This window comes from Clarias gariepinus, chromosome 25 (genome assembly GCF_024256425.1).
Source record: "Clarias gariepinus isolate MV-2021 ecotype Netherlands chromosome 25, CGAR_prim_01v2, whole genome shotgun sequence".
Lineage (NCBI taxonomy): Eukaryota > Metazoa > Chordata > Actinopteri > Siluriformes > Clariidae > Clarias > Clarias gariepinus.
In genome coordinates this window covers 17,615,203-17,686,381 of record NC_071124.1, presented here as the reverse complement: position 1 = coordinate 17,686,381, position 71,179 = coordinate 17,615,203, and the positions used below count along the sequence as shown (strand labels likewise).

The window sequence follows — 71,179 nt, the reverse complement described above, 5'->3', positions numbered from 1 at the left end:
ACCACCAACAGTATGCTTCAAAATGGAAAGATGAACTCCTTAATTACCAACCATCATTACCACTTCAGTTAACATTCTTTTCTTTAAGGCGATGGATGTGTATGTGGACTACAGTGTATATCAAACAACAGACTAAACCATGTCCGAAAGGAACAGCCAAACCTAAGCTGGAGAACTGTATGAGACACATCATAGGTGAAAAATTTGACAAACCTCTGCCCAATTGCCCAAAGCTCTAACATGAACATAAATAATACAAAATAATACTAATAATACTATTTATACTATTTATGTAAATGGTATTACATAAATATAAAAACAGTGATTTAGTGGTTAGCACTTTTACCCTACACCTTCAGTTTGCACGGTCTCCCTGTGTATGGTGGGTTTCCTCCGGATACTCTGGTTTCCTCCCACAGTCCAAAGACAAGCAAAGTAGGCTAACTGGCATTCCCAAATTGCTCAACTCATGACTGTGTGTGTATATATATGTGTGTGCACTGCAATGGATTGGCATCCTGTCCAGATATCGCCTCGTACCCTAACTCTCCTGGGATAGGCTTCAGGCTCTCATGACCCTATATATAGGATAAAGCGTCAAAGACACTAGTGAGTGAGTAAGTAATATTATTTGTTACAGTACATAAATGAGAGAAATAATTATATTGATAAATCTATTAGGAAAAATTATGTAAATTTGTAAATTTTGTGACTCTAACTTCAAAAACATGTTCAATAGCACATCCATCAGTCACTCATGGATAACATGTTATGGTCATGAATGTAACTAGCTACTATATGATAACAGTGATAGTCTTTATAGAACTCTATAGTGTACAGTAACTTGCTTATCTAACAGAAGGCTCCTGTAGGCATATTTGAAGTATAAGTAGTAGCAAAGGGACAGTCAGAGGAAACCAGAGAACCAAGGTAAGGTCCATGTAGACACTGAGCAATCTAGAATGCAAACAGACAGTCTCCAGAAGCTAGTATCAAACCTGTGAGGAGACAATGCTACCATGTCACCCCATCGACTTTTGCACCTTTATCAACTGTTTTTATTTTTATGTATATTTAAACAAATTACTCTTAACTGTGGTACGACTTGATTGTTGTACAATGTTATTACCTTTAGAATGCGATGTTGTTACTTTTAGAACTCTCAGTCACCATTTGTCATTTCTCACCCATGTAATATTATTGATTGAAAAAATTAAAAATTCAAAATCTAGATTTTAAAAAGATTCATGATTTTCCCCCATGCTGCTTGAGCACATCTGGATCACATGGACAGAGCTGGAAATAAACTTAAAGCAACAAAGGGTAATAAAGACCTGGGATGTAGGAAAGTGGGTAAGAAGAAGAAGCAGTTTGAGAATAATCATTTGAAGGAAATGGAGAAGAAACATAGAAAAGGCAGATTAGAGAGACATGGGGTTGAACATAAAATTACAAGGGGATGCAGAGATTTGAAGGGAAAAGAAAAGAAAATATTAATAAAAAATAGGGTTTTTAGGAAGTAAAAGGGATAAGAGATTGTGTGACATAAAGACCATAAAAGAGAAACTGAGGGTGACATTGAGACAGACATTAAAAAGAAAAGATACAAATAAAGTAATGAGTTCCACAGTAAGCAAAATGATGGCATGATTATCATATATATTTAAAATGTCCTTGAATATGCATTTCTGTGCAACAAATCATAAAAAAAGGTGAGCAAGGATGGATCAGATCCCTAACATAAAAAAGCCTATTAAGGATTCATCTGCTTTAATAAGAAAGAAAAAAAGTTGCCTTTACACTGAAGATATTTGTGAAAAAAATAATTGGGGGGATATAAGATGTGTAATAGAACACATCAAGATGGTTTTTGAACTTTTGTCTGTCTGTTTATCTGTTTATTTGTGCACACATTATGTAAAACATACTGACCGGATTTTAATGGTGTTCTCACACGTGTATTTAGCCGAACGTGAGTTAACATATAAATATTTCATCACAATTGGCTCACGGAAAGAGAAGATATGCTACTTTAAATTTTAAATGGAAAAAACGCCCTTGAAAATCGACCTTGAAAAAAGTTAATCTCAAAATTCAACAGATGGTGTTTGTACGTTTTTAAAAACATGTGCAATTCAATTTCAGGAGAATGAAGTCGCTGGCACATTTAGTTTACAATGAATGACAAGTTGTGGAGAGGCGGATGTTAAAAGCGGTCAGAGCTGAAAAGAGAAAACCCTTAAAGGACTAGAATAGTCTTCTGCACTCAAGCTGCACCTCAGCATGTTCTATCTGCCTCGCTGCTCACCGGTGCTCCTGCAACAGAGCACAATTTTGTTCATGTACCATCACTTCAAACAGATGATATACGTCCAGACTCAAACCCCTACTGTGCAGATTGGCTCTTCTCTACCAGAAGAATTTCACGCCCAGGATCAAAGTGATTCTCCTTCCTACTATTCAGTTGGAAAGGAAAACGAATAATACACACTTGGAAATAAGCAAAACTCCTAACACGCACCCAGCCACACGCATACACACATATCTTTTCTATGGGAAAAATGATTCACCCTGATCTGTGCAGTTTTACAGCTGTGCTCCGAATAGCCTGGTGGAACAATTGACTTAGAAAACTGGAAAGAAGCTTTTTGAAAAAGTTGGAGAATTTGTAACCTTTTGCTAAAAGAAAAAGAAAATGCACTGTATTACAAAACAAACCTAATATAAGCATAATGAATTGTAATAAACTAACTTTTTTTTTTTTTTTTTACAGATGTTGGTAAACAGAGATATGCAACTAAAATTGAACCCTTAATGGGGCAATAAATAACATTTGGTGCAAAATGAAAAATATGTTTAAAAACTGTTGTTTTAAAACAGTTATGCATTAACACTAGAAGCGCCGCGCCCGTGTCACCTACTAAAAACGCCGTTCGGCGGTCATTTGACCGCCTATTGTTTTGAATGGGAAGCTGCTGCTGACACACAATGATCGCTAGATGGCGCTTTCACCCAAAGCAAATAGTTTAGCTCCAAGATCAACTTGCACTTGGACAATGCGCCATTCATTCCCGCGTTGATAATAAGCGGTATCTTTTTTTCATATTCAACTGATAAAACCTACTACAGAGTCTCTAAGGGGACAAACGAAGAGGGAAAAAAACAAGTCATGTTTGGAATTATAACCCAAAGTTTTTGAACCTTTTTCTGCCGTTTTTTCTCCTCCTTTGTCCATCTAGGGGCTATAACAAAAAGGAAAGCTCTACTTAATTTTATATCGTATGGAGAAAATGTTATTAGTTTGTTTATTCTATTTGAAGCTTCTGAACGTCTCGGAGCAGCGATTTAGTTCTGAACTCGCTTCCGTAAAATTATCGCTAAAACAATATTTAATTTGTATAAATCAGATCTACTACAGCAGATAATAAACTATGCTATGTCATAACCGAAGCAAACACAACGAATATGTCTCGTTTCGTTCAGTGTTGCTAGGCAACGGACCACGCGCCTAATCGGTTCACTTGGCCGCGGTGTATTATAAACCTGCGGGATGTTTCACTGCTTATGTTCATGTAATAAAAGCGAGGGAAATGTGGAGGTGATGTGTGGCCACTGAATGAGAACTAAATCAAAGATTTCGGTAACTACACTGAGTGTAACATCTGCATAGTGACACTAAACAGCTGAACACCTTCACTTTCCCGTTTACCTCTGAGAAAGAAAAAAGCTGTATGTTGTTTGTTTATATTTAGAATGTTTATAAAAGTACACGAAGTAGGCGCGCGCGCGCGCACACACACACACACCTCCCCTGAGCCCTCGGTCAACATCTAATGACCGTCGATATGCAAATGAGTCAAGACGTAGCCTAACGTGGTGTCGTGTCGGATTTCAGCGGTCACGGAGAGGAAAGACTTTGAACAGTTGCAGCCTTTTTTTTTTAGTTACAACAAGCACAGCGATAAGTCCACGTTGTTTCACTGGTTATGACATAGTGACACTAAACAGCTGAACAACTTCACTTTTCTGTTTACCTCTGAGAAAAAAAGCTGTATTTAGTTTGTTTATATTCAGAGTAACACCTTCCAACCACCTCTCATAGTCTATTGTTAGTTTTAATGATTTGGCTGAAACTAATTATCACTACATAAGTACCCCAACACCATTGATCATGAGTTTCAGCTGAAACTAATTCTATACATGCAACAGAAAATGTAGATGCAGATTCCAAATGTATAAAGATACATGCTATATATATATATATATATATATATATTCCGCTTCAGCGTGTTTCTTAATCTTTCCCTATATATATATATATATACTTTTCAAATAAAATCGACCCTGAAGTTTAGTTTAGCACACAAAAACTGAAAAGTCCTTTCTGGTAAATCAACTGCATATGTAGTTTATTCACAACAATTCATTAATAAAATAAATATACATTGTACAGTACAAGGTAAACACGAGAAAGATTACAAAATAAAAAAAACAAACAGTGTCTTCTTTATAAACAGCTTCTACTGTGCGTCGAGATGCTGAAATCCCTTGCATGTTGCCCCTCAATTTTGTGCTTCCATTTCAAGTGGAGAGATATTTGACCGACAGCTTAGAACAAAAGAACTGTAGGTGTGATCACAACCCCCTCCGAACGACCGTGCCATCAATCACTGACCACCTCAGAAGTTCCCTCCAATGTATGCTGATGTTTTGCAAGTATTTTTGCAAAACTATGGCACTCTCTTGAGAGGTGGTTGGAATGTGTTATTCATTCATTTATTCTATACAAGGGCACTAACTACACAGACCAAACTGTTACCTTATTTTATTCTTATACTCATCGCTGTGCTTTTTGTAACTGAAAAACGCCGCAACTGCTTCAGGGGAGGTGTGTGTGTGAGCGCGCGCGCTGCAGCCTGTGAATGAATACACACAGCAGAGGGACAGAGACATGAGGGACATCTAATACCGTATTGTGTAGTGTCCCTTTTTCAGCGGATTTCTCTGCTACCGCAGATCAGTTTATCAACTTGTAATATATTAATTTTAGGAATATATTAACATGTGCAGACATTTAGTTGATGGGGCGCTGCCCCTCTTGCCCCTGAATAGAGCCAGCCTCGATTACACACACACACACATATATATAGCATGCATCGAATACACACATATATATATATATATATATATATATATATATATATATATAGCATGTATCTTTATACATTTGGAATCTGCATCTACATTTTCTGTTGCATGTATAGAATTAGTTTCAGCTGAAACTCATGATCAGGGGTGTTGGAGTACTTATGTAGTGATAATTAGTTTCAGCCAAATCATTAAAACTAACAATAGACTATGAGAGGTGGTTGGAAGGTGTTACTCTGAATATAAACAAACTAAATACAGCTTTTTTTCTCAGAGGTAAACGGAAAAGTGAAGTTGTTCAGCTGTTTAGTGTCACTATGTCATAACCAGTGAAACAACGTGGACTCATCGCTGTGCTTGTTGTAACTGAAAAAACGCTTTTTCTTCCTTCTTTCCAAAGTCTTTCCTCTCCGTGACCGCTGAAATCCGACACGACACCACGTTAGGTTACGTCTTGACTCATTTGTATATCGACGGTCATTAGATGTTGACCGAGGGCTCAGGGGAGGTGTGTGTGTGTGTGTGTGTGCGCGCGCGCGCGCCTACTTCGTGTACTTTTATAAACATTCTAAATATAAACAAACAACATACAGCTTTTTTCTTTCTCAGAGGCAAACGGGAAAGTGAAGGTGTTCAGCTGTTTAGTGTCACTATGCAGATGTTACACTCAGTGTAGTTACTGAAATCTTTGATTTAGTTCTCATTCAGTGGCCACACATCACCTCCACATTTCCCTCGCTTTTATTACATGAACATAAGCAGTGAAACATTCCGCAGGTTTATAATACACCGCGGCCAAGTGAACCGATTAGGCGCGTGGTCCGTTGCCTAGCAACACTAAACGAAACGAGGCATAATCGTGGTGTTTGCTTCGGTTATGACATAGCATAGTTTATTATCTGCTGTGGTAGATCTGATTTATTTACATTCAATAATGAGGCTTTATATCCTCAGGAGGGGCCATTACATATGTAATATGTAAAACAATATTGTTTTAGAGATAATTTTACGGAGGCTACAGAACGAATTAATTTTCTCAAAACCTTATAAAATTAAGTAAAGCGAAATTCCCTAAATGTCCTTATAAAATATCGCTGATTATCAACGCCAGAACGAATGGCGAATTGTCGATATTTTACGGAAGTATATATATATATATATATATATATATATATATATATATATAAACTGCATATATGAAAGGAAAAGACAGGAAACGTCATGCCGCCGCGCAGCTGTCAGCGATTTCACGTAAATAAGAGCAAAATAGCTTTATACTGGGTTTTACTGGTGCGATTTAAAAAATTTAAGCATACAGGGTGATTAAGCTCACAGAACTAGGAAAAGTCATGAAAGGAGGGTCCTGGAAATTGATCGAGTGTGAAGTATTTATTTTTTTTTACCCCCTTGCGGTCAAATGACCGCTGCTCGGCGCTTCTAGTGTTAATAAATAATTCCAGTTGTGTTTCTGGGTTCAGGGTCGCCCAAGTGACTGATTTTAATTGGACTAAACTGGACTTGGATATGTGTGTGATATTTATAGCAAGTGTCAGTATAAGTACCTCAACACACACACACACACACACACAGAAAAAAAAAACATACATTTGTAGAAGTATGTTTTTTGTAGTGATGGGTCATAAACAAGTCGTTCTTTTTGAATGAGTCTTTTAAACGAGTAAATAGAGAGCGATTTGTTTATTTTCTCTTGGGAGCGCATGCACAAAGCATTGCAAAACCTCCGTAGGTTATGAACAGGAAACAGAAATATGTTACCTTTGAGTGTTTTGGTCCGAATGGTTCGTTCTTTTGTCACGTGACTCCCATAGACGCTATGCAGTGCAATATATTTAAAAGAACGAACAACTTGAAGACTTAGGAGAAGAACCGCTCAATTCTGTTTCCTGTTAGCGTCTATGAGAGTCACGTGATAAAAGTATGAACGACTCGGACAAGAAGATATTAAAGGTTAGCTGTTCATTCTGTTTATTATAATATGTCCTTAGCTGCATTGTAATATTTTTATTACTGGAACTATAGCCAAAATTTGTGTATGTCCAGGTGCTGGGGGTCTGTTCATTTAAAATTTAACAAAAAAGACTCAAAAAAAGATCCGTTCATTTTGATGAACAAGATTTAAAGAACTGAGTCACAAAAATTATCCAAACTTCCCATGACTATTTTATTGTTCACATTTGTATGTTTACATAAAGGTTCATATAACTTCATATGTGTTATATATATATATATATATATATATATATATATATATATATATATATATACAGTATATTTTTTTAAATATATAAAATATATTTGTGTGCTTCATAAACAACAAATTTGCAAACTTTTGTTTCGTAACTTTTATCTTTAGGCAGATTCTGTTGCAGTAATAGATTTGCCCCCATTCCTTAAAGATACAGTAAATATTTTTAGATAATTTAATTACATTTAATCTGAAGAAATGAGGAATGGAGAAGATTTTGAAAAGTGATTATGTTCAGAGATGGAGTCAGCTATTGAATAGGGTGTGAAGCACAAGTGAGAGACATCTGAAACACCAGTTAAATGATGAGGTGAAGCTGCATCATGCCACGGAAATTTTACCCACCAAAGTCAAGTCCCTCGGATGATTTTCCACCCAGCATGGAGAGTAGTTGGAGTGACACCGTATGAAAGGAGGTAAATTGTGGTTGATTGCAGACTGATTAACCTAGAGTGCAACACTGAATGTGGCTTCCCATGTGACACTGTGACATGCGGTGACATTAAATGAAGAAACACCAGTATGCCGCGAAGCACATTTCCCAAACTGAAACAGCATGTCCTGACCATGTGATGCCAGTAGAGACACTTACTGGGTGTGGAATGCAAACCACACAGCCTGGGTACAGGGGACTCTGGGTTAATGTAAACAAAGCCTGAAAAAACTGTCTTGCTTATCAGCGTTAGAATCTGACATACTTACCAGACAGCAGAATGTCCTCATGAGAATAGGTTTCAGTGGAAGTGTCCCAAATTTCCAAATTTTCAATCTCCTCATTATATATGCAGAGAATTTCTCATTCCTTCTTAAGATGATCAGTGGTATCAGTAGATCTGTGTTACTGAAATAAGCCTGCTAAAGTTTCCTTAGGGAAATCCTGACCTTGATTACAGTAAGTCGAAACTAACTGATGTGTCTGAATTTCGACAAGTAAATAAGTGGGTATAATGATGACTGTGCAGGGAGTAATGTTACACTCTTTTCCCACACCGTATTGGAGCTAGTCTCCTCAAAATCCACTTTAAGTCAGAATTTCACAATCACCTTAGGTAAATTGGCTCAGATATGTTGTTAGATTATGATAATGATGTCAGTTATTTTTTTGGGACACCCTGTATTGAACCTTTTATTTCTTTGATCATATTCCCAGTGAATCCGAAGCTTACATTTAGTTAGCATCTAGTAATATTGCCATCAAATTGTGCAACCCAGGTCAAATCTTTGGGTAACCTTCCACAAGCTTCCTACAATACGGTGCTGGAATAGTTTTTAGGCCTACTTGCTCTTACCCACACACTTTTTCAGTCCTGCCCACAAACTCCCTGTTGGATTGAGGTCAGGACCACTCTGTGCAACCAAGCTTCCTGCATGAAGTCTTGCTTCCAAATCCACAAAATCTTTCTTCCTCATGATGGCATCTACATCATGTTGTGAAGTGCACCAGTCCCACAATACAATCCTGCCACCCCTGTGTTTCATGGTTCAGATTGCTAGCCAACGATGGTTCATTATGGTCAAACAGTTCCATTATTGTTACATCAGACCAGAGGACATTTCTTAAAAAAGTAAGATTTTTTTCTCATGTGAATCTGCAGACCAAAGTCTGGCATTTTATGGTGGTTTTGGAGCAGTTCTTCCTTGCTTGGCAGCTTTTTGGTTTGGTGGATTTAGACAATTTTGTACCCATTACCCCCAAAAGAGCTGTGGTTCTGAGATTGATTTGTTTTTCGTTCTTGTACCAAAATTTACATCTCCATCATGAGCGGTATGATGGTTGCATGGTCCCATGGTTGTTGTGCCTGCATTTTATTGTTTTTAAGGATTAACCTGGTACCTTTAGACATTTGGAAATTGTTCCCAAAGATGAACCAGACTTGTGGAGCTTTACAATTTCTTTAGATTTTAACCTTTTGTCAAAACATCAAATACATCCATTGGTACACCTTCAATTCACGGAAATGACGTCACTTAGCTGTTTTTCATTGAATTTTCCAAGCTATTTAAGGCCTAGGCAACTCTTGACCCACTGGAATTGTGATGCAATAAGTTATAAGTGAAAGTCCAGGCAAATACATCTGTGAGAATGTCAGAGGTCACATGTGTGATCTGCTATCCATCTTCTTCTGCTTCTTGTTACATATGACACAACTTTTGCATTGATATGCCTCTTGGCCCCGACTAGCTAAAGACCTGCATTGCATAAAGCAGTTTTTATGGCTACACCCTGAAATAATGATCATTTTCAGCTGTCTTGAGTGAGGAGTGTGTTAGTCGGGTGCCAGTTCTCAGCAGGCCATCCTTGTCAACTGTAGGGTTAAACTTTTTAATAAGCCTGTCTTTTGGTATGTTTTTTCGCTTTCTGAAGGCAAAATAACTCAGCATCAAGCGATCCTATTTATACATATTTAATAATGAACGGTCTTGTTCAACATACTGTAGCAGGTCAGCTGTTTGTGATTTCCCACAGAGATGCCAACCACTACAACTCCCCTTCTTCTTGAAAGAATGGGGCTAATGGAGGCCACGGCTCTAAAGAGACGATACCTTGAGGAGAACATTTCAGAGCAGAGGGAGCCAAGACACATGTTTCAGGGCACATACAGTAGTAAAAAGAGATCTCACTTTGTCGTTGGACAAGGTGGATATGTTGAAATGTATTGCCATTGCTCTGGATTAAAGAACTTTTAAATGCTTTATGTTCTTTCATAGCTTAGCTATCCTAATTATTAGTATTTATTGTTAAAGTAAAAAAAAAAATAAAAGAAAAAAAAAAATAAAGAAAGCCCACTTATTGACTGGTAATGTATGTTTATTTGATGTGAATGTATAGCGCCTTACATATGTGTGTATACAACACCACCAAGGTTGAGTTACTGAGTGTAAGAAGCCATCATTGGCCATTATGTTGCTTACCCAGTTTATGAATGTGAAGGGCGTCTAAGTGGAGGCATTAATAATAAAATTGTGTTTGTTCATTATGTGTTTGTGCTTCGCAGCAAAGAAGGTGAAGAACAACGAGAGAGGAGAAAATGGAACTAAGTACCCTGTCTTATCTATTTTTTTGACGTCTGAGAGGTAATGGGATTAATAAGTCATGTTGTGGCCAGGAAAGCGAGTCCTGTAAAAGCCTTTTTTAGTTTTTTACTTATCTCTTTAGTTTAAGCATGTTTTTGGTAGTAACTTTGGGAAAATTATCCAATTTGTCAAAAAGAGCTTTCCAAAGAATTTCTGGGCAACCAAAGGCCTCCTCAAAAGCTGACTAGGTTCTTTGATGCCTGGTGATGGCCCTGAGTCACCTCCTCAAAAGGTGACCAGGTTCTCTAATGAAATGGAGGGCAGCATCATCAAATACCTACTGGCGGCATAGTGGTTAACACTATCGGCTTTCACCTTCAGGGTCCGGGTTAGATTCCCGCCTTGGGGTCAGTGTGCGTGAAGTTTACATGTTCTGTGCTCAGTGGGTCTCAGTCCAAAGACATGCAGATGAGGCTAATTAGCATTCCCAAACTGCCTGTAGTGTGTGAATGCACGTGTGAATGTTGGTATGAATGGTAGAAAGGTAATCACCATTGGCTTTCATGGACATTAGTTGGACCATAGAGGTTCCTAGATGGAAAGAGGGATTCCATACTGATTGATAATTCTTTGGATGGTCAATTTACCACCAAAATTTTAGGAAATCATACCTGATTGACGAGTGCGATATTGCTATATGTACTATACAATGAGACGAGGAGCCGTGCAATGCACAGTGGCTATCCATTGTGTTGTGTGAGATGTGGTGACATTTGGTGATGCTGTGTGCGAGTTGTGTTTTAGGCGAAAGAAGCTGACGAGCCGCAAAATTAAGCCAGGGTTGGACAATGCACAGAACAGGTGCTTCTTTTATCTTTTTTCAACACATGTAGAATAGATTTAATTTCTGACATGACATTTCAATTTCATTCTAATTTTACAGCAGCTGATGCTTGAATTTCAGCTTCAGCAAGCTCAACCTCTCTTTCATACTGTAATTGAAATATTTACAGCCTCTAACTGTGCCTTTTTTTTTTTTTACATCACCTGCGCCTTTTTTTTTATAGCAAAGTCAGAGTAAGCACATGCAGCCTCTGCCCGTCCACATGCTTTTGAAGTTTTTAAGCCTGCTGATGAGCATCTAGAAGAGCCAGTCTCCACTGAGCGCGTTTCATATGACTGATCAGCAGACTTTTTATTAGAATAGCTTAGCTTGTTGCTTTTCATCTTTGATTTTCAAGAAACCCTTCTTAAGCATTTTGGAAACATGCAGATGGAAGAGATGGTGCTGTGAGAAGTTTTTGAACACCTATTTGATGTGTATGTACAGTACCAGTGAGACTGAAAGATCAAAGCATGGAGACTCTCCTTTACTTTTCTTATTTGCGTCTTTTCCTTTCATTTTTGAGGTCACGTACATTTTTTGCATTCTCAGTTTAACATGTGAAAAAGCAATGCTTCTCCAAGGCTAACACTGATGACTTGACAAGGAAGTAAAAAATACTAAACAATAGTGATGGGAAGTTTAAATCATTTTTGTGACTCGGTTCTTTGAATCTCGTTCAACAAAATGAACGAATCTTTTTTTAAATCATTAAAATAAAATAAAATGTTAATAATAAAATTTTCAATAAAACATTTGTATTGCATTTCAGCCCTGCCATAAACGGACCAGCTGACATCATGTAAGTGGTTTTCTCTCGTTAACACAGGTGAGAATGTTGAGAAAGATGAGGATAATAAACCATAGAGGTGCTGTACAGAACTGAGAGATTTACTTTATTCTGCTTTAGAATTTCAGCTCTGTTAATTTATGCGTTCTGCGATTGAATCCCAAAGTAAGAAAAATGGAAAGCTAGTGCACTATATTGGGTGTACAATCCCTTGTTCCACACAGCAAGTAGTGCCCTTGATAAGGGGTTAGAGTGGGATTTGGGATTCAACTTTGTGTTAGAAGCTAGTTAGCTTTGTAACATGCATTGGGCGTGACCAGAACAACAAGGATGATTCAGAGGCAATTTGGAATGTCTGAGAAGCAGTTATTAAGTAGATCAAGTGTGTTTTAAGATGACATAGCGTAATTAGATGTGATTTCTTGCTGAAAGTGCTTCTGCGACTGGTTTTGAATGTAGGTTTTGGCACTATGGCTAACTTGTGCTTTCTCTAAGACATGCGATGCCAGCTGCATCTACTCAAATGGCTGCTAATGCCCGGGACAATGTTACGCTTTTTTAAGTCCTTTCTACGGTGGCAGAGAAGTGCAAAACAAATTTAAGAAAACTGAAGCCAGGGGTCCGTTCTTCGTACGTCGCTAACTCAGTTAGCTGGATTTGATTGTTGTGGATTTGTCCTGATCTTGGATTGTTTCGTTCTTCGATGCGCTTCTAGCATTTGTTGTCATAGCAACATATCCGTAAGCTTGAACCTGCTCGGGAGCAGGTTTATTTCATGTAAACAGGATTTAGCCTGCGCTCCTGGCGGGTTATGATTGGTTGAAGTGGCGAGGTCACATCTGATTGGTTAAAGAGCACGACTGACTCACGTGGAAAAAGAAAAGTATATGCCCCCTGCCATGGACTCCAACACACACACACACACACACATAATCGCTATCAAATATTATATATGAACATAAATTCATAGGTTTATTGTTATCAAATATGATATTACTATTATAATAAACCCTAGGCACGAGACAGCCGTCAAGACCATTAATACAAATTCTTTGTTTAATTTTATTTTGTAACACATTTATTTTTCAGGGGTTTGTCATAAAAATATGCAAATAAATATTTATATATATTAAAAATAAATATTTTATAATGATAAATTGGACGAAACTAATTTTATTATAAAATAAACAATATAAAAGTATACATGTTGTATTTGAAAAAATATTAATATTTCTATTTTTTCATATACAACATATTTATTTTCATATTGCTTATTTTATTTTATTGTCTCATGTAATTTGTAATTTGTAAACCATTAACCTATGAATTTATGTTCTAATGTAATATTTGATAACAATTATGTAGGGGGGGGGGCAATCCATGGCAGGGGGGCATTTCAGAGTATAACTCATGTTACAAAAAACATTTTTCCATTTCGTCAACCAATCAAAGGGCTTGTGATCAGTGTTTCTACTGTCGTTGCATATCGCCTTTTAAACCAACGCACGAGCACGCAATAATCCTAGACAACTCAATCCAGCTCTACTAATCATCAACAAGAGGTGAGCTCGAAGAATTGACTTAGCCAGATCGTAATTAGCACGATGATCTCATCTTAGATGTGTTAGTTCATCTCGGATGTGTCAAGCGACATACGAAGAATGGACCCCTGATAACAAATCCAAAAACAAAATAAAAACAAAAGAACATTAAAAAACAAAATAACAATGTGTCCTTTAATTTGTGTATTTTAGTTTGTTATAATGATTTTGAATTAGTCATTTTGATTTTGGATTAGTTATTTTGTGTTCGCTTTTGTTTATTTGTTCTGCACTTCTCCACCACCGTAGCTTTGAGCCTTTATCCCCCTACAAGTTCACAGAGGTCCACAACTTTTTTGTGTCACTATGATTGATGGAATGGAGAAGGTGGGCTTTTTCTCAACACCCTGAGAGTAACATACAACAGTTTCTCCAACAAAGAAGAATTTATATTATTTTTTACATTTTGTACAACTGTGTACAAGTGGGTAATTTATCTGCAAAGGAAAAAGAACAAATGTGAAAGAGAGCTTTAGGTAAGAAGTGCTCCCAAACCATTCAATGCATAAACAAAGCTATCGAGAAGTGGAATTTGGGTTCTAGACGGTACAACTGCTGCTGAAATGAAAAAGAACACTCCATTCACTCAGATGGCTGTTAAGTTACAAGAGTCTCAAAAGCCTGAAAGTTTTCCCCTTGTGATTAAACTTTTTATAGAAGGAGCTCTCAAGGTCCTTAAAAAAAATGTGTTCATCACAGCAGCCAGCAGTCATGCTCTCTGGGAAGCAATCTCGCAAAATCTGAGCCAGCTGACCTTGCTGACATCTGCCACACTCCTCGAGAGCACTGCACATCGGTTCCCACACCAGCTGAGTGTGTGTGTGTGTGTGTGTGTGTGGGGTGTTATATTGGAAAATACTGGAAATTCTTTCTTTTGGAAAGAAAAAATGTGACCACTTGCTTTTGTTGGTTTTGTTAAGGTCGTGTGTTTTACTCAAGAGAGATTTAATTCTGTATGCTGAATTAGATTCTGATTTGGTTTAAGCTATCTGGTTGTTTTATTTCACACGCGCACACACAAACTTCAATTCAGTCTACTCAAGATATTCGTTATTTTAAAGACATTTATTGTAAAAAGTTTGACTTATCACATGATATTTTTTAAATATATAAAACAATCACTTGTCACTGAAAAGAAATAGCAAATGTGTTTAGTTGGAACATTTGATGTGGTCTTGCTGTTTTCCGGTGTCCACGCAAAGCTCATATAACAACAAAACACACATGTTGCATTATGGGAGCAATTTCATTCTGGAATGCACTCCTAAAGCTGGCCTCCAATATTTCCTATCATCAGTTGGTGTAAGTTTGTGTGTCAGGAACCTCCGAAGGAACTAAACTGTGAAACTTTTGCTGTTTATTATTGCTGTTGCTTTGTGGAATAAACATGTTAACATCAATGGAGCGAACACAAAAAGCAAAACTTCATGCATCAACAGAAGAATGTTGCATGTTTTTTGTAGAAACTAAACCTTTGTTAAATCAGTCTGCTTTACCAGGTGCAAAAATTTCTTAGCTACATGCAGGTTTTTTTATTTTATTATTATTATTCCAGGCTAGTCAGGCAAGCTGGTCACTCTGAGAAATCAGTCATGTTAATTCCTGGAGCAGGAAATATAATAAGCTCTGGTCCTTCTTGTAGGAATGTCCTGAAGTTCCTGAAACATTACCTGGTTCCTGTAGTAGAAACACACCTAAAGACTGATTTATACTTCTTACAAGATGCACACACAATATGTGCTGCATAGGACTAGAGCTCGTAGCTCCTGATTCCTGACATCTGACTAGAGGAGAAAATCCTCAGAATTCCTACACTGGAATTCCACATTCACCAAGGGAACATCGAATCAATCAACATACAGTTATATTCACTTGTTAAAGCTATAATGTCGTGTAAAAAGCTGACTGTTACAAGGAGGTAAATATACTGTACATCACTTATCACAGTTTCCAAGCTAGATTGTTGCCGAAACCAAAGACAAACATGGAGGTGTGTGATTTTCTCTACTTTCTAGGTCAAGCACTGAAAGATTATAAAATAATAATAATAATTCCAATATTTTCCTCATCTGAAATAAGTTGAATACAGCAACATGCCTTTGAGGGGGGTGGGTCTTGGTGCGTTGCTGTTGCTGGAAGTAGAACTTAAAAAAAAAGTGTCACAGTTGTCTTCGATATGCAATCCACATTGTACCCGGCTTAATAAGATGGGAGAATGTGGAACATAAAAAAATCCAAATACAAGGGGGATTCAAGTCAAACCAGGACATGTGATAAAATTTCTTGCAAATGAAGACGTTAAAAAAAAGAAGAAGATTTTAAGCACAGTACGGTAATGAGACTCTTAGCAGCAGTAAAATATCTAATGGCAAAGGCTGTACGTCTGTGAATGATCATCCTGTCTGAGGTGGCTTGGGGTTGTTCCTGTGAAAATTCAGCTAAGGGAACGCCAGATCCTCAACAATTGACGAATAACTTGCTGTCAACTTGTGAAAGAGATGCATCTGTCTGTGGGAACTTTACACACAATCATTCATGAACACCACTTGCACATTTAAGGAACTCGGCTGGGAGTTGCCACATCCACTGTACAGTCCTGACCTCGCTCCAAACCATTCGTACATGTTTGGGGAATTAAAGGAGTTCCTGGGAGGCCCGCGTTTTAGACATGAATCAGCATTATTCGATCATGGCTCTAGCACACTGACCAAACTTTCTACTGTGACTGTGTCCAAGTACTAGTTGTGAAACACTGAGACAAGTGTAGCAGGGGATTGTATGTAGGTACAAAATAAAGGTAGTACTCTCACACTCTCTCTGTTCTGTTATTCTGCAGTTTTCAAAGTCCACAGTGCTGAAACAGTTTAAACGACATCTTGAATCGACACTATGAGGGTGTTTAACCTAATTTCAGCTCAGTGTGTCATGTATCGCAGACGCACAAGCATGTGGCATGAGCACGCCGAGGTTCTCCTGAGAGTGACAGCACTTCAGTTGAGCACCAAACACTGCAACATGCATGTATTACTCTTTTTTTTTTCTTTTTTTTTTGCTTGCTCACCAGCCTTGAAACCTGACTTAACTAGACATTTTGTAGAAGTAGAAATCAGCAGTAATGCTCAGAGCTCTAGTACTCAGGCTTTGGGTATTTGAACACCGCTTAACCAGACACTCTAACTCTCTACATCAAAGTAAACTTTATACCACCTTGAACGTGACATCACCAAGCAGCTACTGGTGCACTTAAGATGCTTTACATTGCAATCAGGAATGGCGTCTGTATCACTCTGTACAAGCAAATCACATCTTATTGCACTATGCACTTCAGGACGAGAGCTTCAATGTTTTAAAAAGCTTACAACATGATCCTAATGAAATCTGTAACACACTGTGAGATCACATCAGATTATACACCAAGATGTTTGGACGATAGATGTGCGACTGAAGAAAATGACTACGCTTGAGCAGACAACAAGTTCATATAAACAAGAAACAATTTTCAATGTAAACTTGAGGTAATACGGATCTGACGATTATGTTTTACCATATTTTTACTTATCTTGTACTTTTAGTTTTCTGATGAGTTTGTGTACTCATATTGATGGCTTTTTAATTACCCACCTTTTTTTTAATTTTTTTTTTATAAAAACTTGTCACTGCCATAACTGTTGTCTGCTGGCATTTGTTGTAATTGCTACCTAATGAGGATGCCATAAAATGAAAAAAAACAAAACAAAAAAAACACCTCTTTCAATTCACGGCCAAAGGATTCTATAGGTATGTGCGATTTTTATGAGCAACAGCAAAACCCAGATTTAAAAAAAAAAACATACAGTGTAAAAGCCGGTTTAAGACACACTGGCTGTCTAGGAGATTTATTATGTAGTAAACAAACTGCCTGAGATTTTATTGCTGGTTTTTGCACTGAGATTTTCAAGGAAAAAACAAAACAAAAATAAAACAGAAGATCTACAACAATGGCGTGTCATTTCGTGGCTTTTTAGCTTCACCCACAGAAGGAGAGCAGAGTTCAGACTCAGATTTGTCATTGACTCTTTTAAGCTCACTGACTGTGTCTAGTTTATCGTCACCCACCACCAACCTACATGGTTTCTTCAGTCCTCCATCATCATTCTCTTTTTTGACCACTCCATCATTGTCCTTCTTTGGCGTCTTCCTCTTCACCACAGGTTCTTTCTTTTCTTCTATCTCTAGCTCGATCTTGACTTCCTTTTTCCAGGCGCCGTAGGGCAGGATGTCCGCGTCGCCCCCTGAGAACTCGCACAGCGTTGGCCCCGTCCACTCTGGGATCTCCAGACCCAAGAGCTTCATCAGCTGACCCATGACTTCATCTACGTAACCATGAATAAGTAGGTGGCCGTGCTTGTCCTGGAATCATGTAATAGTGTCAGTATCTAGACAGCTTACATTTCTGTAACATTAACTTCTTGTCTGTTATACGACACTGTACAAAAGTCTTTAGCCACATCTCATTTCTTTATATTAAACTAAATGAAATATAAATTAATTTAAAGAAATTGGAACAATTGTTTTACTGTGACAGGCTGCAAAGTGCCTTAAGGTACAATTTATTTAACAACCTCAGCAGAAACCCCATTTCCCCTCTCGTCTATTCCAATCACTCAGCATTCAGCATCACCAATATACTAATTACCACCCTGATCACCTGGATCATACTGGATGTGGTTTAAGAAACAAATCACATTCTTTATAAGATGGACAGGAATAGGCACTGGACTTATAATGATGTAAATAAATATACACACATTGGTCTGGTTCACTTTAGTTTATACCCTAGTTCTTAATACGTGCACAAACAAGTATCCAAACTTAAACCATTGCAACCCTGACGAATAAGTAACTAATGATCAATCAAAAAACCTTGTAAACGTATTGCACTGTGAATAACATTATCATATCTGACTACTTGCTTATGCAACCGGCTTCATATCTCGACACTCAACAGCATGAAAGTAAAAATTTGCATCCTACAAAGCCTACTGCAACCTGATTTCTGGCCAAATTTCTCAAACAAAGAAACAAGCAAAAACAAATGTACCTTCTTCAGGTCTGTATTTGTTTTGTTTTTTTATTTGTATTTGTTTGGTTTTTTGTATTATATGTTCATCATGTATCCTGTATTTTTATTTTGCTTCTCAACACAAAAGTGCCAATATTTCTAAAGTTTTTGAAAAAATTAATTAATAAAAACTTGGACACAGTCTTTGACTATTTAAGCTCAAAATGTGTCTCAATCTATTCATTTACACTCATTATGAACGTTTTCGAGATACTGGGCTTTCAAGAAATTTTTTGAACGGGACTTTTTCTGGACACAAATAATACATAAAGGTTTAGAAGAAGGTTTAAATAATAATTTTTTTTTTTTAATTAACACATAGTTTTATATATTACACATCTTTGATTATTAGGTAAGTGATGCTACAGTACAAGACCCTAAATGCCTTTCCCAGTGTAATTTTCTTCTTGAAGTAAGTTTTGACCAGAGGAAGGTTTAAAGGAATAAACAAACACTGTACTAGCTGTTGAGCATGGTGGTGGCAGCATCATCTTTTGGGGCTGTTATAATGCAAGACAAATGCCTTTTTTCTGATTGTGGAATTGATAAACCAAAACAACTTAAAACTTACAGAGCCTTAACCCTATAGAGAATTGGTGGATTGTGCTTAAAAGTCAGGTCTGTGCCAGGAAATCTAATATTTTTAACTGAACTCTGTGAACCATCATGAATATGTATATATATATATATTATATATTATATATATGCCGGATTTTTCTTTTTAGATTGTAGACCACTCCATGTAAGAGAACTTGCAAAATCACAGGGTGATCAAATACTTATTGACCTCACTGTAAATATATACAGTGGAACCTCGGATTACGAGTAACGTGGTTAACGAGTGTTTTGCAAGACGAGCAACAATTTTTAATAATTTTTTACTTGAAAAACGAGCATTGTCTTAGTTAACGAGCACCGAGTATCATGTTTCACGCATGCGCTTCTTGTTTTAACAACGAGCGTTACGTCATCACAAGTGAGCCAACGGTTTTTCTCTCTCTTGCAGCAGAATTGTAGGTAATCGTCTCTCCTGCTGGGTGAATACACACACGCGCTGTGTGTGTGTGTGTGTGAGATGTGCGTGTGCGCGTGCACACACACACACACACACACACACACATTAACGGAGAGATTGTTTTTAAAACCGTTTAAAAATTAGCAAGGAAAATCGCTAGTCACACTCGCGTGAGTGCATACTAACGGGATTACTACTGTAAAGTAAAACAACAAAAACAAAAATTAAACAGCTCCTCACCTTTGAAAACAGTCGCGACAGAGAAGAGTTTGTGTGTTTATTTGGCAACCTGAGAGAAAGGGAGCTGTAAACGCGAGCGAGCCCCCCTTCATCCCCCCTCCTCTCAGGTTGCCAAATAAACACACAAACTCCTCTCTGTCGCGATTGTTTTTAAAGGTGAGGAGCTGTTTAATTTGTTTTTTGTTGTTGTTGTTGTTTTACTTACAGCAGTGATCCTGTTAGTATGTGCTCACGTGAGTGTGACTAGGAATGTTCCTTGCTAATTTTTAAATGGTTTTAAAAACGGTCTATCCGGTAATGTGTGTGTGTGTGTGTGTGTGTGTATGCGCGCACATTTTACACACATACACTCTGCATGCACAAACGAAAACCCTTATCTGTCGGGGTTTAATTTTACATTTTTTTAAGGTAAAGTACAGGTTAATTTGTTTTATTTTTACTTTATATTTTGTATTAATTATATTTATGTATTTATTTTTTTGGGCTGTAGAACGAATAATTTAAGTTTCCATTATTTCCTATGGGAAAATTAAATTTGGTTTAAGAGTGTTTTGGAATACGAGCCCACTTCCGGAACGAATTAAGCTCGTAATCCGAGGTTCCACTGTATATATATATATATATATATATATATATATATATATATATATATATATATACATACATACATACATACATACATACATACACCTCTAATCTGAGGTGCTGTTAATTGGTCATTTTTCAGGCTGATAACTCTAACTTGAACTTCTCGTCTGCGGCAGGGGTAGGTTTTGGTCTTGCCCTCCTGGGATGGCCTTCATGAGAGCCAGTTTCATTATGTTGCTTTGATTTTGCAAATGCACTTGACAATACTGTTCTTGCAAGAACTATTACAGAAAGGCTGACCTCTGTGTCTTAAAATAACAACTTTGTTGTTGTTTTTGTTGTTGTTGCGTAATTACCTAATTCCATACGTGTTACTTTTAAGGTTAAGGTGTGCCATCTGTATATTTTTGACCCTGTATGTATAATTTATAATGAGACTGTGTTGATCTAAGGGTAAGAAAAACGCAAAAAGAAACATGTGCACCAAACACATTCCGATGTTCACGAGGAGTTTCTGTAACCTTCTGACCACAACTGCATGATTCATGGAGCCGCCTGTAAATATGCAATAACGAACAAATAAAGCAAGATGATAATCTTACAATGAGAGAAACAGAGAGAGGGACGTGCGAGGAATGCATGAATAGCTCGAGAGTGTTGAAAATAGAGCGAGCACTCGCTCCCTTTATAATTACACACCTAATAAGCAGGTGAGTGTATTTGCATGTGTGTGCATGATGACTCACGTGTTTGGTTGGCTGAAGGTTTACTATCACCAGTTTGCCTCTGGTACGTTTGGTCAGAAGAGGCAGATCACCGCTGGGCTTAATTTGTAGAGACGTACCCAAGGTAAGAGCCAGGTCAGCTCGTCTGCACACGCATGCAAAATAATTTTCAATCATTCTGTTGCATGAAAATTGAAATATATTGGCTGATCTGCTTGCAGAATAAAAAAACGTAAGAGACGGGGTGCACTTTGACCTGTTTGAGTGCAAAGCCCTTGAATGTGCTTCACACACACACACACACACACACACACACACACACACACACACACACTTCTAAGCTTTTTTTCTAAATGACCTCACATATGGTTATGGCACTTTCACTCACATATGAATAAAATATCAGGACACACAAGCGCACACACATGCTGGGCACTCCATTTAGAGGTCGGACTTACATGATGTACACTTTTTATACCACCTTCGCACTGCGCATCTCAAATGTCTCATTTTAAAGCGGCGTAATATACTGTAGCACCTTTAACAGTCATGCAATAGACATGCTGCTGCTGAAATCACAAACTGCCTCTCCAAGTTATAATTACTCTGTCAAGATTACCAAATAAAAGTCTTAGAAATAAATAACCAAAAAATGTTAGCTTGTATGCGTAAACCTTTTAGGCATCGTCTTGCCTAAAAAAATTTTGCACTTATTATTTTTGTTTCAGGTTTTAAATCCTATATTAACAGCTATTATAGAAAATTAATTAAGCTGTACTGAATCAAGGGCATAAAATTTTAATTGAACTGCTATTCATCACAGTTTTATTCCCACTATTTCAGCAATATTAAGTCAATGCACTGTAAAGAAACTGTGCCCAGGGCTTGACCAAGAACCTATCTGCTACACTGTCCAGTGTTATGCGCTAAAATGCCCTCCTGCCACGAATCGCACCCTGAAATAATTTTTTTTTCATATAACAACATGTATATTTTTATATTGCTTATTTTATAATTAAATTTGTTTGTGTAATTGTTCATCGTCAAAATCATATTTCATATATAAATATCTAAAAACGATGATTATGCTATTTATTTACAATATTTATTTACTGTAAACATTTTTGTATTACATGACAAACTCATGGCAAAAAATAAACATTACATGAGAATTTTTATTAATGGTCTCGACGGCTGTCACATGACTACAGCTCATTATAATACTATCATCATATTTGATAATAATAAACATATACATTTATGTGTAGGCAAGAGGCATTTTAGCACATAACATTATTAGTTCACAGTAAGCATATTAATTTATGGTTTTATTTTCTTCATATTTTATCGTTTTAAAATCTGCTCAATGGTTGGGAGATGATATGAGGAATTTCGGGTCATAAGAGGTTACGGGGGGGGGGGGGGGGCCTTTAAACTTGTCCCCTTCTGTACCTTTATGAAATGAGTTGTGGAGGGGGCAAGACCTTGAACCCTGGTCAGCTTGGTGGCAGTGATGGGGCTTGAGGGGACCTTCTGATTAGGTGATCATCTTAAACACAGAGCTACCCCTGCCCCTAGATCTCACTCACTCATCGTCTCCATCACTTCATCCAGTGATTAGGATCACGGTGGAACTACGGCACGAAGCGGGGGACAACCTAGACTGGGTGCCAATCCATTGCAGGGCACACACACTTATACTCATTCACAAACTACAGGAAATTTTGGAAACGCCAGTTAACCTAATCCGCATGTCTTTGGACTGTGGGAGGAAACCGGAGCACCCGGAGGAAACCCACCGAGCACGGGGAGAACATGCAAACTCCATGCAAGCAAACCCGAGGTGGGAATCGAACCCTGAACTGAGAGGTGCAAGACTACAGTGCTAACCACTGAACCACCCCTAGATCTAACTTATAACATAATAAAATAACAAAATAGTGTACCGGTATGGGTTTAATGAGTGCTGATTAAAATGTAAAAGCATGGCCTTTAACGGTGCCCAATGGGACACACTGACAGCCTTGTCTTTGGCTTTAACACACAAACACACACCCACACACACCTACCTGCTGGCTTCATCTGCACGGTTCAGATCCCGGTCAGGAAGCGAGTCCTCCCAGTCCAGAATAGTGCTGATTAGCTTCCCTCTGCCAACACACAGACCAGATGCATTGAACCACACACAACACACACGCGCACACAAATTAATAACGGAGACGTGCAAGCCCACTCACCTGCAGGCTCTGAGTCCTCTGGATCGAGTGCCTTCACAGTAGCGTCCTGTGGGTTTCAGACCCATGACCCCAATTACCTTTTCACGCACATACTGCCTGTGAAATCACAAAGCCCACAATGCTGTGACCTTGTCTAGACCTGAATGCTTAAAAACACATAGCAAGTCAGCCGGGGCAATCATAAAACAGGTATTTAAAAGGAAAGAACAGTTGTAAAGGTTAGCGTAAAGAAGAGACTACTCATATGACTCATATTGAGCAGCGGCCTCTACTACATCAGGAGAGAAAAACTTTATTTTCTGCATAATGGTATAACGAATACATGCACAGCCTCAAGAGAGTGACCCTGAAAATTCCAAGCAAGACGGAGGAAAACATTTTAATAAGTGCAAGGCACTTTTTAAATGAGTATGCCTACTCCGGCATTCATTATTCTTGTATCAGAGCACAATCTGAAGAGTGTTACTTCTTATAATTAATATCTTATGGACTGCGCAAGCATCCTCTTTTTGCAGTAAGAACAAATATTTTAATCACAAATTAGCTGTTGCATGAGTTCAGAACACTAATTATAGTGTAGACAAGTACATATCGATCAGACATCACGCGGATAACATTTAAAAAATATTTGCGAAGCTTATCTTTCTGCATTAGTGAAGCGGTTGATATCTTCCAGCTCTGTAACCCTGGCAGAGGCGAGAAAGAGAGAGAGAGAGAGAGCAATGCCAAGGAGCTCCAGGCGGATGTCTGGCTCCCCAGGGAACGAGGGCGTAAACAAGGAGATACAGAGTCACTGCGGCTGTGTGACCCCAAGCAAGGCTCTGAAAAACGACCTTCTGGGGGAACTGGGTCTTAAATAACAACTTCTGTGCGTGTGCTGATATGACTAAGTCAATTAGAAGCAGAATAGGGAAGAAGGATTTGAGGGCCAACTTAAATGTAAACTTTCTGTTCATACTTATGTTTTTGATTTTTCCAGGGGCTTTTGTGGAACTTGTAGTTTTTTACAGATTACAGAAAACAAGACGTACTGTTTCGTTTACTTCTGATGAAAATGGAAATTCAAAAAGTTCTGAACATGACAATTTGTGAAGAACAATATGTATATTAATATACAGTACCAAACAGTGCTAACCGCTAAGCTAGCATGCCGCCTTGCACCTCCAAGGTCCGGGGTTTATTCCCACCTCGGGTTCTGTGCACATGGGGTTTGCATGTTCTCCCCATGAATAGAAAGTTACCCCCGGGTTCTCCGGTTTCTTTCCACAGTCCAAAGACATGCAGATTATTCTAAGTGGCGTTTACAAACTGCCCGTAGTGTGTAAATGAGCGTGTAAGTGTGTGCGTGTGCGTGCGTTATGCGATGGACTGGAACCCCAGGCAGGGTGTACCCTGTCTGGTGCCCCAAGTCTCCTGGGATAGGCTCAGGGCCTCCTGTGATTCTGTATAAGAAACTGACCGCTGTTGTTTTAAAACCCTTTCAGTAAAGCGACCGTTTAACAGCATCAATGTTATATGTTCAGGAATATTTCACAAAAGCATGTGAAGGGGAGGGCTATTTATAGATGAGTCTGTGTCATACCATAACTTTATTTCTTTTTAAACTGGAACTAGTTTTTGTTTTGATCAATTGGTCATTAATAAATTATTATTATTATTTGTAATTATTTCCGCGTCCCCTAATTTTGTTAGAAATAACGGATAGCAACCCTTTACTATCGCTAAATGCTATCAGTTTTTTTCCTCCAGGACACACTATACCAGGAAGCTCATGCACCGTAGGGAGTGGCGTAGCCCACTTGGAGGATGGCGCTATCTACTCCTTCCAGTTGCATGAGCTCACAGACACCCAGGATTGGTTGATATTGCCATGATTGATGTGAAAGTGCTAGAATGCAACCCATCCCTTGAAAGAGCACAAATTTCGCTCTCCTGCTGCAGAAGGCTACAGCATCAATAAAGACTTGCAATCTCCGGATGATAGCGGCAATGAAAGCTGGTTGCTGCTGTGCCACTACGGGGTACCCAGTAGTTTTTTTTAAGATGGTGGTTGCCATTGGCAGAAGCTGAAAAGCGGAACTAGAAAAAAAGCAAAGACCAAAAAGGCCTCCCCCCTTTTTTTTGTACCAGGCTGTAAACATGTTTGTGTATATTGTAAATATGTTTGTGTATGTAGTTTGGGGACTATGGAAATTGACTTCTATTAGAAGCCAGCTCCTAGTGGTAATATGAGGAACTGCATGTTTTCTGTACTGGATTTTTTTTTTGAATAAGAGGTCTGTATACAATTAAATTATATTTTTCCCTTTTTTTAAATAAGAGAAAAATAAAAATAATTAGGTTTAAATAAAAAACTAACTGTAGAAAATGTGTTTTTTGTATAATAATAATAATAATAATAATAATAATAATAATAATAATCATCATAATAATAAACTTATTATTAATTGTTGATGTATTTAACTACTGGTTGAAGTAGTGCAAAATTTGCAACCCTAAACCATAAAGGTATCAGGTATCAGTCAGCTATAGTAATGGGTTTATTTACACACACTGGTAAGAATTGTGCTGTCTGAAAACATACAGAAGAGATACTGCAGGGGTAAAACAGCAGGACAAACAGGTACATGCAAAAAAAAAAGAAGAAGAAAGAAACAGCAGGAAGGTTAGAGATACAGGCAGGACAAAAAGGTGCTTCAAGGAAACAGCCTTGAGAGAAGCACAGTAAAGAGAGACAAAAGAGAGAAGCACCGTGAGTTAGAAAACAGGGGAAAAAATCTCAGCAGAATGGAAAATTATTTTTACAGTGGAAAATAATACTGATAAAGAGATGAGGCAGAAATCAGAAACGCACTTGCCGCACTTCTCACACTCCTCGATGAACATGTTCCCGTGAAGCTCAGACAATCGATCCCTGAAAAAGAGAGAGAAAGAGAGAATGCTAATGAGTTATACACAGATAGAAGAAGAGCACAAACAGTTAAAAAGATAAAAAATAGGAAAAAAAACAAGCATCTGACATCTTCCACTCATCTCATTCTCATCACAAACACATTTCCGCATGTTAATGTGTTCAGCTGAGCGCCTGAACTTGTATTCGGGCCGCAGAGGATGTTTGGTCTCGAGATGATTATACCTGCAAAGTTATAATCAAGAGCACGGCATCGTTAACAGCAACCCAGGAGGGGGAACGCGGAGCTGAAGCGGCGCTAATCACAAGACCGTGTGCAGAAATGGAAAACGCGGTGCTGTGAGCTCACCTGAACGATGAGAGCTGTCAAAACAAATCAAATCCAAATCTGTCATATTGTGATTTGCATTCATGTTCGACTTAGAGAGTCATGTGTCAGAGACACGAGTGGTAGAGGTGAAGAGGAAGGACAGGAAATCGACACTGCTCAAACTCACAGAGCTGATGCTAAGCATGCAGGGTGTTCTGGGTTCTTAATGTGAAATGATCTATGTATGAAATTTGTATTTATTATGTATTTTTACCATTTTCAGTTTTTGTTTATTTTGAAGACGCTTTTCATAAGAACACTTTAGAACATGCTGTTATGAGAATGGTGGTGTTGTCCAAAAAGCAAGTATTTGCAGAAAAAGCAAGAAGTTTTCATGAATAAGTGGTAATATAGTATAGTTTCACGGATCTCTACAATTTTAGGCCATTAGACATCCACAAGTTTACCTAAATAATTGTGAAGAGTGTGAATAAATTCGTAATTAAAAACGGACCGACTTACAAAAGATCGATTCAATTGCATAATTGACAGCTCACAAAGGCAATTGGAGCTGGAACTACTCACAGTTGCCTTTACATAAAAAAAATATATATATATTATGACCAATCAGTTTTGCGAATGTGATGGCTTAACTAGAGTATAAAATTATAGTAAAGTGATATTGTATAATAGATTTTTAATGTTTTGTTGATTACCTGGGGAAACCCGAGCGCAGGTGAATGCCGTCCACGTTTTGGCTGATGAGGTATTTGAGGTAGCCGGCCCTCTGCAGCTGCAGCAGCGCCATGTGAGTCAAACTCGGCTTAGCGTCTTCAAACGTAGTGTCAAACTGAGGACTCTCTCCTTTTTCCTCCATCGTCCAGACGCCTTTCGGGCCCCTGCATGAACACACAAACACACACAAGCATACATCAAACATCAGCATGTGTGCTTCTAGGTCAGCGTTTATGAAACTAGGACATGCTGGAGTTTTATAGACGATACTACAGTGATTAAGCAAAGTCTTCTTCTTAAACTGCTGAAGTGGAGAAGAAAGTTTCGATTTAATTTTATACTCTAGTTAAGTTATCTAATACTTAAAGTAATCTAATATTGTTTTAAACTGTATATAATATTAAACTATTCAAATAATTTGTCTGATATGAGTTTAACTTTTTCTCTCTCTCCAAGTTTCTCCTTTTCTTTCCTTCCTCTGTGCTTGTTCCTCCTCAGGGTGGACCATAGAGCACAAGACATCCTTTGCCTTGAGCCAACCCTCAATTCTTTTTAAATTATTGAATTCTTTTCCAAGAAAAAAATTAAATTGACAAAATCATTTTGAAATTTAAAGAGAAATAAGCGGTTTACTGCAACATGCTTAAATATAAAATAAAAATTGGTTATTTAGGTAACAGCTTCAGCAGCAACCTCATTTCCCCTTTCATCTGTTCCAATGACTCAGCAATCAACATCACCAATATACTAATTGATTGCTAGAAAGTGCTGTAAAGTTTGCTTAAATAATTCATAGGTCATTCAAGTGTGTCTTAACAAATAAAAGTGATTCCTCTGAAACTGCTCAGGTATCGGTACTGGACTGAAAATGAAAGCCAAAAAGTCCTTCAGGAAGCCTGGGGAACTATTCCTCAAGTCTACATAAAAAAAAAACAACAAAGTCTGGTTCTTTAGAAGGGAAAAATATAGAAATAAGGAGTGGCTCAAGATGTTTGCACAGTACTGTACATATATTGTTAATGCCAAAGCATGCACTGAAACACAAGTTATAATACTATAATACTAATACTTTCATCTTTAGTAAAAATTGTAACCTAAATTGGAATCTAATGGCTATAATGTTAAAACATCACCGGACAAAGGTTTAGCAGTCATGCCCCGAATGATCCTGTCATGTCCTGAGACTTACTTAGAAAAAGGTGGATTTTACTTAAGGGTTAAAAAATGAAATATCCAAAGAACACTACTTTTTACAAATCAATAAAAAAAATTCTAAAACTGTAAACAAATAGTCAGCAATATCTTCTAATAACTCAAACTAGACTTTGTTCACATGGAATTTAATTGCACACTCATAAACGCATTAGTTTTTAAAAATGTACAGCGGCATCTGTTGAAATTTGGAATTAACTAAAATGTTTATGAATAAACTTGTGAGATTGGTTTTCAAGATAATTATTTTTTTCATAATGGCGTTTTCCATTCAAATTTCAAAGAAGCATATCTATGCCTATATGTTACCTAAATGTTACCGCAAGCTTAGCCAAATGCACCTGTGGAAACCCCATTAAAATTCAATTAGTAGTTATTACATGATGCGTGCACAAACAAACAGACAGACAAAAATTCCAAAAACCATCTTGATGTGTCCTGTTACTCATCTTACGTCTCCCCTCCCAAATATTTCTTTTTGCGAATATCTTCAAACGTAAAGACTTTTAAAATTTTATTATATGTATCGACATATGGTGGACAATCGAGTTTGGGAGACATTTATAGGATATTTATAAGACGTCTCCAGCGTCTGCATTGTATTGTTCGCCACATTTGCCATCATGTGGCGTCTCATTGATGCTCTATAAAAATGAATAAAATGATAAGTGGTTAAAAAGCATGAAATGTTTAATGTTCATTAATAACTTACAAATTGATATTGTTTGTAAGTTGCAGTGGTGTAGCAGCAATAGAACACTTGAGATGGGGAAATATTAGAAAGTAAATCAGAAACTCCACCTCACATTGGGATGAATCACATTAACCTATAGTGGATTCTTTGTGCATTATTATGTTTTATTTCTACAGTATATAGTATTTTACTAGTCATTTCTATGTTTTGCTCGATAAACATCAATAAAGATCTCCTTTCAGCGCTATTCCTCAAGTCTTTTTAGTACACGCCCCCCGAAACACTAAAATATTGAGAAATTTTCACATCATATTGCAAAACAGCATCTTTTTAGGCAGCAACTTCTATTTAATGATAAATCTGGCAACTAGAACTAAAGCGTGTTTTTTTAGATGCTGCTCCTTTTTATGCGCCCTCTCTTGATCTCGTGCGCAGACGGCCTTTCTGATGTGAGCTTCTTAGGGGAACGGAAGGAGGAAGAAGAAACTGAGCGACCACAGCAGGGAGAAATGAGATAAAAAGAAACAAAGAGATAAAAAGAATTAAAAAACGACAGAAGAACAAGGCAGCAGTAAAAAAAAAATGTGAGAATGAGATCGAGATGCCGTTCTGATGTGATTAGAGTACACCTTGACAACCATAAGCGGCAACAGATATTTTTAAAACTCTGTTGTGGTTTTGCCTCCCTGGTAGGAGAGAAACGTTGCAGTAATACTTTTTTCTAGTTTTCGAGCTGAACCAATAAATCTCTACATTGCATTGCACAGGATGGACAACACCAAGTTCACTTCTGTTATTTCTCTTCACATATAGAAGTTGTGACTCCACTGTATAAACTGCTAAATAATACGCATTGCATACAAACAGCATTTTTTTCAATTTCACATATTTTTTTTGCAGACCTTGCAGTCAAAAGACAAAGCAAATCCAACCTTTGGGGAATTCTTACCTTTGGCAATTTAGTGGATATTTTGCGCTTTCCGCTCTATGAACTAAGCCTTTTATAGCATATAGCAAGTCAGCCATGACACGTGAATACTAAAAAAATGGCTTCAGAGAACCTTTTGTTTTATTTCTGTTGAGGTTTGTTCTGTGAGACATTTAAAGCTTAACTCAAAGATTGATGCATGAAGCCTATTGTTTTTGTTTAAAAAGCCTGGTTTCTAAAGCTGTGCAACTGAATAGATTCTGCAATTTAATCGAAAATAAGTTCAATCATTGGGTCAGAATCGATGCAGACTTTTCAAATTTCTTATTTAAACTTACAAGCATCAAAGGTCTAACAAATTATTAAAAATGCACAACATCTTTTGCAGAAAACAGAAACTGCATTAATTTTCTGCAAATAGCATAGATTGCAAAGGAAGTGGACAAAGCTTCTGAGACATCTCCTATGGGTTTTCTAAAAGGTAGTTTTAAACTGTGAACCCTCTGGTTATCACCATCTTGGGAGGAGCTGATTTAGAGTACACCCTGGTTAATCCAAAAATGGGCAAATGCGCAGAACAAACAGAGTTTGGCTGCTGGCTGGAACCCGTCTATCTACCTTAGTCGTTCCGTGTCAACTCCTTTATTTCTTGTGGTAAGTTTGACTACAACAATTCTAGTCAAACAAATAGGCCATGCCCCTAGTTATGCATGTCATACAGTAAATAAATGTAATTTTACCTGATAAGTTAACTGATATCACTCAAATGATTAATAGGTTCCCTGTTCCCTTGTTGTCTGGTTCCTCTTAAGGTTTCTTCCTTTTCCTTGAGTTTTTCCTTTCCCACTGTTGCCTTCAACTTGCTCCTCAGGGACCATCTTATTATTATGATTTATACACATTTACATGATTTTTTTTATTCTGTAAAGCTTCTTTACAATGAAGACCACTCTTAAACAGCTATATAAATAAAACTGAATTGAATTGACTTAAATTAAAAATGAATTCCATACAATTGGTGGAGAAATTTAGCAATAATCTTTTTTTTTTTTGTTTGTTTTTTAGTACCAAGCTAAAAACAAGTTCCTTTCCGCTGTAAAGTTGTGTATTTTAACATGGGAATCTATAGCGATTGACTCACTCGCTTCTCGAGCCAGCTCCTAGAGGATATTCGAGAAATTGCACATTTTGGCACATTGGACCAATTTCTTTAGAACTAGAGGTTGGCCCTTTGCAAATACTCGTGTTTTAAGAAAGCTTTGTTGCTACTTCTTTTGAATTTCTTGGTAGATGATGCATCAACCTACTAATACAAAACTTTGACCTTCAATACTGTCAAGCAATGGATCGGATTAATTTCTTTCTAATTTTGCTCAGTGTTGCTTTGGTTTAATTTCTTTACACTGAACCAATCGAAACACGATGCAGCAGCGGGTTGTGATGATACTTCACGTCATCAAGACGAGCCCAAACTCAGGTTACAGTCTGTGCGAATAGTTATTCATTCTTCACTTTAACAGCATGTGTGTGTGAACTGGTAATGATAAATTGCTCCTAAGGTATTAATGTTCCCAGGATAGACTGACAAATATGACTGAGGAAACATTATGGATAAATGGTGTCAGTGCATTAATTGTATAGATTTCAAAAAATAATAATAAAACACTATTCGTAAGGTATTCCGTGCCAACACAATTTACTTAGTCTATTAGACTAATTAAAAAAAGTTTGTGGCATTCAGGCAATGCAACCTTGCACTCAGTTGATAACACAAATTTATGCACTGTTTGTGTGAGTGCCCTACTCCTCTTTGGCCCCAGGCAACACTTTTCTCTATGCATGTATGCATGTGTGTGTGAGATCTCAGAACCATCTGCATGTATCTAGTTGCAATAAGTGTCTAGTCTTCACCTTTAAAAAGGCATCTCCGTACGTGTGTGTAAGTACCCATGTATGTCATCTGCTTCAGTGTGTTGATGTTTGGATCTAGATGGAGTGTGTTTGAATGAGGTGCATCATGCATCCATCATGGCGTCCTACTGAACCTATGGAAGGTATCTAATCATGATTTACTAGAACCCATGGAGTGTTGTACTTAAGAAATAAAACACAATGTGGCATGGGATAGGAAAAATAATAAATAAATATATAAATAATTACAAAAAGGGGTGACGTGATACATTCTGACATGAAGAGTTACAGTGAACTTAACTGAGTTATAACAGCGTGTATTAAAGAGTTTTCTTCCTCTTACATTGCAATAACCATAATTTTTTTATCTAATCAAAGATTGTCTGTATTTCTAATTTTTCCGTTTATCACTTAGATTAGAACAGCTTGTTGCAGAGGAGGCGTGTTCGAGCGCCTTTTGTGAATAGAGGGCGGAGTCCAGGAGAGAAAGTACAGAATTCCAGGACTGTGAATTACAGTATAGTGCTGCACAATTAAGAGCATATAAATAAAAATTATAATATGGATCTGTGTCACTATTTAATTGCAAAAGGCTGCAAGTTATTACAGGTATTATATGCTTTAGACATTATTCAGTTACGTATCCTTCCAAAGATGCTAAATAAACATCTCCACTAAGCATGGAGCATTCTATTAAGCATTTTACGCGAGACGTGTGTACACGTCCCAGAGTATCTTTATTACTATATCACCAATAACATATTAGAAGCGGAATGTCAATATATCATTAAATAAATACACAACTAATGCCTGAAGAGGAAACTACTTATATGACTACAATTACAAGATGAGCTCTCAAATATTCACAAGTTACTTTTAGTAACTTGTTTCTTGTTTTTTTTTTTTATGTTTTTCATTTTTGGATAAAAGTTTATAAAATTCTCTTTTGCTGCATTCGAAAAAAAACTGGTTGAGACATCACTACATTACTCCACATATAAATACCTCATAAATCATCCAATACTACAAATTACCCTCGCTGTAAAACACCGTACATGAAAATAAGGTTTAAGAACTTCAATTAAGTCGTGCAGACATATGCAATGTTTTTAACCTCCCATCCTTAGACTTTAAGTACTATACTGCTTCAGACATTCATTATCGTTTCCTCTCTAACATCACTGAAGATTGGAGGCTAAAATGGTTTGAACGTAGCACTCGTGTGTCCACGTCGTGCGGGTGTGTTGCTTCAGGGAATTTCTGATTATAATTCGATTATGTGTAACTGCTTGTGTGGAGTGCATCGAGAAAATATTTCACATGTGTACGGTGCTTGAAAGAATAAAAGCGTTTGACTTACAAACATACGTGTATTATGCTTGCTTCAGGAACCTGTGTGTGTGTGTGCGCGCATATGTGGGCGGGCGTGTTTGTTTTAGCTTTTTCTGAGTCTCCATTTGTGTATAATTCTGTGTTTTTTTTTCCCCAGTTCACCTCAGGATCCTGTGTGTATATTTGGCAAACGGCGTGCATGAGTGTGCGCATGTTTGTATGTGCGTGCATGAGAAATGCACGCCGTCATCCCTCTGTCACCTAAGGATGCCTCCATTCGACAGCTGCTTGCTCCTATGAAACATTAAGAGCCTGAACCCTGGAGGCAGAATAAGCAGCTTCAGTCATCTCGTCGCCTAATGACACACACTTACACTCCTGTGTGCAAACCTGTCCCCACACACACACACAATTGCATGTTTAGAGAGCAGTAAGTGGACCAAGTTCATTTATTATCATGAAGCTTCAGAACAACCGACATGAGTGTTGATGAGCCGCAGGGCAAGATTTGTTGTAAATAAAACAAATTAAAAGCATTTTGGCCAAGTTCGAAAGTTGAAGCTTTCGAATGGGATGTGTTCGAAATTTGAAAAATTTGAATACAGATTAATTTCAGGAGCCATTCAAAGCTCCACGTTTCTAACAAAGATCCTTCCCTTTACTTTAATGATATTTTTACTCATTTATAAAATGCATTCCAAATGAAAACAAATTCCAACTGAAAGTTACTTTAATCTTGTCACACAACACAGAATGCAAGTGACAGATTTTTAAAGTTTATTCAAACAGATGTTTTTATGTTGTTTCATGTGCTGAAACATTGAACACGCTTTCAAAGTGATGAACCTGGATGTTTAATATGGTGTTATATTCCTGCCCCAATTCTGAGCGCGTAGCATAGTTTAATTACCTCAGTATTTTTATTAACGGAGTGCTCCAAATTCTGACCCGAACGCCTTTTACAAAAATCACACCACAGATCCAAGCACAATGCCACTGTAACCAACACAGTATGCCCACAGATCCTCTACCTGATTCCGCTGTAATCAATCAGACCACAGATCCTGTCCTAGACGTCAGTGTATCCAATCACATCACAGAGCCCGTATTTATGTAACCAATATGCTTACAGATCCTATCCCAATGTCACTGCAACCAATCAAACCAAAGATCCTGTCCCTAATGATCTCGTCCCAAACGCCAGTGTGTCCAATCAAATTACAGATCCCACCACAATGTCACTGTAACCAATCAATCCACAGATCCCACCTCCAATGTCATGTAACAAATCAAACCACAGATCCCACCTCCAATATCACTGTAACCAACCAGATCAAAGATCCCTCCTCCAATGCTACTGTTACCAATCAGACCACAGATCCTTTTCCTAATGATCTGGTCCCAAACATCATTGTATCCAATTAGACCACAGATCCCACCCCTAATGCCACTGTAACCAATCGGGTCACAAACGCTGTACCTAATGGCGCTATAATCACATGTAATTACACACCTTATTACACCTTCTGCCAGTTTCTGCCTCTAATGCAGGGGGCAAAGTATTTATTTAAATTTCTAGCTCTATTTCTGAAAGAATGTACATTTTTTCATGCTATTGGTTGTAATAAATACGCAATTATTTAGTTCAAAGAAACATTATGACATTATATGAATTTATTATTATTATTATTATTATTATATTTTAATGAACTTGATGCAGGTTGCAAACTGATCGTTCAATTACTGCTGTTTTTTACTACTACTTTTTAACAAAAATCAATGTAATAAAAATATTTAAAATATTTATAAATAAATATTTATTGAAGAATAAATATGAATGAATCTGCTGATGTCCTGCCATTTTTAAACACAGCAGCCCTTACTGTTAGACAGAATGGTACCCAATGGTGCATTCCTATTCTGTAACATTAAACTAACCAACATCTGAATATCAAAATCAAGCATACAGTATGTTTTATTAATTAAAGCAACATTCTTATTTCTTCATTTTCTTGCCACACACTGTACGCCAAATCCTCACCCCTATTCCCAGGCTATATCAACGTCCCTCTCAAGCTGAATTCAACGTAAACCAAGGTTTTAAACCCCACTATCCCAGGTCACTCATCAACAGATGCGATCTGAGTCTGTTTCCACTTTCTTATATCATCTTAAGCATTCATCTCATCATCATACAACTAAATCTAAATCCAGATTTCTGTAAAGCTGCATAATGATTATGGTTTAAAAAAATCAGCTTCGCTCTGATTCAAAAAGATCTCCAAAAGTGTTTAGCGGCATTAAGCTCAATCGTCAAGTGGCAAAAAGCTCAGATCCAATTAATCAGTGTTATTTAAATTGGTTGGAATGTTCTTGCTGTTCTTCACATCTTAACATCAAATCTATTTTTTTATTTTAAACATGGTTATAATTTTATGGTCAAACTGCGAGGTATGAATGTCATGTTCAGATGGCAGCTAAAGGGGTACCAAGGTACTCTATCTCCCTCTAGTGAATGCTCATGAGTAACACACTAAATGAATTCTGAGAATTATTTGTTCAAGAAAAGACAAATAATTGTTCAGGAAAATCAAATGTGTTTTCTATTTACAGCGGATGGAGCACTACTCAAGACCTTTTTTGACTCTGTGGCGGCCTGAGCCATCTTCTATGTGGTGGTCTGCTGGTCTATCGTAGACAGGAAGAGACTGAACAAGCTGAATTCCTTTAGACATTGTACAGGAGGTGGGGAAAAAGGAGGATGATAGCTAAGCTACAGTATCATCATTGCTGGAGAATGACTCTCACGCCTTGTATGAAACAGGTTCATCTCTGAGCAGCTCCTTCAGTGACAGACTGTTACATCGCAACTGTCCGAAGGTGTGATAAGGTCTTTTCTCCCTGATGCTATTAGACTGTACAATCAGAGCTGCTCTCAGTGAACCAGTCATCACAATGCCCATTGTTATTACTCTTATATACTGTTGTTATATCATCATGAATTTCTGTGCAATAGCAATTGTGCAATGACATTACTTTAAACTATGCAATATTATAACCTAGCGCAATTCGTTTGAAAGTGTAACGATTGTTTCGTTTTTCTTTTGGATTTGTACACCAAAAGACATTCATTACACTGTTTTGTCTATATTTTATATTAAAAAAGGTATATCTTATCTTATGCTATTTCATAGTACATCAGTTTCATTTAAAAGCACATCAAGACAAACATCCAGCTGATTACTTCATGGTGACCAATCAGATAAACCATGATAATTCTACATTACTTTTGTGCATGCAATATATAAAATGAAATGTTAGGCAGAGTAAAGCTAAGGAGGTCACACTAATTAAGACCAAAGCCGAAACAAGATAAAACATTTGTTCTCCGACTGATAACCTCTGGTCATTCCCTACCTTTGCAAGGCTTGATTTTAAGTATTAGACATATAAATAGGCTTGTAATGGATAGATCAGCTAACAGATGCGTTCGGATAGTGTGAGAACCTGGTTTAAATTTTTAAAAATAAAATACAACACTGCTTAACATTATAGTTTTATTTATTTTTTGTTTTGTTTTTAAGCAGCGCGGGGGTTTATGTAGCTGTTACCTGAAGTCAGGTATGCCTGTAGAGGTGCTGATTCCTGCGCCCGAGTGCACTACCATGTACTGCGAGTCTCTGATCCACTGAGCCAAAGTCTCCACTTTAGTTCGCAACTCGTCTGGATCGTCAAACACCTGCAGCGTTAAAAAGAAAGCAATTGGTCTTTAATCCTTAAGTCTATATAGACTGTAAGGGATATTAAAGTACAGTTCTATGGCTAAAAACAAACAAACAAAATATTATATATAAATATTTTTAAAATTGTAAAAACAAACACATATTTCTATAACATTTTAGACAAAACATTGACATTGTTTTGTAGGGATGGGGCTCTACAGGGACCACCTGGTATTATATTATGGTGATACCCAGATTCACATTCACAATTTTACAAATATCCTGATTTAATAAAATGTGCGCACTTTACATTTCTTATTTTTCCTCAGACACAAGTGGTGTAATTCGGTCTTATTTTTTTGGTTACAGTTTTTTTTTTTTTTTTTTTTTTTTTACTGTCAATTAATTAATTATAGTAAGTGAAACTGTATGTGTGCACAAAGTGAGGTAAAAGACACCTGAACATAAATCTGGTGAAGGGTACAGGTGGAATGGTCTCTTTCGAACCCTACGCAGGTTAGAAACATTAAATTATATCAGCAACTACAGTATGTCTTCCTCTTTCAGGATAATCCACCGTTTTTCCTTTAAACAGAATAAAGTTATTCAACCTCGATGGCTGATGAATGTAACAAGTAAGCGCTCGTTAAGCTTTTTTCTTATGCTTTTTAAAAATCGTGTTAATAATAATAAAAAAAGAAAAAGTAAAATTGGAAAGTGAGTGAATCCTTGTATCATTAGCTCATTTATTTTTCTATATAAAACCACAAATCAAAAAGTTGACTTTGTCAATGTGTGTGTGTGTGTGTGTATGTGTGTATACATCTTCCTGATCTTTTGTCTCCATATTTTTCACACTTAAATGATTAAGTTAATCAATCAAATTGTTTTTATTACACATTATTATTATTAATTTCCTGACAAAGCGATGCACACTAAGAGATCTCCTCACTAAGCCGCGACCTAAAGAAACCATATATTTATAACTAACTAGCGTGATCTATAACGTCAGAGCAAATTTATCAACAGATTCTGACCAATCAGATTCGCGAATCCAACAGGGCTGTGTACAGTATAATAATTATCATTATTACCATTACTATTAAAGATTTGTTTAAAACAAATATTCTGTTGCATACTTCATTGTTATGATACGGTTCAATAACTTGCGTGATTTAATTGCATTAACAGTTATATAAAACCGTGCGAATCATCAACAGGAAAACACCATGTTAGATCAATATTAGCCACACGTGCCCAACTCAAGTGCAACAATCGAAGAATATTAAATAATTTGTTTTAACAAGCGCGACATTACCTACAATGGTCAAATAAAGTAGGGCCCAATCCCAATTTCCCTGTGTCCGCTAGGTGAGGTGCACTACAGTACGCACGCAAAAAGGACTTCGCGGCCTATCTAGTGCACTACACAGCCCCGCAGTGAGTAATTTGAAATCCAGCCCACAGTCGCAAGCTAAAATGCTAAAACAAGGTACCTCTGGAAGTCCACAGATGCCTTTATCCGCGTAGGGCGACAGTCCGGCGGCATAGTTGACAGACATGGCAAAGAGTAATTAAATCTCGAGTTTTTATGCCTTCATTAAAACATGCACAATCACGAATCAATAGCTTTTGTTATTAAACTGTTGCAGGCTTTTTCACACTCCAGCTAGAATTGTGTTGTTCCTCCTCTTACGTCATACGGAGTGTGCGTACTGATGTTCATGTTTGCGTACAACGTCACGCGGTTTCGCTCAATGGATTGATTTCGTTTTTTAAAAAAGTTTTTTTTTTTCTTCGTTTATTTATATCACTGTTTAAAAATCTTTTGGGTTGAATCTACAAGACTTAGTCTAAGTTCCTTTCTTAAATTTCTGTTCATCTTGTAATATCTCTTCTCGAAATTTTCATTCAAAAGCTTAAAACCGGGTCCTAAAGCCCTACAAGTTTATTCCCTACGAAGTCATTAACTCACTCACTCACTCACCTTCTATACCTTCTATCCTGTGTATACAGGGTGGCGGGGGCCCTGGAGCCTATCCCAGGAGACTTAAGCAGGGGTACACCCTGGATGGAGTGCCAATCCATCGCAGGGAACACACATATATACACACACTTATTTACACACCACGAGCAATTTGGGAACACCAATTAGGCCTAATCAGCATGTTTTTGGACAGTGAGAGAAAACCGGAGCCCCTGGAGGAAACACACCCAGCACAGGAAGAATATGCTCCATATAACTCCAAATACAGACCAATGCGGGAATTGAATATGGACCCTGCAGGTGCAAGGCGACAGTGCTAACCACTACACCACTGTGCCTCTAAATTTGTGGTCTATTTATTTTAAGTCACATTTTCAGAAAATGGCCAAATATAATATACTGTGTTTTTGTCATTGAGCCAAAAAAATAAAAAATAAATTTTGGCTTTATAATCAGTTGGGCAAAAAGTTTAGGGTATAATCATAACCAGATGCTATATTATATTTAATTTCTTTAAATTATTTTTATGGGGCAACATGATGTAGCAGTTGGCACTGTGTCCTCAGGGTCTAGGGTTCGAGTCAGGCCTTTGGGTGTGTGCACATTTACCCCTGTGCTTGGTGGGTTTCTTTCCTGTGCCTTAGTTACCTCCCTCAATCCAAAGACATACAGATTAGGCGGGTTGGCATTTCCAAATTCCCCATAGTGTGTGAGTAAGAGTGTGCCTGCTTGTGCCCTGCGATGCACTGCCCCCCCCCCCCCTTCAGTATCTAGCATGCCTTGTGCCCAGGCCTTCCATCTTGTACACATTAATTTGTATAAAGAATGAGTGTGTGACACTTGTATACAATGTGTAGTGGAAATAATGTAGCCAAATGATACCACAATTGTCAATGATTACACTGAGTTGAACTTAGAACTAAACTTAATGCAAATTATAATAGAAAAAAAAAATATTGTAGTGGATACAGCTTTTTTTCCCTTCAGTTTTAAACTCCATAAGGAAATTGGCAGCAATTGGTTTTCTGTGTTGGTAATGATTATTTGAGTTTGTACTGATTTGCCGAATATGTGTTCATTTACTGTTTGTACATTCTTAATGCTGATTTACATTGTATTGATTTACAGAGTTCATGATGATTTGCAGTGTTTTAATTGACACTTTTGTTTGTAATGTGTGTATTAGGTTGCAGTGGTTATGCTGTTCTATAATAGTTGTATTGATGTACAGTTTTTGCATTGATCGACATAGTTTGTATTAGTTTGCAGTGCACTGTATTTTTTATAGTGGTTGTATTGTTTTACAGTGTTTGTCAACTAACAGTATTTCTGTTTATTTTTAGTTTTTGTTGATTTGCAGTGTACTATATGTATTAAGTTATAGTGTTTACCCTAATTAACAGTATTTGCATAAATATATGTATTAATTTTCATATGTTCAAATTATTTTGTGGTAGTTTTATTGATTGATTGGCAGTGTTTAAAATAATCTGCAGTGTTTAATCAACAAAGTTTATTGTTCTGAAGTATTTGTGTTAATTTGCAGTGATTGTATTGTTTTGATAAATCAGTCTTAATTTTCTGGGTTGCTATTGGTTGTCAGTGTTCATACTGATTTGCATTGTTTATATTGTTTTATGTTTTTTTCTGATTTGTGTTTATTTTGTATTGCTTGTTTTCATTTGCAAAATTTGCATTGATTTACCATGTTTGTAAGAATTTTCAGTTAACATGGTTTTGTTATTTAAGCAGTATTTCTGTTTGCTTTTTTAGGTTTTGTAGTGTTTGTAAAATTTCTATGTATTAAGTTGTAGTGTTTACCCTAATTAATTGTATTTGTATAGAAGGGTGTATTGATTTGCAGATTTTTGATTCCTTCATGGTGCTTATGCAGATTTACCTTGTTTGTATTGATATTACTGTGTATACTTATTTACAGTGTTTATGCTCTATTACAGTGTTTGTGCTTTTTTCATTTTTATTTACAGTGTTTGTAATTACTTGCACTGTTTGTTTGGATTACTAGAATTTTTATTAATAAACTGTGCTTATAATTATTTACATGGATTCGACCAATGGAAAGAAATACTGCTGGCCCTGCTATGATGAGGATGACTTTTTACTGGCATGTTTGGATCCCTTTAGAGCACAAGTTTCAAACTGGTGTACCTCCACTCATTACATGGAGTTTTTCTTGCACTAACGCATGGTCCAACTAAAGGGATGTTTATTTAATTTTTTTATTTGGTTAGTTGAATCAAGTTTGTTATAGCAGGAAAAACATTTAAATCACAAGTCAGTGGCTAATCCAGGACCAGGGCTAGAAACCTGTGCTCTGAGGCTATGGCTCTGTAATTAGGACCACCAGGGGTCAGTGATGTATTTTCAGGGGTGTTTAAGGTGTCTTTATTGAATCACAAGATAATACTGACAATTTGTATTATTTAGTATCAAGGCTGTTACTGGTGATATATGGTTGTTATTATTGTTATTATTTAGTTCTCATAGCCGTTATCCTGTTTGGTTGGTCGCTTGGAATAAAACAGCTTACCTTACGTGTTACTGGTGAAAAACACAAGCACAAATAATATTAACTATAATTGCAATTTAATATAATTTTATTTCACACAGCTGTTCCAATGTACATCTGGGAAAATTGGAAGGTGGTGGGCCTTCATATTTGTACTATTAAAAATCTTTTATTCTAGAAGAATTTCTAGGTACAATTCTTAGATTTTTGAACCCTTGTAATTCTTTATCTGTGTGATTTTTCAATGACTTCTTCCTTGAGTGTGCCCCATAAATAAATGAATTGATGAGTAAAATACACATGCTTTGAAACTTATCCTATTTTCATCTTGTAAAAAAAAGGCACTTTTTTATATATATTATATTCTATATATTGTTTATTACACGTTTCATTTTATTATGCAGGATCCATCCACCTAGAAACCTCTGTAGTCCAATTACCCGTGGACGCCACTATTGCATTTATTCTCATTTTTACGACCGTAGTAGGACCTCCGGTCAACATTCACACACTACGGGCAATTTGGGAATGCCAATTAGCCTAATCTGCATGTCTCTGGATGTGGGAGAAAAAGTGAGTACCTGAAGGAAACCCACCAAGCACGGGAAGAACATGCAAACTCCATGCACACAGACCCTGAGGTGGGAATCGAACCCGGACCCTGAAGGTGCAAGATTACAGTGCTAACCCTGTGGTGCCTGATATGCACGATAAAACCTTATAGACTTTTTCTTATATAATAAAAAAATACTTTTGATGTGATGGTTCAAGGTTGAAACCCCAGCATCACCAAGCTGCCATTTTTGGGCCCTTGAGCAAGGCTCGGCACCCTCACCTGCTCGTATGTGCAATGAGACAAATGTAAGTCACTCTTGATAAGGGTGTTCTTGATAAGAAAAGTTCTAGGGTAAATGCTACACCATGTCCTGCAGGGGGCCCTAGAGAGCCAGGCTGGTGAGACCACGCGCTTCCCTCATGATCCCCTCTCCATCATTTGAGCACGACATGTGTCGAATAAGGAGAAGAAAAAAAAAAAGTGCGCCGCGCTTCCATGTGAGCGCTCAGTACTCTCGTCTCCCGGCGTTGCGCACGCGCGGACGTCTGCGTGCGTGTGTATGCGCACGTGTGTATGTGTGTGCGTACTAGCCCGCCCCCGCGCGCGCGTGTGTATGTTGTTATTATTATCCTCCCGCCTGCCCGCGCCTCTCCTCTCCTCTCCGCTCCGCTCCGCTTGTCTCCGGCGCGCTCGGCTCAGAATGGCCAGATTCACGCAGAGTGAAGCGAGGCGGCAGCAGCAACAGCAGCAGCAGCAGCAGACTCCCCCGCAGCCCGCCCACGCCAGCGCGCTCCTCGGCGCGTCACCCGCAGCACTGTCAGCAGCCCCGAGCCCGCAGCACGCGCACCTCGCGCTCCCCAAGCCCATGAGCGGCCCCGAGTCCGGCTCCGTGATCCACGCCGACGGCGGCGGCGCCATGAAGGACCAGGACGCCATCAAGCTCTTCGTGGGCCAGATACCGCGCAACCTCGAAGAGAAGGACCTCAAACCACTGTTCGAGCAGTTCGGCAAGATCCACGAGCTCACCGTGCTGAAGGACCGTTACACCGGCATGCACAAAGGTAACGCGCTCACACTCGCGCCCTGCGCCCGCGCGCGCGCGCTCGTGGTTACTTATGCTCCAAGCTTAATAACAATCATTTTAGGAGAATTTTCCTAAAACATCACTAACGAGCTTTTTCGCCACTTAGTCATTTTGGGAACGAATTACGCAATTCTGTTTTTCATTTTCAGGATCATAAACAACAAAGACAGACATTTGTTGATTATAAACAACACGCCACATCACGCTTTGTTCTGCACCAATAAACTGATATTTTGTTGCATTTTTCCCCTCATAACAAAACAACGTGTCACGAAATAACCCTCAGCAGGTGGACATGCGCGCATGCTGGGGTCACTCCCACTTGTTTATTGCACGATTATTATTTTATTTTTTTTTGCTCGCGTGTTGCGCCTGAATGATGTCCATGTTAGCATCACATTGCCAATCTATTATTTAACAATGCATAGTGAAAGAGCAAGCCTTTTACGTGAGATGCAAATGTTTGCATGCATTATTTGAACAACAATAAAAAAAAAATGCTGTTGTTTGTTTTAGAGTCGCAGCTTACAAAACAAATAAACAACAACAACAAAAATAAAATCCCATGAAGGGATTTATCTATTGCATAGAATTGCATATCGCATAGTGACATTTACAAAGATTTAAAAAAATCACCCCATGATGTCGGAGTGACGATTTTACGCACCGTAGTATTGCGCAGCTCGAATTCTCGGCGCGTCAGTGCACGCGCGCAACGTTTTCTAACCGATCACGACAAAACGACGTGCATGCTCATTATGCTTTCCAAAAAAAAAAAAAAAAAGAATTTAAGTTTCCACTGATATTGCACGTTAAGAGATCTTATGCAACGTGTGATGTGACCATGCAAATAAAAATCATGTCGTTTTGACATGTGGACAAAAAGTGGTAACATGCCTGATAGTGGAGTCAGATATATTTTTTAATGCACATCACATTTTATTTTAAAATGCATGCAGTGGTTACGTGGTGAGCAGATTTACTGTGGATCTGGCTTTGAAAATATGGAAAGCAACATGCTTTGTAGTTTCTTTAAAGCTCTGCTGTGTAGTGGTCTGCCCCTTGAGACATACATCTCTCTCTCTCTCTCACACACACACACACACATAATCATAAACACACAGTACCTGTAGTAAACTGTAGACCTAGGCTGGCAGGATCAGTCCGTGCAGGATGCTTGTTTTTCTTTATCACACACACACACACAAACCCCTGCTGGTGCTCCATGCCATCTCACTGCTTTATTGTTACATTAGCGATCAACTAACATTGATTTACGGTTTTGGGACGGCATGTTACAGTACACAAAATCAATAGAATAGTAGTGAGACCGGGTTAGTTACCGAGCATGATACTGTGTCTGTGTGTGTCAGTGTGTGTGTGTGTGTGTGAGAGAGACACAAGAGACAACAGTGTATGTAATATGTACCCTAATAAAGCCTTTTATGCCACAGCACTTCTATATTCTCGGACCTGACTCGACAGAAGTTCTTGATTAACACACTAATGTTAATGCGCTCTTTCGAATACTCTACTGTTTCCATAGTAACAACTCATTCAGTCATTCATATAAGGCTTGTATGGTGTGTTATTTTGTTCGTTGTGTTATTGCATGCCATTATATGCATGCTACGAAGTCTAAATTTGACCATAAGCAGATTTTTATAAATATTCTTGTATTGTTATTTAGCAGAGAAGGTTGTCTAACGTCTAATAATATACATAGTAATTTTTTTTTTTTGTGAGAAAACACCAATTTCCAGAGAGAGAAAAAAGAGAGAGGTGGGCGAAAGAGCAACAGTTTATACAGTAGCGGCTGCAATGTAAGTTATAACAGAAATGAACTTGTATCATGGACATTAAACGGAACTACAAATGGATAAAAAGTATAACGTGTCATTATTTCTATTAAATAAAAAGCAAGAATTGCTGGAAAAGCTGGAATGACAGCTGTTTGCAAAATCGATGTGTTGTAAGAGAAGTAAAACACTCAGAGGTGATAACTCTGTTTTGCAGGAGGCTGTAGCATTTTCTCATGCATAACATATACAGATACAAGTGAGGACAATGCAAGTGAGGACACGCACACGCATACACACAAAGTATGAGGTTGTGTATGACACCTAATTAAAGCAGGTGGTGCATCTAAAATAAATAAATAAATAAAATAAGTTGCACACATTTTCCCTGACCGTAAAAATGATCTGTCAGTGCATTTATTTATTTATTTATTTATTTATTAATTCTTATAGATACAGAGTAAATGTAAAGATGCAAGTCCACAGGCTAAAGATAAATGCTGTAATGTGTTTGAATTATGTTGAAATAATGGGCTAAATCCTTTCAGAAAATATGTCAAATCTGATCTCATAACGATTCAATCCAAAATCAGTCTGATGCCAATATTTAGAATTGGATTCCTACTTAAAGTGATTAATGTGGCTGTGGATGATCCATATTGAATATTTGAATAAGTGTGTATCGTTTCACAAACTGCAGTTGCCAGAAGAGTATTAGTTTTGTGCATAAAGGAGAAATGAAGAATGATGAATAGGTGTTGAACAAGTGGCACATTCCTGCTGTTTCCTAAAAAACCCGCCGCCTAAAGCCTGAAGCGGCACAGCAGCTATTCCCTCTTCCTCCATGCCCGATTTACTTTTCGCTATGATTTAACCATAAGTCATCATTTGCTCTTGGTCTGAATTACACTCATTCGCTTTCTCTCTCTTTCTCTCTCTCTCTCTCTCTCTCTCTCACACACACTCCTCTGCTCTTTCTATCCATTTGCGAGCATTTGACTCGGGTATGAGGTCATTTCTAGCACACTATCTTCGTATCCGAAAGCATCCCTCTTCAATCCATCATTCGGTTTTGCATTAGCGTCGTTCAGGGTTCAGGTACTGGTCGAGGACGGGAGCGTCCATCATCCAAAAGTAATCGTGTGCTCAGGGATTCTAAGAGCTTCTTCTGCGTATTGTAATAAACAACGGGATTCTCTCATGAAAGATGAAATGCATCAGCGAGACGTGACAAGAGCTTGAGCCTATTCACACAAGTGTTCACATGCTCGAATACACTGGGCCAGGCTGAAATTTATTATGCATTAGATTTTCATTTCATTCACATGCATTAGATGTTGGGAGGCCACTACATCGTGTTCTGTTCTGGTGTGGAATGGAACTGCTGAAACAGAAGCAGACGCTCATTTCGAATGCGTCAGGCTGTTGAAATTATAGGCCAGCTGAAGGCAGCATCCCTACGAGCGGCTTTTGTGTTGGTCAGTCCTTCAGAACATCTTGTAACGGGTTTCAGGGTAGAAGACACGTCCTCTGTGCCAGTCAGGCTCGCGGAGATGGAATGTATACTGACACTGTCATTCTGAGTCACTATATGTCCTAAAGGAAGAAGGGATTGCTTTTATGCCTGACAGACCCAGTGATGACATCGGCTCTGTGCCTGTCAGGCACAAAGAATAAGGTGTGTGTTTATTTTTTTTGTTTTATTCCTGTAAATACTAAATCTCTGTGCATTGTCTCTGTGCCTGACAGTTTCCGTAAAAGCGGAATTGATTAACATGCGCAGTAAAACTGCCATGTACTGTGTGCCTGTCAGGCACCTTGAAGAAGGCGTGGCTTTGAACCAGTCAGTCTCAGGGGAGTTTGTCTCAGTGTCCATGGTGCCTGTCAGTCTCATTGTGTGTGTGTTTTTTTCCTTTTTTCTTTTTATGTTTGTCAGCCTTACTGAAAGAGATGTGGCCTCTATGCCTTTCAGTCTCAGTGGACCTTTATCCCTATAGATCCTAAAGAAAGAAGCCATGCCATCTATGCCTGTCAGCCCCTGTCAAGGCTTGACTTTTAAATCTGCCAGTTCCTGTGGAGAAGGCATGATAGTCAGACCATTTCAAGTAGGTGTGGCCTCTGTACGTTTCAGTCCTTGCACAGGAGGCATGTCGTGTGTCTGTCTGTCTGTCTAAGTTGAGGACGAATGTCTCCTGTGCTTTTTCATTCCCAGTGAAGTAAGCATGGCAGTATGACTGTCGGTGTGACTGTAGGTTCTAGAAAAAAAGAAGATCGATGGTCTCAGTTTTAGGTGAAAGGCATTGCCTTTGTGGTTAAAGTATAACGGAAATGGAAGAAGGCGTGGCTACTTGAATGGTCGTCACCATTAAAGACAGCATGGCATCCAGTTACAGTGAATGTGACCCAGCCTATGTGCCTCCCATCCCACCACACAGCAAGCCTTTTTTTCCCCCCTTTGTTAAAATCTATCTTTCACATAGCCTATAAACAGAGCTTTTTTTTTTTCCTTCATCAGTCTGTGTTTCTAGGAATTTCATTATAGCAGAGAGTGTTCCAAGTAAAATATTCTAGTCATCAAAATTTGAAGTGCTTTTTGTAATGTAATGTATTGATTTATGGCTATCAGACGTTTTCTTGCAAGCAGTGTCAAAAACAAAGTAAAATGAACATCAAACTGTTTGCATAATACCGAATTACATCCTATTGCATCATATTGCATCGCATCACTCTGAATTGAATTGGTTGGGCCGTTCCAGATTTAACTTTCATACATCAGATTGATTAGTATCTATCGGAATTTGCAACTTCGAAGCGTAGATATGCACCATCAGTTATAAATATTATGCATTTGCTGATTTCTGTTGTTGCTGCGCTGCTGTCAGGCTCCATCTTCGGTGTGTGCAAGACCTCAGTGTGTGCACATTCAACACATTTCGCAGCTGAAAATAAACCGTACTCTTAATGCCTTGATGGTTCGGCTCTTTTAACGTGACCTCTACTGAAGGAAAATCGTCAGTTCCCTAAAAATCCAAACAAGGGATTGAATTTTAATTGGATGCCACTTATTATGTTAAATAACTGCTTCAGTAACACCAGTGAAACCGTTTCCAACACCCGATAGGGCTTTATAAATGAGTATAAATGAATAGGTTTCTGGAACAGAAAAGCCTTTTCCACTCTGACAAACTCAAATGGATTCATTTGCATGCAAATTTGGGGTCTTCAAATTTGTAACCCAGTTTTCTTCCAATTTAGCTGTTGCACATTTCCACTCTGTTATCTAGGTCTCCTCCTATCGCACAACAGCTACCCGTGCAGATAATCAGGCCTGACGTATGCCTCCTTAGACCCAGGTGAAGCCAAATATATGTTCTTCGACCTGCCTCGTTTAGTGTTACGACAGTTTTGGAGGAGAAGGCTGATTGCTGTTATTTGCATACACGTCCAAGCAATAGTTTGTCCAACTTTGGAAACTTTTAAAGCATGACGAGTTAAGGACTCTCACTTACTCCCTCCTCGTCTACACCGCTTCATCCTGTATACACGGTCGCGGGAAGCCTGGAGCCTATCCCAGGAGACCTTGGGCATGAGGTGGGGCACACCCTGGACAGGGTGCCAGTCCATCACAGGGCACACAAATATACTGGTGGAGGAAACCTGAGTACTCGGAGGAAACCCACCAAGCACGGGGGAAACATGCAAACTCCATGCACACAGAGGCAGGAATTGAGTCTGGCCGGGAATCGAACCCGGACCCTGCAGGTGCAAGGCGACAGTGCTAACCACTACACCACCGCTGAAGATGAAAACACCTTACTGTACATGCTTGCATTCCCTCTGCAATTTTTTTATTGAACATTATGTATCGAGTGTAGAAGCACTGCAGGTGGCGCTGTTCATGCCTTTGGGTTTGTTGAATGTTAGTCCACAGAGTTGCTTTGTTATCTCATTTGCTTAATTATCTCATTTTGCAGTTTTGTGCATGATTTCGTTAATAAATAGCACAAATGTGAAAATAGTTAGTTAAAATTGTTCTGGTTAGGTCACTGTGAATTTTGTGTGTTTTTTTTAAATCGCTATATCTCCACCTCCGACAGTTTCATCACAATAGAAATTAGATCAATAAATGTGTTGAGTTTTGTTGAACACAAAACCTTTAGTGCTCAGCATCATCACCATCCTCCTCTTTGTGTTCTAGCTTCACTCAGGTACATGATGACAGCTCCATATGATAGTAGAGGTATGCACCATATGACCAACAGCTTTTCACACACAGCGCTGTCAAGTTGTGGACGTCAAGATCACTAATTAAAGAACATTCATTAAAAACAAACTGGAACAAAGATAACCAAAACTGAAAGCAAACCAGCGATAAATAGAATCGAGTCTAAACTTTTCAGCGACAACAGAAAAAAAACAGAAACAAGAGATGCGAGACCATGGCGATGTTCCGATCGGTTTGAAATTCTCGTAATTTTTTTGCACATTGTATTCCACATGCCATGCTAAGTGTGATTCCAAACAGCAGGGAGTGAAACTGCTTGGTTGGAAGGGAACTTCTAACGGTTTAGGGAACCGTTGGGTCATCACTTAGCCGGAAGTGGAAATTAAAAATTTCCCATCAGTCATTGCGCCTTGCTGGAGTGTGAAAAACTGGAGTTCGAGAGGGATTTATACAGTGTATCTATTATAATTATTAATGAGGACGACATAATATTATGACGCAATCATTTTTATTCAATTTAATTAATAAACTGTTAATATCAAATAAACTATTATATAGGCTAGTAACTGGTAAAACAAAAATCCACATCATGTATATGAATCAAATAATTGATTTATACACATTTTAATAGTTTATGTTTTACTTTCACATGTTGTGTTTTAATATTGAATTTCTGTAGTGTAAAATTTTCACAGAAATAATAACAGGTATCTAAAGTGCTTATGTTACCATGGTAACGCACGGAGGAAGTGACGTCTGCGCTGGTGATGATCCGAAAGGAGGTTCCCTTAACTGACATTTACTGCATGCGGAGCAGTGAGTAGGGAGCACCCTTTAAAGTGCACTGTGGAATGGAACGAAGCCAAAGACTGACTAGATATGTTAAAATTAAATACTTCTAACAATTAGGACCCTATCCAAAACACTCGTGAACTATGGACTATGCTACTATAGTCCTTATAGTAATAGAATATAGTAATTGACTATGGAACAGGAAGCAACAAATCAAGAAATGCAAAAAAGAGCAAGAAATTTGTAGTGCTTACACCACAATGTCCATCAAAGCTTAAAAGGATAAGTATATAAACATGGTGTTCGAACAACATCCAAATGGCACAATGTCCTATTTCTAACATATCACAGATGTGAAATGATGCAGTCCTGTCATTTTTATACATGCTGGAGTGACTGCAATAACAGTAACTTGACTTACCCAGTGAACACATTTAAACCATTCTTGGCAGCCATTGTGTTGCACAGGATGTTTCTTTTATCAAAAATCTGGCAAAAAACATGGAAATTTAAAGCTTATAAAGTAAGGTTACGCAGCATTTTTTTTTTTTTTCGTAATTCAGTGTTTTGTTGTAAACAACCTTGTGTGTCAGAGAATAATAATTCGATAAAAGTCTGAAAACGTTTATTGAGATTTGCTGTCAAACTGTTCACATGAAGTCTGTAATCATGTCTCGTTGTTTGTAGAAGCAAGCCGGAACAGAAAGCATGCTGAGCGTTCTAGCGTTGGCCTCCTGATGAATCTCTGTTATTTTTTTTTTTACTTTTTTTATTCCTTTCTATATTTTTTTTACACAAGCATTGGACAAAGGCTTTCAAAAATACACGATTTTTTTTTCAAAACTACTAATAGAATTTGTATGTATGAAGCAACCTCATAACTGCAAAATGTATTTTATGGTAGCAAATGGAAGATCAGACCTGAGCCAAGTAAAGTTATCTTTTATGAATTTCCCAGCGGGACTTTAAGCTAGACTATGATAACACCTTAATGCTGCACTCACTACATTAGAATATATATGAAACCATTTGTCAGAAGGTGAAGCAAAAAAAAAAAATCGCACCTTTGTGGCCTCTTTTTTTTATTGATATCAGTTCATGCCTTAACCAACGGATAACTGTGATGTCGTACCCCATTACTGAGTAACAGGCTAATTTGTACAGCACCAAATTGAATTATTGCTTATAATATTTATTAATGGCAGTGTTTTGGGTTTAAACGGAGGGGGTGTGTTTCTGTAGTAAAAATGCCAATCATCATCATCATGTGGCAATGTGGCCATAGAAAACTTTCTTTCGTCTGCGCCCGTCAAGGGGTCACTGCAGCGGACCTTCTGATCCGCACACACAACTTGGCACAAGTTTCACACCAGATGCTCTTTTAACCAGGCTTGGGAGCGGCATCGCATGCAGTGGCTGGGTAGTACGGGGTGTGGCATGCACGGACAATGGGGCTCGAACCCAGACCCTCAGATAAACAACCTACAAAATTTACTCAGTGCAACATTTCAAGGAAGGTACTGATAGACTCCTGTGACATAGAAAGCAAAGCTATTCAGAGAGAGTACGAGAGAGAGAGAGAGAGATATCAATGTATTATGTCGCATTAAAAGCCGTAATCCTTCATAAACACAAAAAAAAGGGAAACCGAACATGATAAATGAGACACGCGACCCTCTTTTGCATTAGAATTCATATTTATGCAGCGCTTGTTGTGTTCTTCAGCATCACAATTTGAAAGGTACACTTTAAGCATAATAGCATCATGTACATAAGGTCCTTTCTATCGCGGTGCGGGTATTACCTCTTCTCCAACAGTTGCCTCCATAAATCACCGCATGAGAGAGCAATACAAATGACTTCTGTCACACAGTGTTTACCTGCACGTGTAGTGTAGTTTTTTTTCCCCTCAGCTCTAGATACAGTTTGCTATAAATATCGAAAAGAGGGCCCAGGTGTGCAGTTTGAATGCATAAGCGTGGTAACCCCTTGTGCTTTTGTTAAATGGCATTCTTTGTGTATGTGTGTATGCATGTGGAGTGCGTGTGGGGGAGGGGGGGGGGGTTGATGTTTGAGAGAGAAAGAAAGAGGGAGTGATTAGTTCTACATGGGGTGGTCCCTGCACTCCTGACACACAGCTTTGCTCCGAGGGCCGAGGTTGAACAGATCTGAATGCGACCGACTTAATTAAGGTTTACAGGTTCCACTAGACTACCGCATATATAATGCCACTCATTACAAGGCAATTATACAGGAGCTGAGTGAGCTTTGTAGCTGGAACAATAAGACAGGATGGGGGAAAGGTCTGAAAAGAAGCTCTTCTCTTAGCTGTATGTTATCAAAAATCCAGAGATATTTAGAAAGTTTTTTTTCTTTTTTTTTTCTTTTTTGTCCAGATGTCAAGAACCTCCTCATTCTGTAAAGTTGAATAGCGTTCGACCTTTATGATTTGCGCTCTCTGTTTCTGAATACATGTCCCTCAGTGTCATTTGATAAGGAATTCTAAGGATGAATAGCTAGCTGCTTGGACCTTTTTAGATCTTTCAGGTTTTTTTATCAACGTAGTCGTCATCTTCAGAGCAGGTACTTTGTCCGGCAATGTCTGTAAAAAACTCTTTGACTCAGGACAACTATACTTTACTTACTGTATAATTAATTTCTATTCATTATTTCTTTGTTCAGGTTAGTTCATGTTATTAAAACCTATATTTGTGTTATACAATTATACAGTAATACAAAACGTAATTGCTATTATTACATTATAGTATTATAAATAAATTTAATGCAGCGATTGGTATTTGTGGTGAAGCAGGTGGTTTCAGCTTCAGACATGATGTCTATTCAGAATTTCTGTACATTTCTGTCCTAAGTGGGTTTCCTCCACTCTTTAAGAAACATATCAGTAGATTAAGGTAAGTTAGGGTTGTAATTGCTCCTTTATGCCAAGTGTTCCCGGGATTTTAAACACTTATTGTGATTAAGTGGTTATAGAAAATGATTAAATGTTTTTTTAGCTGTAGATGTGTTTCATTTATAATTATTACTAATATTATCATTATTATTATTATTATTATTATTATTATTACCATGGGCGGCACAGTGGTTCAATGGTTGGCACCTGGGTCTTGCACCTCCAGGGTTCGGGTTCGATTCCTGCCTCGGGGTCTGTGTGCATGGTGTTAACATGTTCTCCCCATGCTTGGTGGGTTTCTTCCTCCAGTCCAAAGACATGCATATCAGGCTAATTGGCATCCCCGACTCACTCGGAGTGTGTGAGTGTTGGCAGGAGCTTCTAGCACGGTCTTAAAAATGGGAATAAATACAATGGTCACCAAATTGGACTACAGAGGTTCCTAGATGGATTATTATTATTATTATTATTATTATTATTATTAATAATGAATGATTAATTAAATCATTTATTAATTTGAATTGTGCTAAATAATGGAACGCTCATCACAAATAGATATTAGAATTTATATAACTCATGAGTTAACATTTGATATTCATTAAAGCTACCCAAACCCAAAATTCACGTTCAAGTTCAAGTCTAACCAGGACTTTTGCCTGCGGAGAATTAAAGAACACAGTTACCGGACTAAAAACTACCTTTATGTCTCTATATAATCCCTTTCACTAGCGATGGGATGCCATCAAGGTACAAAATTTTCTCCTTACCCCAGAGTCATGACTGGAGTGCTTGCTTCACATCTGAAACGATGTCCTTTAATTGGAGGTCCTTAAAATTGTCCAAAAATGTGGAAATGGCTTGGAGCGAGGTCAGGACTGTACGGGGGATGTGGTAATAACTCCCGGCTGAGTTCCTTTAATGTGCAAGTGGTGTCGGTGAATGACACCACTTGCAGTTATTTAGGATATAGGATATTGTTTTGCACATTTTTTATCCTTTAATATGATACGGCGAAGAATTACGATCATAACAACTATAGGCTGATCATTTCAGCGGAGAAGTGAAACGATTTACTTTTTCCCCTTCCTTGTGTGAGCGAGCTCTAGAAACGAGCGGCCAATCTCAGGAACTAAAGCTCGAAATATTTAGTGGAGGGAGAAAGAAGGCTAGAGTGAAAGTGTGTGATTTCTGCCTCGTGTAAGCAGCGTCTGCACCAATTTGCCTTTGATCTCTGACTGACACGCTGCTCCAGACTACAGCAGCCTGCGCTCACCATGACCACCTCTCTTAGTCTCACTTATAGCTCCGAGAACTTCGCTGTCTGCCAGACATACAGAACCTGGCTTTAATCCGTGACCTTTTCCACTACAGTAGGAACTTTTTGTCTTTTGAAACAAGATAAAGGAATAGTGTTTATCCTTACAAAATCAAATACTTACTTACATGGTGTTGCTTAGGAGTTATGTGTGATCCATTCATATTTAAAAGAGCAAGAATTTCTTATAAGAATATTCTTATACCTTATAAGTCAAATAGTAAATCAAAATTTTTACTCCCTCACTCATCGTCTATACCGCGGTCATGGGGGTTTGGAGCCTATCCCAGAAGACTTAGGGCATGAGGCGGGGTACACCCTGCATACGGGGTCTTGATCCATCGCAGGGCACACACACATACACACACTCATACACAATGAAGATTCTAGCTAATCTGTTTGTTTGTTTGTTTGTTTGTTTACTTTTTTGCTATCTCCTCTCATTTCTAATATAGCATTATTCTTATTATGTCTTCTTCCTCTCTGTGCTGTAATATGTAAATTTCCATCTAGCAGGAATAAAGTGATCTATTTATGCTATCGTCTGTAAACTATTTAGGGGAAGAAAACAACGGCTTGCTGTTGCAGGAAAATAATCAAGGACATATTGCTGTGATGCAGCTTCACACTGTAACAACCCAAAAGTTGATTATATTCAGATTAGATTAGATTACATTAGTTACATTCAACTTTATTGTCATTATGTAAAGCACATGTACAAATAGTACAATAAAAGGCAGCATATCTCATTTTTTGTTTTATTTCTCTTATACAACATTAATTTCCCAACTATCACAATTTTTTATTTATTCAAGAATAACGTGGAATAGGTTTTGTATAGTTGTAAAGTTAGTTCATGTTGTCCGGCGATCTGGAGCCTATCCCAGGAGACTCAGGGCACGAGGTGGAGAACACCCTGGACAGGGTGCCAATCCATCGCAGGGCACACACACATACACACACACCCACACGCTCATTCACACACTACGGGCAATTTGGGAACGTCAATTAGCCTAACCTGCAGGTCTTTGGACTGTGGGAGGAAACCAGAGTACCTGGAGGAAACCCACCAAGCACGGGGAGAACATGCAAACTCCATGCACACAGAGACGGAGATCAAACCTGGCAGGACCCTGGAGGTGCAAGGCGACAGTGCTAACCACTACACCACTGTGCCGCCTCAGTTATTATTATTATTATTATTATTATTATTATTAATTTTGTAAAAACTTTAGTCAACATACTACCAAGTGTGTAGACTCCATCCTGTCCAGCCTGTGACATGGAAACAACACGAAGGAGAAAAAAATCCCAGCTTTAATAATCGAGCATATTTAAGAAACAACCCTTGTACGTACAAACAATCAAACAAAATAATCCTTCATGAATCATAATCAAGGTAAAATGTTTAATTAATCATAATATCGATTAAATCGCCGACACCAGAGACAAGTTCCTTTACATAAAGCTTTATCATATTAGCAAATAAATATATACAGTATTTTTACTTCATTAAATATAAGATGTAAAAAAAATCTGGAGAAAATCAATTCCGGTCTGAATTGTGATTTGTTTTTGTGTGTGCTGATTCATGTATCACCACACTGACCCTTCAAAGTTACATTATAAATGATTTATAACATATACAGTATATTAGAGATCAACTTATAGATCGGAATTGGCAGTTTTTCAGCATAATCAGTCATGACCGATCAACCTGATATAACTGATTCTGTGGAAGTTAATATCGCATCAGGATATACATAAAATCGTGATACTTACAGAATTGTAGTATTAATCGAATCGACATTAACATACATCCTAATCATTTATTAAAGTTATATTCTGCATAGAATCTCTCTCTCTATGTATATGAGATATTTATGAGAAGTCGTTGTATAAGTTGTTACTATAGAAACAGTAAGTATAAGAGCAAGTTCATAAATATTAATATATAGACTTTTGATTTGCCATGCGTTTGGAATAACTACAGTATCAGAGGACCTGCTACATACTGTAAAATTTAACACTCTTTCTGAGCAATCGGATCAGAGAATTCAAAAGCGCTGAGGTGTAACTTATATTAGCCAATAATTTACCAAGCTGTGCAGTGTTTAATGTGTTTAATATGTACTTTTAAACCAGCCATGAATTACTTTTACTACCATTTCTTATTGCAAGCTTTCTGTCCTGAGTTTAGCAAACGTCTCAAGCGTTTTACCCCATATAGTGGAGTTTTGTTCAGACGCTCAGGAGTTTCTAGAGGTGACAATAAATCTTAAACAGCAAACCCACAGTGATTAATAGCAGGGCTATAAATCCTTTTTTTCCCCACAAGAACAATTTCCTCTTAATCTTTTCATGGGTTTATTTTATGCATATGACCAAAGTATTAAAACATATTTCATCCATCCATCCATCCATCCAGGAACCTCTGTAGTCCAACTATGGACCGTGGACGCCAATGGTGAACATTGTAATTACTCCCATTTTTACGATCATAGTACCTCCGTCCAGTCAACAGTCACATGTGCATTCCCACATTAAGGGCAATTTGGGAACGCCATTTAACCTAATCTACATGTTTTTAGACTGTGGGAGGAAACCAGTGTACCCGGAGGAAACCCTCCAAGCATGGGGAGAACATGCCAACTCTATTCACACAGACCCCGAGGTGGGAATCGAACCCGGACCCTGGTGGTGCAACGACATTCAAATGTATTACCCAGAATTATTTACAGGAGTTTTTATCACAAATCTTTCTAACAGTTCTTCTAATCTCCCAAACCAGTTACATTGTGTAAATTGTATGTTTGAAGGTGATCATTTTAACAGGACTTTATTACAAGTCAATTTGATTTATGTTGATATAAGTTATTAAACTAGTCAATTAGGCATATAAATGTAATTTGTGCACGCAGTTGTTCATAAATTGACTTCCAGGCTTACTAAACCACACTGCGGGTGTTAAATTAATCAGTTTGCCAAATTATCACTGACCTGTATTTTGTCTCGGAATGTCCCAAAAAGATAAACACTCAAAATTTGGAATCCTCTGCAGACACAGTCTGTATGTAAATCGCCATGTTTCTTTTCGTGTTATCAAATTTCAACACATACTCCTAAATTGACTGTAAATTAATTTTTATGGGCATGTGTTTAATACATCAGGGAATCATCTTGCAGCTTTGCTTCAACACTGATCATTCTGGCAGGTGCTTTCATGAGCACCCAAAGACAGAATGAGTGTAAAGGATAAAAACATCAGGATTGACTCATTCATGCCGTAGACATTGGAAATCATTTGGGGGGGGGGGGGGGGGAGCAAGCGTTAAAGCAAGCGTTGGAGCAGAGGTGTTAAAAGAAGGTCGTTAAAGCCTTGACCTATGCATCTCACAGGTTCAAACCTCCTGAGGAGAGACGGCCATATAAAGCAGGGCTGATTGACGGTTCTGATCAATTTATCCATCCACCCAGAAGGCCCCTTTTTCATGCCCTCTTTTCCACTTATATCACATCCAGGGTCTGTGTGACCTCGCTGGAGCCGTGACACAGGATCACACTAGGGCCTTGTGATCCACACAAGGGAATTGAATTTTTAACCGCTATATCTTTCCAGTCTGTTTATTTTTCCACCAGGACTGAAAGGACAAAGAGAACTATGAAGGATGAGGGAACAAGTGATCTTTAGACTAAGGATCTGACATTGTTCAGAACAAATAAAAACACAGATTAGAATAAGAGGTTAATGAATTCATTTCAGGGCACTTGGGATAAGTGGGATTTTCTTTTCGAGCAGTTAGATGTATACCTTGAGCAAGGGTTTATGTTCATTAACAGGAGTATGTAACATTGTTCAATGCATTTACTGTAACTGTCTGGTCAGGGATTGTGGTTAGTGCTCAGAAACAAGATATCTTGATTATATAGTATATATAGTTTGGGAAAGACAGCCAAAGTAGGCAGTATTGCCGCTTTCCATGCTCTTCTGGGGCGATGGTGGCTCAGTGTGTTAAGGCTATGAGTTATTTATCGGAAGATCGTGGTTTGAGCCCTAGCTCTAGCAGGTTGCTGCTGTTGGGCCCTTGAGGGAGGCCCTTAACCATGTCTGCTCCAGATGTGTCGTATAATAGATGAACCTGCACTCTGATCCCAGCCTACTAACAAAAAGCTGGTTTATGCCAAAAATAAAGACTGTGCAGTAATGTATGTGTGGTGAACAACTAAGCTTAAATGTCAGCTACAAACCAAAGCAGTAACTGTGAGAGCGGGTCTTCATTTGAGCCGAGTTGTGAACTCAAGTGATAGCGGTAATTGCGGTTAAGCAACTGTCAGATCGAGGATTCACTCACCATACAGGCAATATTGCCATTTCTACCATTTCGACCCTGTTGGTTCACTGTTCCTGTGGGTATAGTAACAGGATTAACCGTCTGGTTTGGGCCACATGAACTTTAGGTTTAAATAGCAATACACCTATACAGTAGACAGCGGCGCCTGTGCTACACCCTGGTGCCAGGTCTGACTCTGGCTTCTATGCGGAGAGATATGCAACCGTTTGTATTGACTTTACATTAAGCCCTACTGGTGACTCACACACACTCACACACATTTCTCCAATTTTCTCCAGGCAGTCACGCAACACCCTGATCAGAGTCGGTCAAACATCAAACCTTCCATTGCTATTCCACTCCTCCACTCTCTCACCCTTTATTTATTGATATTTCTGTTTCCTTTCTATCTCATCACAGTCTTTTAAACCTGACTCCAACTCACTTGAGAGTAATTAGGATGGAAGGAGACGAGAAAATGATATAGATGTTGTCTTCTTTCTACTTCTTGCTTAATTGTATATGTTAATAAATGAATAATTTAGGGCTTTTCTTAAGAACTCTCTCTCTCTCTCTTTCTCTGTGTGCATATATATTCTCATGCCTCCATATGAATACGTGTAGAATATATTATGCCTTTGATATTCGCTGAACACATGCATTGAATTTTAATTACTTAAAATATTAAGGACACCAATGGATTTAAATATTAATGAGCATATAATTTTATACTTCTACAGACAGAATGGGAACACAAAGCAAAATCGCAGGGGACAATGCCATAGTTTTAAATATAATGTTTCAAATTAAGACTTACCAGCAATATTTTTATTCTGGAGATTTACCTAAAGGTGATCTATGGTGAACATGAAAATCCGCCATCATCAGTTACAAGTGCAATTGAAGACTCACAACTGAATGCTATATGTTATATTGATTGATATACATGATAATGTTATATTAATATAACATACACGATACTATTTTTCTTTTCCCGAAGTGTGTATCATTTTTTTTGGCTGATTCTATAATCACAAACTGGTCTTTCAACACGAGTGTTAGTGGTAAAATTAAGCAACACAGTAAAAGAAGTAGTTCCGGTTTTGTCATATTCATGCTTTCATTCAAGTTTGTAAGACAAGGAGAAATCATTTTCTCTGACAGAGACTACGATCACATTGCAAGCATCATTGTTTAGTTCCAGTGTTTTGATCAGATCAGATTTGCATGTCATAAATGTTCACACTCATGATTACAAGTGACTTCTATCTGACTCTAACTTGGACGCATCTTTCCTCTGAAACGGCACGCATTTGCACTACTGATGGGACGTTTGGATCATTTTACTGATATTTTACTTAACAAATATTTTTTTGAGTCATTTAATTCATTTCGTTCTTTTGATCAGAAATAAAATAAAAAGTTTTTATAAACATTTAAAATAAACATTTTTAATAAACAGACCCTCAACACGTCTACATACACAAATTTTGGCCATAGTTCCAGTAATGAAAATATTACAATGTAGCTAAGGACATATTATAATAAACAGAATGAGTAGCTCACCTCTCATATCTTCTGGTCTGAATCAGACGCTTCTGATGCAGTGCATTACAAAGTTAACAGAATTGAGCGGTTCTCCTCATGAGTCTTCTAGTCCGAGTCGTTCATTCTTTTGAAACTATTGCACTGCATAGCGTCTATGGGATTCACGTTACAAAAGAACGAACAATTTGGGCTAGAAGACTCAAAGGTACGACTGATGAAGTCACATATGAAAGATCTGAATATCAGATGTGTGCTCAAACAGCACTAAAGGAAAATCAGATCTTTGTCACGTTGGCGTTAAAATTACATTTTATTTGAGATACTTAAGGTAGGAAAAGTAAACATAGCCAAGATATTTTTTATCTCTAAATGAACTTATTATATTGATCAAAATCATATTTGTTTAATGTACAAATATTTGACTGAAAGAAAAAAATTAAGTTTTCTATGAAAAATATGTCATTGACGGAAATGACAGTCAGGAAAAACAGGTCACTTTTGGAAACATTTATTTTTTTTTTTTTTTACATTTTTTTATACCAGTACACAGTATTTGCACATTACACAAATTAACAACATTAGTTGAAAAATTAAAACTAGGCTGGTAATACTTGTAATACTTGTAATACTTAAAAAGTATTATAAAAAGATATTTGTGCATTAAGAAAATTGTATACTGTGTTACCTGTTTTGTAATTTAATGCAAAACATGGAAAAACATTTGATAGATTTTAGAAGTGCAATATTTTAATCGTTTGTTTTTTAATGTTGATGAACATGAGAGCATGAGAACATGAGAGAGCCTTACAAGGAGTGTTGTGAGGCTGGAGTCAGTGCATCAAGAGCCACCATGCATGGACATCTTCAAGAAATGGGATACGACTGTTGCATTCCTAGTTCTATACCACTTCTGAATCCGGACAATGTCAGACGTGTCTATTTTGCTAAGGTAGATAGATACTAAGAGTACTTTATTAATCCCAAAGGGAACTTGTAATTTGTTAAAGTATTGTTTAATAATTTTGTCCAGTAGCAGTTCCTTTATCTTCACTATGATTGTCACTTGTCATTACAGTTCATCTATAAATGTGGCTTAAAAAGGCCTAGAAATGCTTCTCTATGTAGAAAAATAACTGGAATGTTAATCAGCGTTCCAAAGTCCGCTTTTCAGATTAAACTACATTTAAATTTTCATTTGGAAATCAAGGTCCCAGAGTCTAGAGGAAGAGGGGAAAGACACACAATCCAACTTGCATGAAGTCCAACGTGAAGTTTCCGTAGTCAGTAATGATTTGGGGTGACGGTGTCGATCCATCGTGTTTTATCAACTTGAAAGTCAACGCAGCCACCTGCCAGGAGATTTTAGAACACTTAATGGTTCCATCTGCTGACAAACTTTATAGAGATGCCGATTTTCTTTTACGGCAGGACTTAACATCTGCACACAGTGCCAAAACTCTCATTAACTGGTTTGCTGACCATGGTATGTTTGGCCAGCCAACTCTCCTGACCAGTATCCTAAATGCTTTTTTGATATTTTTGATATACTTGATATGTTTTAAAGCACTGAATGTTTGATTTATATGAGCTGTAAGCAATAATCCTCAAAATGAAAACCAAAAACCTGACATGTGATGAATCTAGAATATGAGTTTCACTTTTTAAATAAAATGGCTATTTAAAAAAAAAACATGCGTTGTGTATGTATTTACCCTGCCTCATCATTTTAGAATGGTCACATTATTGGTCTGCATCAAAAGCAAAGACAACAACTAAGAACATTTAAAACTATAGAATTAAAATGCATGATAACAAGTACATGTGATCTTAAACATTTTGGAATTTTGTCTTTGTATATAAATACTGTAAATACTGCATTATGTAATATAATAAAATATATCATATTATATAATAGAATAGTATTAAAACTAGTTGAACCGTAGCAGTGTGTGTGTGTGAGTGCAGAAAAATTTGAAAAGAGACTCTGTGTGTATGTGTGTGTGTGTGAGCGTGTACGTATTTATATGTAAGTGACAGATCGAGTGAGATTGTTTGTGTGTGTGTGTGTGTGAGTGTGTGTGTGTGTGGGCAGTAGTGTGTGGGCATGTGCAGTAATACTTTAATCCTCCTCTCTGTTCTCCAGGCTGCGCGTTCCTCACCTACTGCGCTCGTGAGTCAGCCATCAAAGCCCAGAATGCACTGCACGAACAGAAAACTCTGCCAGGGGTACGTATCTCTCCCTCCATCTATCTTCCTTTTCTCTTGCATACGTTCACTTGCTTTATCCGCTGACTCACTCAGACAATCCTGTTTCAGGCTCGCATATCGCTTAATTCGAATTTTTAATCTTTTCTATATTAAATATTTACACCATGATCCATAGACTTGTGTGTACACATCCAGGTATGACACTATCGTGTGTTTATTACGTGAATAAAAACGCGCTCATTATAACGTCTCACTAATAGTGGTAATGCTTCGCGAGCTCGCTGCGAAACACCTCGCTGTTCAGTTATTTATGTCTGCCTTCGGGTGAACTGGGATATTCCAGAGCAGCCTGACACTGTGTCATTGTCTGCTGAGGGAAATTTCAAGTTCAAGTTTAACCGTTCAGACAAAAATAAAGTGTACACAATGTTCTGTTTTACCCTAAGATCTGTGATCTTTTCACCCCAGGTTTCACTAGAAACGTTCAGTATCAGTTAATGAAAACTCAATGCAGCCCTCATGCAACTTAGTGGTTGGCACTGTTCGATTCTCACCTTGGCTCTGTGTGCATAGTTGGATGTGTTAAAAGAATTTCCAGTAAAACTGTAGAACAAAAATAAAAAATTACAAAATACAGCCAAAAAAGATCAGCAAAGAAAAGAAAAAAAAAAAAAAATTTTTTGTAGATTTTCCCCCAAATTTTCTCCCTAATTTAGTTGTATCCAATTCCTCCCCGTCACTAGAGGGCTCCCACATTAAGCTATAGTCTTCGGGCCGAAGACTATCACATGTTTCATCCGCTTCAGGTGATGCCAGTCAACCACTTCTTTTCGAACTGCTCTCTCACGCACCGTTGGGGGCGGCGTAACACACTCGGAGGACAGCGCTATTCGCTCCTTCTGCTTGCGTGAGCTCACAGACGCCCCTGATTGGCTGTAGAGCCGTGCTTAATGTGGGAGCACAAAGTACCTCTCATCCATTCCCTCTAAGAAAGCTCGGCCAATCAACTCTCTCTAAACCTCCGGCTGCGAGAGGTTACACCCGGGAATCAAACTCGGAGGCCAACCACACCAAATTTTCCTTTCTTTTTAACTCATCATTGTTTTTGAAAGCATCCTTTATTCACAGTGAGATAACACAAGTAGAATTCTAAATTTTCCTTTAAAAGAGTTGAAAAATTTCAATTTCAATGCCGTGACATAAAGTATTGTGGAAACAACACTGGATTTAAATCGTAACTGCTAATGCTTACGGCTGATTTATGCTCCTGCGTCTCGCGTAGCCACGTACCTTGTGTCGAACCCTACGGCATAGCCTGATGTGCATCTCCACAAAAATGTAACTACACAATACGGCAATGCACAACGTACCAATTTTGATTGGTACGTTTGGTAGCAACGTATTTCCAGCTAATTCTACACTTCCATTTTTTTACTGACAAAGTCCTGATACCCCCAATGTCTTCTCTCGCTGCTACGTTGCAGCAATTTCAGTAAAAGAAACTATTGTACAACATCTATTAGATCTGGAAGTTAAGTCATGTCAACTGTCTCACCTTCTCCATTGTTCACGTAATAAGCCTTTTCAAACAGTAGAGGGTCGTTTGACGTGGGAGGACTCAAGTGTAAGGCACTTACCAACTTACAGTACCGCAGACTGAAGAAGCCACTTGGATGAGCAGTGAAACGTTTCAACCGAACAGGAAAGAAAGTCCAGTTGACATGACTCAACTTCCAAATAACTTCACACAGCTATTAGATCTGCTCAGTTTCATTCGCCATTTTTTGGTTGTTCATCAAAATAAGAAATACTCACCAGAGTGGCAGGAGACTGAGCATAGTGTCATATAAATCCCACAGCCAACTAGCGGTTTGCTGATTTGTAATTGCAGAGCGACACACATACACCAACGCGTAAGTACAGTGGTTAGGGATGGGAATCGAAAACCGGTTCTTGTTGAGAACCGGTTCCCAGTGTTTCAATTCCTCGGAATCATTTGCAAAATTTGCAAACGATTCCCATAACGATTCCAGTGGGCACGAATGACGTCATCACGCGCATTGCATAACTTACGCACATTGCGTAGCTTACGCTTAGTCAATAGTAAGCATGGCGCCCAAGCGGAACAAACGCTCAAAAGTCTGGTTGTATTTCACCAAAAAACATAAAAATAGGGAAACTTGCAATACTTGCAGCGTAGATATTTCCTCAAAGGGAGGAAATACCACTAACATGCTAAAACATTTGCACACACAGCAGGCTGACAGTTCTATTTTTGAGTTCATATATATCCTTTTAAAAAGGAGAATTGTCATTCTATAAGAAAATGTTGGACATTCTTGTAGAATTGCCACAAAATAATTTGTTGTATTTTGTTAATTTTACAGAAGAATATTTATTTTATTATTTAATAAAATTTTTCATTGGTGATGCTAATCAACAATTTGTTGTCCCTTTTCTTCCAAATGAGAATCAATAAGGGAATCGATAAAGAATCGAATCGTTAAGCAGAATCAAAAATGGAATTGGAAACGTAAAAATCTTATCAATTCCCTATTCCTAACAGTGGCACCTCGGCATATGAATTTAATCTGCAGGTGAGTTCTTAAGTTGAAATTTCATTTTGAGAAACGCGTTATTTCATAGGAATAATGTAAATGCGGATAATCCGTTCCAGCCACCTAAAAATATTAACAAACTTCCAACATTATAATCATATTTTTTCTTATAAAAACAATCAAAACATTTAGAAAAGTCATGTAAATGAAGTCAAATATGTAGTAAATAGGCATTAAACCTCACTTATCCTAAATTTATGATTTCTCTTGATACTTGCTGCTTTACAAACCAAACTTACTTTTCTCTTGCTACTGTTCTTTTTTATCTTTTATATCTTCACGAAATCCTGCACAAAATGCAAAAACTCATGAAAAAAATATGTAAACTTACTTCGTTTGGCTATCCATTGACACAAAAAAAGTTTGAATGGCTTCCGAATGTACGCGCAAGGCTTTAGTCAAATTTATTTACAATTTAACATATATTTAACTCAATATAAAATGTAAAAAAAAAAAAAAAAAAGCATTTCACTTAAAAATTTTTTTTAGAAGCTTTGAGTAACGTCTGCGTGTTAGGGTTTACAGTGTGGAAGAACATACTACAGTAGCTATCATCCTTTTAAAGAAATTGCAAAATTATGCAAAAAAGCATAGTATAACCACACTGAATTTTGCTTTCTTTCCAAATTATCATTGTTTTTGAAAGCGTCCATAAAATCAATTTTTAGTCACATGGCTAGTTTTTTACATTTGAACTGATTTCATTGATAATAATATGTCATATTTTATACTGTACAAATAAATATTAATAATACAATATTACAATATTAATATACATGAAATTAATAACTTTAAAATTTGTAAACAATTTCACGCATATTTCAGTGGATAAAAAAAAACTTGAGCTGCGATTTCCAGTTAATAACATTATTCTGGCGGTTAAATATCAGCCACAGCAACATCCGGAGGGATTTCCTAGACCAGCTCACACAGAGAGGTTGTGATGAACAAGAGTTTATCATGGTGTGTGTGTGTGTGTGTGTGTGCTGTGTGGGTGTGGGTATGGGTGTGTGAGCATGTTGGGTTTGTTGTTGTGAGGCCATGTACACACAATGCGCTGTCATGAGCAGGGATAAGGGTGTGTGTTCATACACTCCCACAGGGTACATCCCTGCCACCACACCAGCTGCCTCGGAGAGAGCAGGAGCACTAGAAAGAGGGCGAGAGAGGAAACGAGAGAGAGGCAGGGTAGGTCGAGAGATAGTAAATAAGGTGGCGAAGGATTTATGTAAAGGTTTCGAACATTAATCTTGTGGTCACACACACGAGTACGGAAAACCTATAAGCATGCAAATGCATTCGTCAATACACACACGTGTGACCTTTTCTGACCTACACATGCACCCTTAGAGCCGGCATAAATATAAACTGCATCGTGCGATTGCTTTGCATTTCAATATGTGTTTCCAGCTGGAGCTACTCACACTGTGTGTGTGTGTATGTGTGTAAGTGAGACCCTAAATTATGAGTGATGTAATAGAGGTCGAAGCGAGAGAGACCCAATTGTGGACCATAAAACGGCAGGTCTGAAAGAAGTCCAGTATTAGAAAGGCATGTGTGCCTTTCTGTACCCTAAAAAGATCTGTGCTACTTTGTTCTATTAGTGTGTCTATCTGCGTTTGTGTGTGTGTCTGTGTGTGTTTGGGGTGGGTCAGGCAAAAATGAGAGTGATGAAGGCATATTTTTATGCCTGTTAGCCTATTTTGGGAGGTGGGTGGGTGGGGGGCGGGGGGGGTTGCGAGTGAATTTGGTGAACTCGCACTCCTACACAAGCATGTGCTGCTGAATATATACACAAAACACATATGGTTTAAAGGTACTTATTATTGGTAAGCATACTGTGGAATACAATACAGAAAACAAGAGTCAGACCAATCATGGTCATCTGTTATGCCAGGGTTATAACGTAACACAAAGAAGACAAGACGAGTACAAGAGGAATAAAATGCATGCTGTTACTGCATAGTTAAATAATCACCATCGAGGTGTAAACAGTACCTCGTGTCTGGTCGCACCCAGGTGTTGATTATTTTCCCATAACAGCATATCCTGTACACGTTTTTTTTATTTTTGGATCTAACCAGGTTGGAAAATATCGAACTGTCACAGGAAATAAGAATGATGGCGCAGACGTCAGCTACAAACCGAACAAAGAGACAGAAAGAAAATGAAAGCTGGGTCATACTGAGTGGAACGAGAAATGATGAGTGAGAGGAGGGAGAACGAGAGGGTTAGAGAGAAGGCTGAACGAGAAGGGGTGGGGGGGGGAATAGATGGAATATGCAAATACAAACAGCAGTGAACAGGGTCATGGTTATGACTCCGGGCTGGTGCACGAGAGTATGTTTATGTACGTGCATGTGCATGCATGCTTTGTGTGTGTGTGTGTGTGTTCTCAAAACCACACAAGTGCAACACTCTGACATCTCTCAAACATCTTCCTATGCGCGGCATGCCAGAGAGCTCGGGTCAGCCAAAAACCTGAGAGCAGAACAGCGAGAAAGACACACACACACACACACACACACACACACACACACATGCAGCGAGACGTCACGATGCTCATTCTGCATTCATACAAGATATTAATGGACATGTGGGATATAAGCTCATTATTTTTTCATCAGAAATGAAAGAGCGGCGAGTGAAAGCAGACAGGAAGGGCGAAGGGCAATCCCCGAGGATGAATTCACAGCGACAGTGCATTTGGTGTGTTCTTGACCTTTTAACCCTCGTGTCATTTGTTTTACTTATTGAAGACTAAACCCACCCGGATCCCAATCCTTCTTTTTTTTTTTTCCACGGATGTGATTTTCTTTCATGTAGACAGATGAAGGAGGTAGAAGTGATGAAAAATTATGAGTGCTCATAATTTGTCTTAAGCACATAAGCTCTATGATAGACAGGGATTAGACGAATCTACTCTAATCACATCCTGATCATTATTCTTCATCCAGCATCTCATTAATGCTGAATTCTGGGAAAGTCTGATGCTCGATAGACGGTGCTGTTAGTTCCAAAACTATAATCAGGTCACATTTTGGTCATCCGGTGCAGTTTTATCATGAGACAGGTTTCACCACATTACACTTTATATTGATATTTAGAACAATATTCAGTAGTCAAAACACTGTCATGAAGAAAGATGTAGTCTACTGTTATCATATATATATATATATATATATATATATATATATATATATATATATATATAACAAAAAACCTTATTCTTTATTTAATCATGTCTTTATCGATGCACCACTTTTCTATCTAAGCTAAGCGTAACGGCATTTCCATTTAAATAAAGCACATTTATTTCAGCTCAGGGTAGAACTCAGTCATATTTGTTATCCCTTATAAAAAAATCAATATACTGTATTGCAATATGTTGTGTACATGTTGCAATACGGCCACAAAATGCAGCAGAACCTGAGTAGTCGATGTTTAGCGCTGCACTTCACTATAATAAGCTCAGATATAAGTAAAATAAGCATTAAATAAACAAGTACTTTTTTTACATGCAGTTTAATTCCATACATAGCAGTACAATTACAGTGCATGTAATTTTACTTATCTATACTGTACAAGCTGTAACATACTTTTATGAGAGAATGTGCTGACACTCATAATCTTCTTAAGATGTTACTTATGTATAGTATACATAACGTACTCAAGAGCAGAGGTGGCAGATAATACTTCATCAGTGTTTTTTATATATAAGCATTTTCAACATACAGTTATCCGGTTGCGCATACTTCTGGTCGCGTGCACGGGAAAAGGTGTTTTGCAATACGAAATTCTGCCTTAAAGAACTCGCCTCCGGAGCGGATTAAATTTGTATGACGGGGTACTGCTGTACAAGACTATATACAATATATATAGTTTAAGTCGGAAATTTACATACACCTAGGCTGAAGTCATTAAAACTGATTATTTTTACCACTTCATCAATTTCATGTTAAAACGCAAGTCGGTTAGGACATCTACTTTATACATAATTTTTTACCAACAGTTGTTTACGAATATACTGTATATTTCATTATATCACAGTTCAAGTGGAACGAAGGTTTACATAGACTCTACGGCCATCACAATCAAACCCGACCTGGTATGTCCAGGAAACACTTGGGCTTTGGATGTCAGATAAAAATCACTGGAGTGTATACTTTGCAACATCTCTCCATTGCTGAGTCCTATTTAAGGCCCTGGGTAATTGGGCAGGTGTGTTTAGAACTCCGGTGATTTGGACTGTGATTATTGGGAGTTGTAGTTCTTCTTCACCATGTTCTGCCATCCGAGCTGGTCTGACATGCTTAATATACCTAGTAGAAACATTTACTCAGATGGAAGGAATAAAATTCAAATTTTATTTATCACATGCACAGTCATACACAGTACGATATGCAATGAATAAAAGGGTGTGCTGTTGCAGGGAAAAAATCAATGACTGGGAAGTGTTTTATTCTTCATATACACCATCCATTAACCAATGATTAAATTTTTTTATATTTTTATTTTTTATTGATCAAACAATGACTACTTCGTTCATTTTTACACCTGCATTTGACATTGTGGAGCGTTTACGAATAGTAAGTTTGGTATGGCACATATTTGACTGAAGTGCTGGATTTGAATGCTACGGCCAGAGGGTCTCTGGATGCAAAAATTTAACAACCCCTGATCTGGTTCCACAGGGTTTCCTGTTTGTATGTATAGATGATGTGAAAATTTGATTTGACATGAGTGTGAGCCACCGAGTGAAACTCTGTAGAGCACTCTAGAGCAGCTTTCCATCCTTGGCTCTGTGTGTGTGTGTGTGTGTGTGTGTGTGTGTGTGTGTGTGTGTGTGTGTGTTTATGTGTTATCTTTCCATGGCTCTGTGTTTGTGCATATATGTGTGTTTCTTATCTATCTAAGGCTGTGTATATATATATATATATATATATATATATATATATATATGTGTGTGTGTGTGTGTGTGTGTTTGTCTGTGTGATATCTATTCACTTCTCTCCCGATTCTTTAGCATAGTACAGCCTGCCTGAGGGATCTATAGTTGCTATAGTAACCCAAGCAAGCCTGTTATCAGCTAAGTGTAATGAAAGAAAACTCAATTCCGGCTTTAGTGCCACACACACACACACACACACACACACAAACACACACTCACATGTACTTCCCTGAAGCCACAGTGAAATATAAAGCCATGCTGGCATTTGCTTCAATGCTCAGCTTAGCCAGCATATAACAATAAGTAGAAGATGTAACACTGATGAGCTGTGTTATATTTAGGTCAACCTCTGGACAAGCTTACATAATGCATATCGCAAGACATGTAATAACCTTTACTCTTAGCGATATTTCTCTTCCATGTTTTTCAATTCTAGCTTTTTATTCACCTTGTCCGTTCCTACTTTCCAGATCACCGGGGTCAGGCACTGAGCAGAGAGGCTAAACTCCTTTGGTTTTTAACCTCTACATGAATCTCACTTTAAACCCACTCACTTCCTGTTTGTAGTCACGTTTAGCTGACTCATGGCTGAGGATAGTTAACAGGGAGTTAACAGGTTTTGAAGAAATACACAAATAAAACACTTATGGTCATATGAATTGTTATAGTAGTATAGTATAGTATAGTAGTGTTAAAATAGTGATGTAGAATATTGGCTAATTTAAAATGTTATTTTTATATATAAAATTATACCTATAATAATACCGTAACCTGCATCCATAAAGAATGTTAATACTGTTTAAACGCATAGCTAGCAGGCATTGTGGATTAGGTTTGACCTTTAATCAGACGAGATATATATATATGACCTTTGGGCTGTTCCCATCGAGAGGTTGCCTGAGTGGACTCTCCAGTCCGGCCCAAATTTTACGCCGGATGGCCTTCCTGACACAACCCTCC

At 37.9% G+C, this 71,179-nt stretch overlaps 2 protein-coding genes across 2 annotated transcripts in view; one reads left to right on the top strand and one right to left on the bottom strand.

Moving 5' to 3' along the window:
- Nucleotides 1-14,753: 14,753 nt before the first annotated feature.
- On the bottom strand, nucleotides 14,754-39,046 carry sirt6 (sirtuin 6). Its single transcript, XM_053487193.1, has 8 exons — nucleotides 38,861-39,046; nucleotides 37,254-37,381; nucleotides 27,547-27,729; nucleotides 26,464-26,523; nucleotides 23,610-23,705; nucleotides 23,442-23,522; nucleotides 21,394-21,517; nucleotides 14,754-18,092 (listed from the first exon to the last, which is right to left on the bottom strand). The coding sequence occupies exons 1-8, from the start codon at nucleotides 38,924-38,926 to the stop codon at nucleotides 17,673-17,675; spliced, it is 1,158 nt and encodes a 385-aa protein (XP_053343168.1). The 5' UTR covers nucleotides 38,927-39,046; the 3' UTR covers nucleotides 14,754-17,672.
- A 4,004-nt stretch (nucleotides 39,047-43,050) lies between these two features.
- The window catches only part of LOC128512999 (CUGBP Elav-like family member 5), a 216,171-nt gene continuing 188,042 nt past the window's right edge, over nucleotides 43,051-71,179 (top strand). The window contains exons 1-2 of the mRNA XM_053486577.1: nucleotides 43,051-43,498; nucleotides 62,586-62,668. Of these exons, the coding sequence (XP_053342552.1) occupies nucleotides 43,051-43,498; nucleotides 62,586-62,668 (531 nt within the window). The remainder of the gene's footprint in view (nucleotides 43,499-62,585; nucleotides 62,669-71,179) is intronic.

Bases quoted from the DNA above. Each gene is read 5' to 3' on its own strand.
- sirt6 (XM_053487193.1), bottom strand. From the start codon at position 38,926: ATGTCTGTCAACTATGCCGCCGGACTGTCGCCCTACGCGGATAAAGGC. The intron at 27,730-37,253 runs GTAACAGCTACA...GTGTTCATGCAG, and splicing joins ACAGGCATACCTGACTTCAG to GGGCCCGAAAGGCGTCTGGA. The intron at 18,093-21,393 runs GTGAGTCATCAT...ACATGATTCCAG, and splicing joins ACCTTCAGCCAACCAAACAC to GACAAGCACGGCCACCTACT.